Source organism: Diplotaxodon limnothrissa, linkage group LG3, assembly GCF_057381915.1.
Source record: "Diplotaxodon limnothrissa isolate DT_005_m linkage group LG3, D_limnothrissa_male_GT1.1, whole genome shotgun sequence".
NCBI classification, from domain to species: Eukaryota; Metazoa; Chordata; class Actinopteri; order Cichliformes; family Cichlidae; genus Diplotaxodon; species Diplotaxodon limnothrissa.
The window spans coordinates 30,595,000-30,655,947 of record NC_140598.1 but is presented as its reverse complement, the minus strand read 5'-3'; the positions used below and the strand labels follow the sequence as shown (position 1 = coordinate 30,655,947).

At 41.4% G+C, this 60,948-nt stretch overlaps 3 protein-coding genes across 3 annotated transcripts; 2 read left to right on the top strand and 1 right to left on the bottom strand.

The window, feature by feature from the left end:
• Positions 1-2,788: 2,788 nt before the first annotated feature.
• LOC146635319 (antiviral innate immune response effector IFIT1-like) lies at positions 2,789-13,781 on the top strand. Its single transcript, XM_085350084.1, has 8 exons — positions 2,789-2,896; positions 3,085-3,132; positions 8,341-8,568; positions 11,973-12,114; positions 12,184-12,310; positions 12,392-12,536; positions 12,854-12,901; positions 13,569-13,781. The coding sequence occupies exons 1-8, from the start codon at positions 2,789-2,791 to the stop codon at positions 13,779-13,781; spliced, it is 1,059 nt and encodes a 352-aa protein (XP_085206210.1).
• Positions 13,782-45,108: 31,327 nt separating this feature from the next.
• On the top strand, positions 45,109-48,298 carry LOC146635318 (uncharacterized). Its single transcript, XM_085345359.1, has 3 exons — positions 45,109-45,204; positions 45,655-45,730; positions 45,854-48,298. Exons 2-3 carry the CDS (start codon positions 45,656-45,658, stop codon positions 47,708-47,710), a joined length of 1,932 nt encoding a protein of 643 aa, XP_085201485.1. The 5' UTR covers positions 45,109-45,204; position 45,655; the 3' UTR covers positions 47,711-48,298.
• A 914-nt stretch (positions 48,299-49,212) lies between these two features.
• LOC146635317 (uncharacterized) lies at positions 49,213-51,303 on the bottom strand. The gene is made up of 2 exons (XM_085345459.1): positions 50,396-51,303; positions 49,213-49,890 (listed from the first exon to the last, which is right to left on the bottom strand). Exons 1-2 carry the CDS (start codon positions 51,212-51,214, stop codon positions 49,555-49,557), a joined length of 1,155 nt encoding a protein of 384 aa, XP_085201585.1. The 5' UTR covers positions 51,215-51,303; the 3' UTR covers positions 49,213-49,554.
• Between the last annotated feature and the right edge of the window lie 9,645 nt (positions 51,304-60,948).

Below are 60,948 nucleotides of genomic sequence, written 5' to 3'. Positions count from 1 at the left end.
TTGACAGCTGGCAGTCAAACTTGATTACCAGCTGAAATTCCTTGTGGGGATCACCATGTTATCCTTGAACCCAAACATGGCCAGTCACTGACAGAATAGTTAGGTGGAGCTGACTATCCCATAAAAAAAGCAGACAGAGGCTTCTCATGAGAGAAAGAGGGAAAGGTATGCAGAACTGTCAGCCACATGTACACAGGCAGGCTGGAGAGCTCACACCGGCCCAGTGGAAGTCAGGTGCTGATATTTCAGTTAAAAAACATTTGGTGTTGCAAGTAACATCTTGTAACTCCGTTATTCCCATCGCTGGTAGGGAGACATTTCTACTGCTGCTCCACCACACGAAGATGTTCTGGGATTAACAGAGTGAGTCATCAGGGAAGGATGTGTCCCAGCCCAACGACACTGTTAGAGGTGAGAATTGGAAGAAATGCCCAGGAGTTAACATTTGTTCTGCTGGTTTTCCTTCAATTTGTTTCATCTGAAATAATTATGTTTATCTAAAAGTCAATGCTAAGACATTTGAGCTTTTAGTGCTGTAAAGATGTAAATTTTCATAAGGTCATTCGAAAACTAAAATTGTCAAGGTTTCACAGTGTGAAACTAAGAAGATGGACCACACTGCCATGTGAATCAGAGAGATTTATTTCATTGTGTAAAGATAATTTGGTGACACCACAGAATAAATGGTTTTTATCTTTTTTATATGTATTCTTCATTGACTCGCAGTTTGCACCGAAACTTTGTGAATCAGGTTTTTGTTTGTTTTTTTACTTTGTTCTGGCAAATGCTTAATAGTAAAGGGGAAGCTTGTAAGAAACTGTGTAAAAGGCATGCTATAGCTAACTTTCCTTTTCTTTTGCCTTTCAGAATAATACTCATTTCCTTTAAACCACTCCCTTCCTCTCAACATAAAAGGTTTCAGTTGACTGAAAAATAAAACTTTTTGTTTAGTTGGCAGGCACTTCAGTGTAATCTGTTGTCACACATGGCTTTTCTCAGGGTCCTCCTGGGTTTCTTCCTAATTGCTGAATCAACAGGTGAGTGAAACAAAATTTGTTAATATTTTTATTCTTTACAACTAAAGGCTGACAAGAAAAACTTATTTATATGAATGAGAGGGAGACTGGCGTAACAGGGAAGCTGCATGAAACAGAGGTAAAAAGTAACCAAAAGTCTAAAGACTGGAACAAAGTAATGGACGGTGAAAAAGAGAAATGAAGAAGAGAGTGCAGGCAGGATTTCAGGGGTGACTTGTGAAAGAACGGTAGCAGCAGGAGTGAGATGATAGTTCTATGTTGGGGGAAAACTCTGCAAAAGACCCAGGAGAAATAAAGACACAATGAGACAAAGTTACTTTTTATGCTTTAACGTGTACACGGGTAAGCTGTTAAGAACAACTCACACCATGAACAGAGGCTTGGCACTTTTTATAGGAGAGACAGTGAGAACAGGATAAGAAAATAATAAACAGATAAAATAAACAACTCCATATGTGGCGCTAGTCTCGTCAGCAGAGAGCTGGGAGAAAGCTGTGAGAGATAAAACAATCAAAACAATATGTCCCAAAACAGTATGTCTCTGCTGGGAAAGTCTAAAAGGATAATTCTAAACTAATCTAACCATAGACAAAGGGCATCTTTGTACATTTAAAAGAAGGTAAAGAAACATAGAATCATTTTTCCTGTAACATATTCCCTCCTGTTTTAACTTATTTTAAATGTGCAAAACAGTTGTCTGAAAAGGTTACTGATTAGTTACGCTTAGCAATTTTCTAATTTTCAAAATATCAGAAATGTAAATCATGTGGTCTAAAGAATAAAACAAATAAAAAAGATAATAAAAGAACAAAGAAAAGTATAGTAAATGAAATAACAAAAGGAATAGTCAAGAGAAAGTAATAAAACTAAAACTACAAAAATAAAAGGATAAAAACCTTATGTTGTACCTGCATAAACTACTAATGTGTTAATCAGTGCATGATCACTTGACAAGTCATTTTTAATCACCACGTAATTTATTAGCAGCTATTACAGGTTCTCCTCTAACAGAATTGCAACGGGATGCTGTTCTTCTTGAGGCACGGCAACATAAGCAGTCATTGTAGTTGTTATCATCTTTGAAGTTATTACTCTTAGACATGGCGGTGTAGCTGCTCCAGATGTGTGGTCAGTGCATAAATGTCTCCTCCAGCGTCGTATCCATCAGGGATAAAGGTGCAACATGTCTCCCCGATCAGCTTGCAAACTCCTCCTTGTGATGCTGTTAGCAGGTCTAGAGTCAGTCTGTTCTTCAGCACCATCGTTCTGATGGCCTTCTGTTGTCCTGCTAAGGCCGTTCCCAGGGTCTTAGTCACCTCGGCAACTCCAATGCCGGGGATCAAGCTCTGTAAGAATTTCACTCCTCCTCAGATGCGAAACTCTGGTTCCTTTACTGCTTGGTGCCGTCCGTGCACATCCTGTCTGGTACTGAGTCTTTGTTTTTAGTGGCATTCGGTAGCTGTAGTTGGAGCGACAGTTGAGGCTCATCAGTGTCGCGTTACTGGCACAGGTTGCGTTGATTGAACAGGCCATACACTTCCTCTCGTTCCTCCGTGGGCAGAAAGTGTATATGTATCTACATAGGTGAGTAGGCAGCTCCCCCACTGCCCGCGATCCATTGTTCATCACACATACTGGCAGTTGTGATGCGTTCAGTTTGTTCAGTAGAATTACATCAGGCAGTGGGTCTGAGACTTGGGGCCAGGTCAGTAGGTAGGTCTGTCCAGAACAGTTCACATTTGTGAGTGACGATGACCTCCAGGTTGCTTTTGCTGGGATGCTGTAGTTGGCTTTGGACCAAAGAGTACCGTAGCCTGGATGTGTTGCCAGGCCCAACAGACACCAACTGCGATCTTCAGGTATGCTGTACGGCCATAGGCCAGACGTCTGTGAGGATAGGGGCATATGGGTACATGCATAGCAGTCAGTTTTGTTATTCAAGTGAGCTGTAGTGTTCATAAACTGCCACCAGAAGTTAGTGGCGTAGCCATGGGGAAACTTGGTGTGCTTTCCTTTGTCATACAGTGTCTGCCTTTTCTCCATATAGCGTGACTTGTTGTCCCTCATGGAAGCAAAGGTGAAGAGCCCGGCCATGGTCAGAGCCGCTGCAGTTGATAAGAGCCACCACCTCATGACGACGGAACACACCCTCCTGTCGCGAGTAGACCCCCCGGCCAGGAAAGCTGACCCCTCCACCGGGCGAGATCACAACAAGTAGGCAAGCCTGCCGTCAGCTGTGTTTAGATGGCTTCACTGACTCGCCTGCAGTGACTCTGATGGACCCAGGATGGTCGTTCCGCAATTTTGCAAGCGGTCGGTGTAGTGAGGAGGACTTGGTATGGCCCCTCCCACCTGGGTGTGCTCCAGTTTTTCCTTTGGAGCACCTTGATCAGAACCCAGTCACCGGGCTTTAGTCTGCAAGACACTGGAGAAACATCATCAGGTTGTTGATTATGTACAATGATCTCTTTGTTTTCTAACAGCTTAGACATCCATTCTGCTAATGTGTTTTCTCTGATTGCTTTGTCTATTGGTTGACTGGTAATAGGCAGTGGAAACGGCCTGCCATGAATGATTTCAAATGGAGTTAGTTTATGGGAGCCTTGTGTTAAGCGCATCCACATCTTCACTAAACCCAAACATTCAGGCCACGGCCTTCCTGTTTCTGCCATGCATTTCCTGAGCCTTTGTTTTATAGTGCCGTTAGTTCTCTCTACAAGGCCTGCGCTCTGAGGGTGATAAGCACAGTGGTGTTTTATGCTGAAACCGAGTGCTTCAGAGACTTTAGTGATGACATCATTTACAAAATGAGTGCCGTTGTCTGATCGTATCAAAGCTGGGATGCCATATGTGGGTATGAAGTGATTGCACAGGCACTTTGCTACTGAAATTGCATCTGCCTTTTTCACTGGATAGATTTCCGGCCACTTTGAGAACACGTCTATAACCACTAGGGCGTATTTTGACCCTTGACATTCGCTTAGTTCAATAAAATCCATATGAATTGTGTGGTCTCAGGTTTCCCTGAGCATTATATTTTTGACACGTCATGCACGTTCTGACAAATTGTTTTGCTGAGGTTTCAAAATTTACAGTGTAGAATTTACAGTGTAGAAATGAGAGTATTGTGTAGAATTTACAGTGTAGAAATGAGAGTTGACAATACTGGTCAGTCCCCCCGTTGACAAATGCGTACAGCCATGAGTCACTAATGCCGCCATTTTGTGGAGGAATTTTGGCAACACTGGCTTGCCATAACACATCATTAAGTCGTTTGTCAGAACTGCACCGTGTTTTAGCCATTTTGCCTGCTCTGCTGTGCTTGCTGCTTTTTGTTCATTTTTCAACACATCCAGTGGAATCTGATGTGTGTTTACTGCCATCAATGTGATGTTTGTCTTTTGTGCCGCCTATTTTGCTGCTCTGTCAGCAAAATTGTTGCCTGTAGTAATGAAAGAGTCAGTAGGCGTTGTAAGAGGTTGGCATGCTGGTTTGCCAGTTGGTGTAATCATTCCTCTGGTTTTCCAGATTTTTTGCAAAATGATGCACAGCAGAGAAAACATACTGGCTGTCTATATAAATGGTTATTTGTTTATCTTTGTGTATTTCACATGCGCAACAATCTCGTGTGAAGTGACCTTCCTCTCCACGGTTCTAACAGGCGTTGTCTCTATGTTATCTGCTGTTTCTGCGTGGCTGTCTGCGGCCTTGGTGTTTGTGACTTTGCTCGCCTCTCTGTTCCTGATAGCCACCTGCGAATTAGTGTTTTAGTCTGTTGTCAACAGTCAGCCTTATTTTTAAGTTACAGAATGCTTCTCCCTTTTTTTGTTTTTTGTTTTTTTTGTTTGGGAGAATAGATGCAACTCTACATTTTCACTTAAGGCAGTTTTAGATAATTTCTAGTTCTTCAAACAATGCATGGATCTCACACATTTCAAACTTTCAAGTTAGGGTTGTTTCCCATTTATACAAATATATATATTTAACTTTGCATTGCTCACAGCTCATAGCTCACAGCTCTAAACCTAGGCATTTTTCAATCATATGCCTAATCACTATGTGTCACTGTGATTCTCAAGTATGGTCACAAGTTCGTTTAAATTCGTTTCCAAAACCAACAAAATAATCAAACAAAAACAAAAAACATAAACGTGTCAGGACACAAAAGAAAAAAGAAAAAATGCTGCCACCCGAACAAGGCAGAAGTCTGCATATGTTGGCTTTTAATAGCATGCAGCTTGTAACATGGTAGACTAATGTGCCTGTGTTAATTCAGCTCCATATTATTGTGTGAAGTTGCACTGGGTTGGGAGTGGTTTTGTGTGTGTCACATTTTTGGTGAGCCAATGGCTGGAATGGGGTTGGACTAATTAGAGGCAGGTGTACTTGATTGCACTGATACACCGGTCTTCTTATAGCCCACACTACAAACACTGCTGTGTTGTTTTGTCTCTCTGTGCAGGCCAGGGCCTATTATATGCCACAGCCTAAAGGCAGCAGGGTTGCAGAGGCTTGAGTGACCACTGACTATATGCTTGCAGGGTGGTGGGTCTCCAAGGACAACTTCTAACCCTGTTAAAGGCAACATGTGGAGTGCAACTTGGCTGTGTGGCATAGCTGGCTCTGGGACTGTGTGTTTTTATACAATTCATAAGTGGGACACTGGACTGTTTTATCTTTTATCTCTTGATATATTTTTCGTCAATAAATTATCTTTTAGAATTTTATTGACTGACATCTTTTTGCCCATGACTGAAACGGTTGGTCAGACCTAGAGTCTTTCTTTGGGTGTGTTACAGCAGCTTCTGCTCTAAAAGAAACAAATAAATAAAAAGAAAAGAAAATGTGTAACATGCTCATCAGCTTAGCAGTGTCTACATATTTAATTCAGCTTCTCAATCCTGTAGTTTTAGCTGTTGTCTACAGGGTTTTGCTTTTTGGTTGTTATTATAGGTGTGCTCTATATCTCAGCAATGTGTCATTCTAGGATGATAGGTTTCAAGCTGGTCAAGTGCCTCTATGCACTTCATTAGTTTAGTTATTCTCTGTATTGTCTTCATCTCACATGTCATTACACTGAGTTTCAGCAAACCTTAAGCTTGATGCAGACTACTGCTTAACAATTATCCACCTCACATCATAACCGATTAAGGTGCCTCTTCATATTAATATTATGTCATTGTTAATATTATCCTCTTTGTCTTATATAACAGCAATAGCATATTATAATATTTTATCAGTGTGTACCATTATACTACTCCTGAGCCAATTTGTTAGTTAGGATCATCTTATTCAGCAAACAGATAATTTAGAATTCATCCAATCTGCGGTCACATTTGTTCTCTCTATTGCATGGCGGACCAGGCAGTTCTATTATAATATATTATTTATATTTTATTTTGTATCCATCAAGGGCTTCAGATGACCTGCAGAATCATCCTTTTCCCAGGGTGGAGACAGTTACCTTTTCACACACTGTCCTTGGCTGAACAGTGACACAGTCTTAATATACCTTATTTATTTTATTAAAATATTTTCGTGTGAATTATTTGCTTTATATTCATTTTATACATGCTGGGCATGGTCATCATGCCAACTGTGTTTCATTGATAATATCACTTTACAGGTTGTTATCCTTGCTATTATTAATTTCAAATACTCTAAAGATCATTTCTACTGTAATTTTCCCTTTGTTTATCTTTATTTCGTACTTTTTATATTTATATCTACTCAGTGGGGTCTGTTTTCAACCCTTTTAAACTACTTCAAACTACTTTGATCTCTAGTTTTCACTTAATAAGGGATTATTATGTTCTTCCTGATATGGGTGTTGCTGCAGATGCGGCTGCAGGAATGAGTGATGGTTTACTAAAAGGATTGTGGGAACTGCACAGTGTCTCGTCTTCTGGTTTTACTAAACTGGCAGTTGGATTCTGTTCTCCCGACTGTTTATATTTTGTTTTCTTAAATCTCTCAGTTTTTGTCCGGCGTCTGGACTTTTCTTTTCTCACCACTGCTCGTCAGCAGGAATGAGTTTTAATTTCACTTGCTTGATTACCCATCTTAATTATGTATTTACTTATTTTTGTTTAAGTAATATATACACAATACAGCTGCTATCACCTTCGCTGGTATTAGAGACGAGAGTGGTTGCTCACACGCCCTTCTACTTTCGGACTATTTCCAAAAGCGGTGTGAACTTTACGAGACGGAACTCGACCGTTCTCTCAACTCACCAGCACGTCAGTGAATAGCAGTAAAAGAAAAACACAGTAGGAGCAGCTCAGTCTCTTATTGGACCGTGAAAATTCAGCTTGCTCCGTTAATTAAAACAATACACACACACACACATTCACACCTATTCGCGCGATCGGAACCCTTATAATAAGGGGAGCTGCCAGTCTTTCTGTAGACGAGCTACTTATTCCCTTGACCCAGCTGGGGGAGCTACTCAGAGCTCCAAACCTAACCCACAAGAGTGGGGAGCTTCCAGTCGACGAGCTCCAAGCTACCAGCCGACGAGCTACTTTAAACCCACAGAAGTGGGGAGCTTCCAGTCGCGACGAGCTACTTTCGCTATTTTAAATTCCCTGAATTTAAAATACGATTTTACGCAAGATTGTGTCAGTGTGTCTGTATCTACCTGGTCAGTGTCGCCGGGTCTGGTCCACCTCGATCGGGCCCCACCACCGTGGGTCGCTTTCTAAGAACGTTGGCCAAGACTCGAATTTAACGCCCTTGGTCTTTGACCACACACCTAGTGTGTGGGCTGTCGACAGACGAGCAACGTGGACTGGTCACGGAGATGGGACACGATGGAGGCGCTCCGGCTCCGAAGGACCAAGAAATGTTGGGGGAAAACTCTGTAAAAAACCCAGGAGAAATAAAGACACAATGAGACAAAGTTACTTTCTTTATCAAACGTGTACACGGGTGAGCTGCTAAGAACAACTCACACCATGCACAGTGGCTTGGTAATTTTTATAGGAAAGACAGTGAGAACAGGATAAGAAAATACAAAACAAATAAAATAAACAACTCCATATGTGGCGCTAGTCTCGTCAGCAGAGAGCTGGGAGAAGGCTGTGAGAGATAAAACAATCTAAAACAATATGTCCCAAAACAGTATGTCTTTGCTGAGAAAGTCTAAAAAGATAATTCTAAACTAATCTAACCATAGACAAAAGGGCATGCTTGCACATTTAAAAGAAGGTAAAGAAACATAGAAACATTTTTCCTGTAACAATGACTAATATTTATTCAAGCAAAAGAAACTGTGGACTAACCAGTTTCTCATCTGCAGTGGGTTTTAGAAAACTTACAGGAAGATGAGGAATCCCAGGCCATCAAACAGCTTCGCTTTGCATTGGAGATCAACCCAAATAACGCTGCTCTGCAGTGCACGCTGGGCGCAAAGCTGGCAGCCTATAAGAAATACGAAGAGGCTGAGAGTCTGGTGAAGAAAGCACTAGAAAATGATCCTGATAACCCTCATATCATCCGCCACTCAGGAAAATACTTACGTGATCGGGTAAGTCTGCAACTTTGGTCTTATAAATTCTTACTTCTGCTCACTGGGTCTTTGGCTTAGTAACAGCAGACCAAACAAAAGTTAGGAAATCCGTCTGTAGAGACTCATCCTCAGTTTTTTAAAAACGTTTTCTTCATAGAAACTATTCTAACATTATTTACAGTATGTCAAGGCACCTGCAGTGTTATACTTAGAAATGAATTCAATGTTAACAACTTGGTGACAGTGAGGGAGAAGAGAACGCCAACAGACTCCAACTCTGCTTGAACCGAGGGTAAAGGTACCAGATGATAGAAGTCCAAGATTCTAGTCTGGGAATCTTCCTGGGCCCACCATTCATGCCATTAGCTTCTGTCTATAAATGAAAGCACATTCACCATCCACTTTAAGGCATCCTCAACCATACAAGCCTTAATAGAGCATCATCAACAGCAGCCAGGTCAATAAAGACACTTTGTTTAAAGGTTATAAAACCTGTCCTCATATGACTCCAAAAGTTTGGTGTTCATTTTTGGCTCCTGGGAATTTTTAGAACAACTCTGTGATCTCTGGGGATGCTGGCTTGCTTTAGGCCTTCATTTCCTTTCCTATTTTGTAATCCTGAACAGCTTGGGTGTTTTTGCTCTCCTTAATCCTGATACTGTACTGATTCAGGGACGAGAACAACCAGCCATTAAACCTGAGGTAGACAGTCAACTGTGGCGTCCACTGCTGCAAATTTGTATTAATGTTTTACAGGAAGTTTCATAAATTTCCCATAGTAAGTACAGACACACTGATTACATTTCAAATTTATGAATATCCATCCATCCATTCATCTTCTTCCACTTATTTCAATGTGGAGGAGCAGTGGCTCTACTCTGAGCCCCTTTTGGACGGCCAAACTCCTCACCCTATCTTAAAGTGAGAGGCCAGCCACCCTTTGGACAAACCTAATTTCTGCCCCTTGTATCTGCAATCAGATTTGGTCACTAGTCAAAGTTTGCGACCATAGGTGAGGGTAGAGACGTAGATCAACTGGTAAATAAAGAGCTTCGCTTTTATGCTCTCTCTTCACCGCATCTGACCGGGGCAGCATCTGCATCACAGCAGCTGCAGGACCAATCCATCTGCCAATCTCCCCTCACTCGTGAACAAGACCCTGAGACACTTCAATTCCTCCACTTGGGGCAGTACCGTATTTTCACGACCATAAGACGCACCGTACTAAAAGGCGCAGTCTCAGTTGTGTGCCATTACTGTATTTAACACACACATAAGGCACACCTGATTATAGGGCGCATACAAGTATGTGTGTTTAAAAATAAAGCGGGAGCAAAACTGAGTTTGGTACTCACATTTTTATTACCGGTAATTGTCATCAATCAAACCCATCGAAGTCCTCATCCTCTGTGTCTGAATTGAACAGCTGCGCTAAATCTCCATCAAACATTCCAGGTTCACTTTCTTCACTGTCAGAGTCACTTTCCGTGCCGTGCGGCTCCTCGGAAATGATGCCGGCTTTTGCGAAAGCTCGAACAACAGTGCCAGCAGACATGTTAGCCCAAACATCTACAATCCATTCGCAAATTGTGGCGTAACTCGGCCGGCGCTGCCTTCCACTCTTAGTGAAACTGTGGTCTCCATCGGTCATCCATCGCTCCCACGCCGCTCGCAGCCTTACTTTGAACGGCCGGTTCACACCGATGTCCAGCGGTTGGAGTTCCTTTGTCAGGCCTCCCGGAATGACAGCAAGCTCACAGTTCATTTGTTTTTTCACATCGGCTGTGAGATGGGCACGCATAGAGTCACAGATCAACAGCGATGGTGATGCGTGGAAAAAACCACCTGGTCTCCTTACATACACCTCCCTCAGCCACTCTTTCATCATTTCCTCATCCATCCAGCCCTTTTCATTTGCCTTAATGATGATTCCTGCTGGAAACTTCTCTTTAGGCAAAGTCTTTCTCTTAAAAATCACCATAGGTGGCAGTTTCTGTCCATTAGCATGGCAGCCAAGCACAACAGTAAAAGAAGACTTTTCGTGCCCCGTTGTGCGTATCGCTACCGTGCTGGTCCCCTTCTTCTCCACAGTGTGACTCACCGGGATGTCAAAAGTGAGCGGGACCTCGTCCATGTTTGTGATGTGGCTGGGCTGGATGTGTTTGTCGCCGATGTGTTTGCTGCAGTAGGAGCGGAAGATGGCCAGCTTTTCCTTATAATCCGCTGGAAGTTGCTGCGCTACCGTAGTCCTGGTCCGGATGGAAAAATGGCACCGTTTCATGAAACGAAAGCACCAAGACGGACCTCCTCGGAAATGTTCAATTTTCATTTCTTCTGCTAGCGAAACGGCTTTTAGTCGAATGGTGACCGTCGAAACGCTTCTCCCACTCGTTCTTTGCTCGATGATCCACCGCTCGAGTCTTTCCTCCAACTCGGGCCACCTCGCCTTATGTCCGCGGAAACTCAGCTGCGTTTTCTTGACCTGCCGGAGCTTGTTTTCTAGCTTCCTCCATTTGCGAACCATCGATTCATTAATCTTAAATTCTCTCGCCGCTGCTCGATTTCCATGTTCCTCCGCGTAGCTGATGGCCTTCAGTTTAAACTGTGCTTCATAAGCGTGTCTCTTTGCCATTTTCAGGGTTGTTAAAACAACGATGTTCCACATAATGCACATACCTGTCCTTTTATACAGGTATGTGCGATTGTCCCGGTATATGCGATCAATGCCCACACTTCACCCTTTAGCGTTCTCATGGTGTTCTCTACTACGTCCTCCTTACAACACACAGGGCGCACTGCACTATAGGGCGCGCCGCACTTTTTAAAGAAAATCTAAGGCTTTTATGTGTGCCTTATAGTTGCGAAAATACGGTAATTTGTCCCTGAATCAGAGTGGGCACTCCACCCTTTTCTGGCTGAGGACCACGGCCTCTCATTTAGAGGTGCAGATTCTAATTGCTGCCACTTCACACTTGCCTGCAAACCGCTCCAGTGCAAGTTGGAGGCCAAAACCTTATGAAGCTTATAGAACTTACACTTACAAAAGCAGAGCCGAAATCCTGATCCAGCCCTAACTATATGCTTTAGCAAAAAGGAAAGTTTTAAGCCTAATCTTAATAGTAGAGATAGTGTCTGTCTCCTGATTGTCTCCTGAGCTAGGAGTCTGGGTTCGTCTGAGTGATTCCATTCGTCTTTTTTCCCCTTTTTCTCCTTTTTTTCCCTTTTTTATAGACTTTCATGCATTTATATAAGTTGTTGGTGTGAACAAGAGAGAATTTCCTTACAAATTCATTACCTTTTCAGTGTTTGCATTTATAGCTGTTAAGAGAGTTTGAACCATTTTTCTGTTATTTTTCTTCTTCTTCTATCCTCAAATTGATCTGAATATTTGTATCTGATAAGTGTTTTTTAATGTGTTCCAGAATCGACTGGATGAGGCTATTGTTGTGTTTGAGCGAGGACTGAAAAGGGGCGATCAATTATCTTCCTTCAACTACCAGCTGGCTTTGTGCTACAAGCAGAAAATAATTGCTGAGGAGCGTCGCAGGCGCTTCAGCAACAGAGGTACACAGAAATATACTGCATGTTGTCCTTAAATAAACACCACTCAAATCACCCTTTAATGCTCCACAGAAGAGGTGCGTAAGTGGAGGCGTATTTGTATCAGTCACCTTGAAGAATCTGTGAAGAGGAAGAGACCTTTTGTCCTGGCGTGGGCTGAACTGGCACTGCTGTGTGCAGAGGCAGGGGATATGAGCAGGTACTTGTCTAAACAAAGCTGCAGGGTTTCCTTCTTTCTTTCCTCTGGCTGTAGATTCCTCATCATCTCTTTGTTTCTCAGGGCTGAGGAGGCTTTCCAGAAGTGCTTGGAGAAGTTACCAGAGGTGGAGGAGGAAAAGGATTGTCAGACTATCCATCAGCGCTGCGGTGACTTTCTTCATTATCACAAAAAAAATGAGGCTCAAGCCATCGCTCACTATACCAAGGTAAGTTTCTAGGTGCCAGACTCTGATTGGTCCTATCTGAAGAAAAAATGAAGGTGACAGGCAGCTGATCCATCAGAGGGCAAATTACACCAAGGTGAGGCAGCTGCATGTACAGTGTTAGACATGCAGCTGCCTCTTAATGTCCCACGTTTCAACCCAAGAAGAACAAATGAAAGAAGAAAAACTAACAGGCCTTGTTTGGAGGGTGGAGGTGTCGGGGCAGTAATGTGAAACATTTCACCGCTCACATCCACCACATGACCTTAGTATGGATGGATTTATCTTCACCATAGTCTTCTGCTGTTTTCTCTCTGCAGGGGCTGCTGATACCACAGAAAAAATATAATTGGAGACAGTGTGCTAAGGTGAGCACTAGAGACATAACAAAGGTTACGTGTTATATAAGCTCAGTGTTAATACTAACTCATGGGATGTGAGCAAAACCTCATATCAAAGCTCCCATGATGTAAATGATTTGTTCAGTACCACCTACTTGTGCTCCTGAGGACTGTTTTCAACTTACGTTTTGAAAACTACTGGTGACTGTCAGTGGTACTGTCTTTCACTAGGTCTTGTGAGGAGATGTGGCATCCATCCCACTTTGGATGGAACTCCTTTCATTTCAAAAAGTCTGGCCAAATTTATGAAAACCCCCCAAGTCACTATCCAGAGTTGCAGTCTTACACACCTCTCTATAGCTTTTCTCCTTCTGTTGTCCTCCGAAAACTCTTAGAAACATTTTAAGCTGGTAATCAGGCCCCATCTTATCTTAAAGACCTTATAGTACCATATCACCCCATTAGAGCAATTCAACCTCAGATTGTGGGCTTACCTGTGGTGCCTATACTATTTAAATGTAGGATGGGAGGTAGATCCTTTAGCCTCCAGAGTTCAAATTTCAAAATGTCGCTTTTTTTAATTAAAGCATAATGTAATGTTTTCTCCCACTAAAAACGTTACACCCAGATGAACAGAATCTACTTCTTTGGAACATAAATTAATCTTTCATTGTTCCTCTATTTTTTCCTGCAGAAACTGAAGCAGATCGCTGACAGGCGTCTGAAAAAGAATCGGGGTGATGGTGAAGCTCTCGCTCTGCTGGGTCAGGTGGCCAGAGCTGAGGGCGACAGGAAGAGAGCTGCTTTTTTTTATGAGAAAGCTCTGAACTGTGACAAGGACAATGAAGAGTACCTGTCTGCTCTGTGCGAGCTGCGCCTGGAGCTGCAGGGATCATCCTCTGATTAATCAGGATCACTGCAAAAACTGGCTATAACTAACTTACAATCTTACAAGGAGCCAAAAGGTATTTTAATTTTGTTTTAGGAGTGATACACTCAGAGAGAGCAGGATGGAATTCATCTTTTACAATATGTATTTTATCTCTTAGCTTCTAAATCATAAAATGTGTTATTTGCATATGTAATTTTTTGTTGTGTTCATATATCTTGGAGAAAAATGTTAAATGTTGCTCAATTTTCAACAGAAGAGTATTCAAAAACGATAAATAGGAAAGTTAGGAGAACTCAAATGAAAGTTTAAGTGTAGAAAGGAAAATCATGTCGAAATACTTTTTTGCAGAATATAACTAATGTTGATTAATTCATAAGAATAAGAGAAAATTTCCACCCTTTAACTGCAGCCAGGAGGTGGCAGCACATCTCCTTTCTTCTTAGCTTTCTACTCATCTACATGTACCCCCTTAGTGGATTTTAGTCCTGTGTTTTTTTTTTTCTGTACCCTCATGGTTGTGTGTTTCCCTGAGTGCCTTTCTGTGTGTCTAGTTTATATTATTTCCCAGAGTAGTTTGTATTGTTTTACCAGCCAGCAAATAAAGCTGTGTTGTCTTCGCCTCCATGAGTCTGCATTTGAGTCCTCTCCTGCCTGCACACAGCCAGGAACCTGCCCAGTTTCCAGACAGTCGGTCACACACTCCCCACTCTGACCAGCTCTGCTCGAGCCTTCATGTTAAAATCTGTGTAAACAATAACCTGGCACCAGAAGTGGCTCTATATGAATTTCTATGAGGTGAAATGATTTGCTTTTTTCCGTTTGATCCCACTCACTCAAACATGCAGTATTTGATGATTAACCCCATCTTAGGAAAAGTCATGTAATGTGAGATCTTTGGGGAGGGGGGGGGGTTGTTTTTTCTTAAAGCTTTGAGGTTCCAGTGGTGGTTCTAGTGTTAACAGAGTGGACAGACAATACAGACACAAACAACATGATGCAGACACTAGCAGCATGTAGGACTACAGGGAGGGTGTGAGACTTTTGCAGGATGGTGCAGTAACAGAAACTTGTTCCTGGATGCAGAAAAGACCCCAAACAAAACTGGTATTCGACTTCAGAGGAAAGCAGCCCATGCACACCCCGATATGACTCAAGGACACTGCTGTGGAGGTTGTGTAGCATGTAAGATTCCTGGAAGTCTGCCCTTGACCCCGTACGCCTCCTTCATTGTATAATTTAAAACAGTAAAAGTTTGCCATTACCTGAACGTCCTCATAGAAGAGCTCATCTCAACTCTGCACCTGTCCTTTCTACTTAACTTTATTCCATATTTTACGGCCTCGGATCACATACATCAGTAAAAGTAAAAATGAGATAAAAGGAAGATTTCTGCCTTTATTTCTGTTAAGAATGCTGCAGAAAACAGCTAAAGCGTCCAGATGTGCCGTTGCAGTGCAGGAAGGGTTCTGCGTAGGAAAGAAGTTAATATTTACTCTATGAAATCATGATAACATCCACTGCTTGATGGAAAAATCTCGCATTACATGGAACGTATTTTTCAGATTTAGAGATTCTCTACAAAGTGATTACATCTGCGATAGCCGTCAAATGTTTCAATAATTTTAACAAATGTGTGTCCTTACTGGTCCCAAGAACCGGTGTGTTTGAATGTATTTCTTTGAACTGTGTCTCAGGGTTTGCATCTGTTTTTAATTCAAAGCAGAGATTCTTGTTGAATTTGTTTTTATTTATTCTGTTCTTATTCTAATGAAATTGCACATTCAATGCATATAAACATATTTTATCAGACATTACAGTCTGTAAGGCAGGGTTAGGAGAGGTGTGCTCACATGTTGGTGTCATACATTCTTCTGACAGCTGTAAATAAACACTGATTAGAGCATCCGAGAGCACGGCAAACATCTGGCACTTTAGTTAAACACAGTTTAACTGTGGGCAGGATTGAACACAAATATTGCAGGAGTTGGATTAGAAATACTCCCACATACAGCTCTACTCTGAACTAACCTGAGCTTAATTTCTCTTTAGTTCTGATCTCACTGCTGAGCTGCACCACAAACCAAGGTCAGTAACCTTCTTCTGTCCCACTGTAAACCTGACTCTTCAAGGAGACTGTGGGACACATTTATTAAGAACAGGCTGCAGCTCACTGCAGACAGACTCGCCTTCAGTCACATCAGTGATATCTATCCTCCTCCTCGCAATCCAAAGGTTTTCATTTCCTACTTCCTGTAAACATAATACAAATCCTGTTGTTGATGATCAGACAATTTTAAGAAATTAATTTTTTTTCTTTTAAACATCCAATACTCAAGAATGGCTGATTTGAGGAGTTTAGTGTTTGTAAGGGGTGTCTCAGTGCTAAATTAATTAAACATTTCTACGTGTCCCTTTTTGTTCAAGATACAATAAATTCTCCCACAGCTCGTCTGACTGTGAGTCCCAGCAGCTCTCAGTTCTTTAAGGTCAAGGTCAAGGTCAAATTTATTTATATAGCACATTTCAAACAGCCGATGCTGCACAAAGTGCTTAACAATATAAAAATGGTATTAAAAAGCAACAATGTCATACAATAATAACAATAAAAAACAATAATAGGACAGTAAAAGAATTAAAACAATAACTAAACTAATTCAAATAAGAACAAAATGCTTGGGTCATAGTGTGTTAAAAGCCAGGGCATAGAAATGTGTCTTTAGTAAAGATTTAAATTGCTCAAGTGTTTGTGCAGATCTAATATTTAAGGGGAGACTATTCCAGAGTCTGGGACCTGCCACAGAGAAGGATCTATCACCACGGGATTTGAGGTTAGTCCGTGGGATGGACAACATTAGTTTTGATCTAGACCTCGTGGTTTTTCCAGGAGCATAGGCAGAGAGGAGCTCAGACAGGTAAGGAGGGGCTCGGGCGTTAAGTGACTTAAAAACAAAAAGTAGAAGTTTAAATTGGATCCTGTAGGAGACAGGAAGCCAGTGTAAAGAAGCTAAAACTGGGGTTATATGCTCTCTCCGTTTGGTACCAGTTAGCAGGCGAGCAGCAGCATTTTGAACCATCTGAAGACGATGGATGGTGGCCTGATCTAGACCATAATACAATGAATTGCAGTAGTCCAATCTGAAGGAAAAGGGAAAAAAACACGCTAAAAGACATTAGGTATGGCTTTACCTTGGCTAGCTGTCTTAACTGAAAAAAACAGGACTGAACTGCTGCACTCACCTGCTTATTCAATTTAAAAGAACCATCAATGTAGACACCGAGGGTTTTTACATGTGTTTTACAATACGAGGAAAGGGTGCCCAGAGTGCTGTCGATATGATTAAAGTTGCCAAAAATGACAACCTCAGTTTTATTTTCATTTAGCTTTAAAAAATTTAATGACAACCACTGTTTGACATCATCAAGGCAGCGTAATAAGTGCTGCGGATGGTCTGACCCTGCTTTTAAAGGTAGATAAATCTGCAAATCATCAGCAAAACAATGAAATGAAATGCTGTACCACGAGAAGATGGAGCCCAATGGCAACAAATAGAGTGCGAACAGGGCAGGACCCAAAATAGAGCCTTGAGGTACATCGTATTTAAGAGGGGCTATTCTGGAGTTGTGGGGGCCCATATTGACATAAAAAAACCTTTCTGACAAATAGGAACAAAACCACTGTAGGGCAGATCCTTTTAGGCCAGCATGAAATTCTAGCCGTGATAACAGGATGTCATGGTCGACCGTGTCAAAAGCTGCTGACAAGTCCAACAATAAAAGGGCAGCAGCAAATTATTTTCAAGTTGGGCACCTGGTTGTTTTTCTTTTGTCCTCTGTGTTCACGCTTATAAGAAGTCTTCAGTCTGTGCTGTAAATATGTTGCAATAATCCACTTCTTTGAAGAACCACAGGAATGTGAGACTGGGCAATCGACTTTTTAACGGAAATTAGACCTCCACCTCTCAGCTGCTGCATGTCTCTTCTCATGGAAAACCTGATGAACGGCTGCCAAAGAGCAAACAGCCAACAGCGGAGCTTTGTTTTAGGTGGTGGCCACATTATTCATAAGCGATGTGTGCTTCCTTCAACTTTGTTTAAAGTCAGGCTTACAAATCAGGCTTTTTCTTAGTTATATGCTGACTTATAAATAAGTAAGAAAACTAAAATATTTGATAACATCTGGCAGTAAAACTTCTTTAACTCTAACTCAGAATCAAAGATGAAGTTGTTTGGCTGCTAAAGCTCAGTCTGTTCCTGTGAGACAGAAACAAGAAGACAGATCAGAGTTTGTGAAACCTTTCATTCTTTTTATTGATTGAGGAATGAAAGTCAGTGTCAGTGGTGATGATAGCTTTGTTCACTCAGGCCCGTATAGACCTTGGTTAGATAGCAGTGATGTTTGTTCATCATCGTCATCATCAACTTTATTTATAAAGCACTTTAAAATAGAATAGAATAGAATTCAACTTTATTGTATACGAAATGTATACAAACGTGCTGAATGTAATGAACATCCAAGTCATATCTTACGTTTAATTAACTCTCTAATAGTAAAACCAGAAACACAAATGAGTATGTCTGTGTATGATCACCTTTATGCACAAGTTTCATCCTCACCAAACCAAACAGTACTTTACATTTTGTTGTGTTCACTGCAGACATACAGAAGCTGTGTGTCAGCAACATTTCAGGTGACCAGTGTGTGGTGGTTTAATCTGTCTGAATAACTCCAATCACATTTCATTGGCTGCTTTAGTGTTATAGAAATTTTAGTTTATCCTCACATCTAGATTTATGTGTTTACAATCTCACTGTAGGATTTGGCATAACCTTTGTTTGCTTAGAGGAAGTATGTGTGTGTGTCAGTATGACCCTGTGAAAACTGCTTAGCTTGGCGTAACAACGTTTCACTATGTTATCCTCTAACTGTTTTACTCAGAAGGACAAAACTCCCAAGATGACCAGTGCCAGGAGCTTCCTGGGAAAAGACAGTGGGAGCTGCTCTCTGGCCAGCCACAGCCCGTGGGACAGAAACCTGTTGTACGTAAGTGTGTGGGGGTATAAGAGAGGAGCTGAGACGTCTCAAGGGCAGAGCTGGCATGACTGTGAACTGTGATGTTTGATGTGTGTTGGCCCTCCTTCATGCATGCAGTAATTAAAATAGCTTGACCAGAGCTGACTGTGTTGCAGAACTTTTTTTTACAGAAGATTCCACAACAGTAGATTGAGCAGTTGTCCTTTGACCTTTAACCTTAACGCTCTGTGTTGTTTCCTCTTTTAGACCAGAAAACCATCACATACCATTATTTCTGGTACTGAAAAAAAACACAAATAGAATTAATGAGAATGAAGAGGACAGAGGGAAAGTTTAAAAATCTGTGAAGGTTCTCAGTCATCCAGGTCATCGTAGTCTAAAGAGCTTGTAAAGAAAAGCGTCTGGACTTCTTTAAGTTACTTGAAGACGTTTCACCTCTCATCCGAGAAGCTTCTTCAGTTCTAAGGTCAAATGGTGGAGAGTCCCAGATTTAAACCCAGTGGGAGTTTCCCCCCACAGAGGGACAAAGGACCCCCTGATGATCCTCTACCTAACCACATCAGCCAAGGTGTGAAAACGGGTGTAGGTCACAATCAGCCAGGGTTTCAGATGAGCTCATTGTGAACCCTGGCCCCACCCTATCATGTGATTTCCTGAGGTCAGATGGCCCAGGATGTGAGTGGGCGTTAAGGCGTCTGGGAAGGGAACTCAGACCCCTTAATGCATTTGTTCCCTGGTTTAATTTTTGTTCTTTGTTTGACTTTAATTTCCCTGTGAATATGATGCACTAACCCACTGCCTTAAACAACAAAATGAATTTTAAAACTGGAATGTTCACTCTTTAACAGATTCAGTAAAAAGGACTGGATGTTGAAGTTACAGTCCCTAATAATGCATTGCTTTAGATGTTGAGGGATGGCTGTTATGAGAAAAAGCAGCCCAGAAACTTTGCCAGCAGCACACATCATCCAAGGAGGCCCTGCCAGGGTTGATCAGGCCCTGGAGTATGGAACGCCAGGACTGCCATAATGAATTAATTAAATACACCATTAAATAATTAATTAAATGTGGCAATAATTAATTAAATGTGTCAATAATTAATTAAAATTGGAATTAATTAATTAAATAAATAGTTATGACACATGTAATTAATTAATTATTGACACATTTAATTAATTATTTATGTATTTCACATTTTAATTAATTATTGACACATTTAATTAATTATTGACACATTTAATTAATTATTTATGTATTTCACATTTTAATTAATTATTGACACATTTAATTAATTATTTAATGATATATTTATTTATTTCATTTTGGCAGTCCTGACGCCTGGCTCTCGTCATGAAATAATTTTATCTGTCAGCCTCACCCATCAAACTCAGGGGGCGGGGTTAACGCTGCCCATGCAGCTTCTCTAACATTTGATTGGTTGCCGTGCAAAGTAAGTCAAAACAGGTCGATCCTAGAAAATCGATTGCTTGTGTAGACTTGGGGCAGCCAGTTATCCCAGAATGCAGATCAAATCACAGGCAGCAATGGTGGTGGTGTAGTTTTAAAATACCCCGTTTTTCTGTCACCAGCTACACTTTTAACAGTGTTTTAGCCGCGAATGTCGCGACGTGTGTCTGGTCAGGTTGTCAACATAGAACATGTTTGCAAAAGTGCTCAGATGTTTTCAGAGATTTCACTAGCTCTGCTAACAGTTAGCATGCAGAGTGCACCGAGGGGGTTACGTTAACCGGTTTGTTTACATATTCCACTCTCCGTGTTCCACATGTTGCATTCGCAGATTCTCATTTTCACCGAACGATCGTCTCTTTCCGCCTGGTCTTGTGTCTCTGTGCTTCTGTAACATAAAGAACGAGCTGACATTTTTCTCACGAAACCAGCGATCAGCTCAGCAGACCCTCAGTTTACCTGCATGCATCCTCCTCCTCATCTGTCAGCTGTTTAACACCTGCTGCTAATTCAAGAAACACGCCTACGTTACCTGGTGATAGTCACAGTTTAACTGGGCAGCCGGTGCTCGATATAAAGCAATGTCAGCGCATTTTTCTGCACAAGATAAGTAAATATAGTGTTTTCCCCGAGCGCAGAGCTGCTGGAGCTTGTTTCCTTACAGAGCACTTTATAGGCGAGCCAGCTTTATCAGCGGCTGATGTCCAATCACCAGCACACAGCTTTCAAACCTCAGCTGAGTTTTAGCTCTCAGTGGTTAAACGCTGGACTTCATTCACTCAGGTTCTGTCTGTCGGGTCACGTTTACTTCGCTGTTTTATTTACAACTGAGCAAATCGGTTTGGCTGAGGTTAAAGTTACGTTTCATAACTGCATAGTTTCACAGACGTTTAATGGTTCACTGGCACATGTGTTAGACTGAACTATCATCTAAATATCATCTGTTTTTTAATAGTTATTCAACTGTATTCTAAGCACCAGCTGTCTGTTAGAATGTGATTTTTTCTCTCTCTGTTGGCAGAGGTATAAAAATGCGCAGGAAAATCTGACGTGCATGGCGAACTTCACCGACGATATTTAGGGAGGAATAAACACACATCAAACATAAATGAACCATTTGCCTGTCTCCATAATTGAGAGCATTTTCTCTTCTTATGTCAACACTCTCTCTCTCTCTCTCTGTCTTTTTTTTTTCTTTTTTTTTTGCTTTTTCGGTCATGTTATGTTTACCTGTCAAAGGCTTGTTACAAACTATGAAACACATTGTGCAGACTTCTGGATGTTAGAAGAAAACTAATACTGCTCATGAAGGAGACTAAAGGCAGGAAGGTGTCCTTTAAAACTAAACATGTTAATAGGACCTCCCTATTTATATCATAGTTTATGATATAGCACGTGTATTTCAGTAATAGCCTGCTGAGGCCACTATACGTGCTGGCCTCATATCAAATGTGAAGGCAGACTGAGTCTATGTTTGACGTTTTTTATATCTAATCTTCCTTTTCAAACATTTAAACAGCAGCGAGTCTGCAGCTGAGGGAATACAAACTCAAATTGTCGGAACAGGTTTGCTCGTTTCTTGGATTCATTTGGTGATTTATTAAATGTATAACTGTTATTCTAATCTGCTGCTGAGTCTCTTACACTTTTCTTTATGCTGTATATTTTCACGTCTCTGGAATAGTTGGCAGTTAGATAGTCAGCTGGGAAACTTTGTGTTAACTCATGGAGCTGAGGATATCGTGGATATGCTGACCTCGCTGCGTGGTGTACAGAGCGAGGTCAGCATGATTAATATTCACAATAAAAATATTAGCCGAACATCATGAAGTCTGTATGTGTTTCATAGTGTCGAACAACCTTTGTACAGTTAAAGCCAGCAGTTACTACATGACGGAAACACCAACGTTATCTCTTTTATGTGTTTATACACAGGTCACGCTGATTACTGAACAAAAACCCAAAGATCAGATGTTAAACAGATTTATTTGCTCTCTCTCCTCCTTAAACATGTTTTTAATGTTAGTTATAATTCAGAATTGGCGACTGAAACACGTAGGACACATAAGAACTTCAGGAAATAAAACACCGATAAATATAACCTCAGTAAAAGAAGTCAGCGGGGGTTACTACAGCTGTGTACCGGGGCCTGCGCTTTGTCGGTGGGATTGCTTGCGAGGCGAGCGGGTCTATCCCACGCTTTGCCGTGAGACTGGGCAGACATCTCCGAAATCATCGAAACACTTTTGCAAAGAGGCTGTATCTTGACAAACCGACCAGACACATGAAGATTAAACCACTACATTCTCGGCTAAAAAAATATTAAAACGGTATTTGGTGACACACAAACAGGGTTTTTCAAAGCTCAGTTCTGTTAGCTTCCACATGCCGGTTGTTGTGTGCTAGAAACAATGGCCACCAGGCCAAAGCAATGGTTTTGACTCGATCAGCGTTAACCCCGCCCCCTGAGTTTGATGGGTGAGGCTGACAGATAAAATTATTTCATGATGAGAGCCAGGCGTCAGGACTGCCAAAATGAAATAAATAAATATATCATTAAATAATTAATTAAATGTGTCAATAATTAATGAAATGTGTCAATAATTAATTAAAATGTGAAATACATAAATAATTAATTAAATGTGTCAATAATTAATTAAAATGTGAAATACATAAATAATTAATTAAATGTGTCAATAATTAATTAATTACATGTGTCATAACTATTTATTTAATTAATTAATTCCAATTTTAATTAATTATTGCCACATTTAATTAATTATTTAATGGTGTATTTAATTAATTCATTATGGCAGTCCTGGCGTTCCATACTGGAGTGTGTCACTGGTTTATGTTAAATTGTTATTTCTCGTCTTCTTTCTTCTGTTTAGTTTCCTACAGTTTATTTTTATCTATTCACTGCAACTGAGAAATAATGCTTAACTCTTTAGCATTTATGAAGCCTTACTTCTGCAAAGGGATAGAAAATGTGATGTAAGACAAAAGGGACAAGATAGGAGAGAGCAGAGAGGAGAGCCGAAGGGGGGCGCCCGATCTGGCTTCCCACACCTCCCCTCTGGATCAGGCTGTACGCTCTACCTCCCCACTGCCTCCAAGAATGGGGATGAAGAGCAGAGGAGAGAAGAGCGGAACATTGTTGGTGGGACTGTACACAGGGGGCAGGGTGGGTGTTGCACACTTGGACAAATGACACTTCCAGGCGTGCATGAGTTCAGAATCGTTCTCTTTACTTGCTCTTTTGCAACTGCAAATACAAAACACAAGCACTTCAGTTCAGCGTAGCTGCGCTCTGCAGGCTATCTGTGCAGTAGAACACACGCGACCATTTTACATATAACTACTGAACACGTGTTAACAAAGTACTCATTTACTCAGTATTTTCCCACCAATGTTCATATTACAATATTCTGCACACTCGTATGCTCCTCCAACTAGTATTGTTGCGCATGGAGACTACCCTCTCGATCCCCTCATTACATCATTTGCGATGTGACATCCCGTTTAACACCAGTTCAGGTACATCATGTAAATCACAAACTCCGACATTAGCGTTGTGTTCCATTAATGACAGTACCATACTCTAATACATTTCTCATACGTCAACATCATTCCGTTTATCAACACATAACTTGTGCTCACCTGCAAATACAAAACACAAGCACTTCAGTTCAGCGTAGCTGCGCTCTGCAGGCTATCTGTGCAGTAGAACACACAGGACCCCAAGGCTGCCCGATTCAGTGCCTGCGTGAGCCCGAAGCTGCCCGTTTCAGTGCCTGCGTGAGCACCACCCGTGGGAATCATCATTGATCAGAGTATCCTAGCTATATTGCCAGTTATCACAGTATGTGTCAGAAATAGTAATACAGAACTGAACGCATAACATAACAATGATAAGAATGCATGAGATTATGGGGGGGGGGGCAATATCTATTACAATACTTCCATCTGTGCCCACCCATTACATGAGTCCCACACTCTCCCCTCCAAAAATGAATGTCATCCTGACATTAGAGATTTTTTTTCCAGAATGCATGTCTTCAACAGAAGGTTACAGCAGTAGCTTCACTGGGAGTCAGCCTCTCAAGATACGTTCTGTCCGGTAACAGTCTTTGGCATGACATACATCTCCCCCTTCATGTCATGTACCAGCAACAGACACTACTGGCCAGGCAATGTCTGTAAAGTCTCTCCGCCACTCAGGCGTGCTCTGTATCCGGCTGAAGGTGTAGACCTATCACTCTACCATGTAACCTTTTACACAGACACACATTTACTGCTGTATATCTCACATACAAGCCAGTATCTCTCTATGTGTAGCTAGTCTGGTTCTGGTATTCCCTGTTTAACTCATGTGAACTATTAAACAAATACATGCAGTTGTTGCTCTGTCAAATTTGCTCTTTTTAACATTTGCTACTGTGAACACTTCCCTTTCTGTTTAAACTGTCACCACAGTAAACTCAACATGTGACAATGAACTTAGTTTTTTCCTCTTAGCTGTGGACATCACTTGTGTCTGTTTATGACTGATGGCTGACCTAAGGTGTCATACGTGAATGTCTTGGGTGGATTTCTGCATCGGAAAGGATACTTTCTTGTGGGAACTGGCTGTGAGTTGGGCTCTCCCTCGTCTTCTTCATCAGATGACGACACCTGTCCTTGACTTCTTCTGTTCTCCTCCCCAGACAGCTCACTTCGCCCTGCCTCTTCCTCCTCTGCACTTGACTCCAGTCCACCTTTTCCACCCTCGTCTAGGCACTCGTTGCTGACACCACCACTTGACAGTTCTCCGTTAGCTTCTTCTGGCTGGAACTCCTCTGCCTCTGCCCTCAGCTGACTCCTGATCTGGGTGGGTGATTCCGCAGCTTGTGTGGTGATAATTCCCCAGTCACCCTCATCCTCTGAACCGCTGTCGTGGTCACTCTCCTGCTGCTTTTCTTGGGTCTTTCCTTTTCTTTGTTGTTTGGCATCCTCCTTCCCATTCTTGTTTTTCTCCAGCTTCTCCTCCTGGACGGGGAGAAAGTCACAGGGCAGTAGGAGGTTCCTGTGCAGAACTCTCACTTTCCCTGGTCCTCTCTCTGGCTGTACGGCATAGACAGGGCTATCTTTGTGCTTTCTTTCTAACACGACATGTACTCGCTCCTCCCAGTAAGACCTTAGCTTTCCGGGCCCACCCCGATCTCTGAAGTTCCGTACTAGCACCCGACATCCCGGTTGCAGTTCCACTCCATGAGCCTTCCGATCATACTGCTTTTTCGCTCTGTTCCTCTCTTTCTGGGCTGTTTCTGATGCCAGTCTGTATGCCTCTTGCATCCTACTTCTCCACTTACGGACGTAATCACTGTGAGAAGTACTCTGGTCACCTGGAACCAGGCCAAACATGATGTCCACTGGTAGGCGGGGGTTTCTGCCATAGAGAAGATAATATGGGGCATATCCTGTTGCTTCACTGCGTGTGCAGTTATACGCATGCACCACTTTGCTCAAGGAGTTTTTCCAGTCCGCCTTGGCTTCCTCTGTCAGGCTCCTCAACATGGAAAGGAGTGTCCGATTAAATCTCTCCACCTGGCCGTTCCCCGCTGCATGGTAAGGTGTTGTGCGTGACCCCTGGATTCCACAGTACTTTTCCAGGGTGGCAAACAGCTGGTTCTCAAACTCCCTTCCCTGATCATGGTGTAACTGGGCAGGGAATCCAAATTTGAGCACAAAATCTCCAAAGATCTTTTCTGCCGCTGTTCTTGCTGACTTGTTGGTGCATGCATATGCCTGTGCAAACCGGGTGAAATGATCCATCACGACTAGGATGTACTCATATCCTCCTTTACAACTCTCCAGATGCAGGAAGTCTATTGAGACCATCTCAAAAGGGTATGTGGTGACAATGTTGACCAGCGGTGCTCTGTCTGGTTTGCCGGGACGTTTCCGTTTCAAGCAACTGCACACCTTAGTCACATAATGTTCCACATGTCTTTGCATATGTGGCCAATAGAATCGATCACGGACCAAGGCGAGTGTCCGCTCCACTCCGAGATGTCCCATTTCCTCATGGAGCTCCTTGTACACCAGCTGATGGAATTTTGTGGGTAACACTAGCTGAGCTCGAGCAGCTGATTTCCTGTACAGGATGTCATCTTTGTCGAGGTACAGCTTACTCTTTTCCCGGCTTAGAACGGAAGTGTCTTCCCCCCTGTCTCTTCCTCTCCAAGGGGGCCATTTTCCTGTCATAACACATTCTCGCACCCTGCCAATGACTGGATCATCCTCCTGTGCTTTCTTTAGTGTCTCTTTGGAGATCTGTGTCACTGGGGCCATTACTCGTTCAAGCTCTACATCAGCACATGCTGTGGTTATGGTAGCTGGACACATCCATGGCTCATCTTCATGGGCTTTCAACTGAAGCACCTCTGTCGCAGGGGTGATTACCTCTGGTTTCATTTCCTGCGAGCATGTGCGCATGTACTCCTCCATGTCTAGCGGCATTCGTGATAAACCATCAGCATCGCCATTAGCCCTTCCCGGCCGATACTTGATTGAGAAGTTAAAATCGGCTAGCTCAGCAACCCACCGGTGTGTTGTAGCATTTAGCTTCGCTGTAGTCAGGACATAGGTCAACGGATTGTTATCTGTATACACTGTGAACGAAGGTGCGTAGTACAGATACTCCCGAAACCTCTCACAGATTGCCCACTTCATTGCTAGAAACTCTAGCTTTCCAGAGTGGAGGTGGTAGTTGGTTTCTGGAGCTGTTAGAGTTCTCGACCCATACCCAATGACAACCAGTTGGCCCTGCTGTCTCTGGTACAGGACTGCACCAAGCCCTTCTTGAGAGGCATCACAGTGCAGCACAAATGGCCTTTCGAAGTCAGGGTATGCCAGGAGTGGTGGACTCAGCAGGTGTTCTATCAGTTGGCATAGCACTGCCTGGTGTTGTTCTGTCCATGTGATTGGCTGGCTTGAGTGGCGTTGGTCTGCTTTTTTCCGCTGTCCTTTGTGCTTTGTTACCGTTGATCTTCTGTCAGTAATCACTTGACTCTTTCCGATCGATAGCAGCTGGTATAGTGGCTTGGCAGTGCGTGAGAAGTTTGGAATGTAGGGGCGGTAGTATGACAGGAAACCTAGCATTTTCCTTAGGTCTCCCACAGTCTCAGGTTTGCGGTTTTTTAGTGCTTGCACTGGTGCCAATTCAGCAGGGTCCATGCAGTAGCCATCTTTGGATACAATTTTTCCCAAGAATTTCACCTTGTCCTTGAACACTTCACACTTTTTGGGGGTTAGCTTCACCCCGTGCTCTTGGTAGCGGCGCAGGACCTCCCTCAGATCACGCAGGTGGTCCTCAAATGATCTGCTGTGGACCAAATTGTCATCCAGATATGGCTGAGATATTTCATCCCTCAAGCCTGCCAGGCACTCTTCCATACTGCGCTGGAACTCTGCTGGAGCCGAGGACAAACCAAAGGGAATCCTTACCCACTCATATAAGCCCCAAGGTGTGATGAAGGCTGTGAGGGGTCTGCTACTCTCCTCCAGGAAACCCTGGTGGTACGCCTTGCCCTGGTCCAACACTGAGAACCATGCACTCCCAGTCAGGCTGTTTAGCATGTCTTGAACACGAGGGATGGGGTGACGGTCAGGAATGGATTTCCGGTTTAACTCACGGTAATCCACGCAGAGACGCAGACTTCCATCCTTCTTGCGCACACAGACGATGGGCGATGAGTAGGGGGAACGGGATTTCTGAATCCATCCTCTATTCAACAGGTCCTCCAAATACTCCTTCACCTCCTTGTGGAGTGGCTTGGGGACTGAGATGTATGTGCGTCTTACTGGGGTTGTGTCATTCAATCTGATCTTTAACTGCAGGGAGGGGATGCATCCCACATCGCTCTCATCTTTTGAAAATGCAGCACACTCATCACGCAGGACTTTTCTCACCTGCTCCTGCTGGTCTGGGGTCAGGTGATCAACTGACACCGGTGGGTCCCATAAATCTTGGCTGCATCTGCCCACCTCTTCATACTCCCCTTTGTGCTGTTCTGGGGCGCTGATGGTGCTCCCTGTGTTTTCACTAGCACACGTCAACTTGCCCATGTTTTCAGCACTTACTGGTCTTACGTCTACTGGGTAAATAGCCTTCACTTGCTGTAGCCGTCCCAACACTGCATGAGGGAGGAGGGTGATGTCATGGCTGCTGCCATTCGTGACTGGAATAACCACCCTGGACCGGGTTCCCCTCTGCAGTCCAATGACAGTTTCATTCAGGTTAACCCCCTCTGGTAGTTTTGAAATGTCCTCTGGTTCGAAAAGAACCTCCTGTTTCAGGCGAAGGGGACCTGTCCTCACACTGCACTTAACCTCCCTGCTTTGTCCCGCTGGAATCACTATCTTTTGCCTCCCAACTTTCACCACACCCTCCTCGTCGCTTTTGTGGCAGCGCTGCACGATGTTAATTAGCACTTCCGCTTTCTTACAATCAATCGAGAAGGCTTCCCTTACCACCGCAGGTGTAACGTCTGGATGCTGCTCCATTCCATCCTTCACAAAATGCTCAATCACATTATAGCCAATGATGGGTGGCTCTGCTACTCCTGGTTCTTTTGAGACAAGCACGGGGACAACTAGCTCTGGCTGTGGGTCTCTAGTTGACCCCAGTCTAAATTTTAGCTCAACCCAACCTGCGAAGGGTATGGGTGTTTGGTTCGCTGCTTTGCCCACCAGAGCCTCATCCTCACCTAGGAGTTCACTTGTGCTTCTCAGTTGGATATGTGGAAAGCAGGACTTCCTCCAGTTCTCATTAATGATAGTCACCTGTGAGCCTGTATCCCACAATGCTTGTGTTTCTACACCTTCAAAGAAACAATCCACCATACACTTCTTCCCGATCAGGGCTCTCAGCTTAGCCTGACAGCGTAGTGAGAGATGACTGGCATACGTGGCACCCACAGTCTCTTTAGCCTTGCCACTCTGCTCTAATTCTGCCTCCAACTGTCTTATCCGATTCCAAAGCAGTTCATGCAACTTGTCATCTGCTTCAGCATGGATGGGAATTAATGATTTGGGAGGGGCGATGGTCTGGATTCCCACTTGAGTGCTCTCCGATCTTTCTGTTGCCCCCCTTCGCCCTCTACAGCCTCTGGAGAGGTGTCCTGGCTGGCCACACTTGAAGCAGTGTTCACACCCTTCATTGGTTCCCTGCTCCTGGCATGCCTTACATCCCCTCCTCCCACTGGTTCTTAGTGGGCGAGTGGGGCCTTGAGGGGTGGTGATGCTCCTCCTTAATTCAGCCATCTCCTCTCTCAGCAGCCTGACCGCTTCATGCAGCTCTGACTCTCGGGAAGCAGCTACAACAGGTGTTCTGCGGTTCTTGGGTTTCACCACTTCAGCTGATTGCTCTTGAGTCCCCAACCTAGTTTCGGCTACACCCAGACCCAATTGACTGGCTGGCCTTTCCGTCTGGAGTTCATTTACTTTCACAGATTTGCTGCCTGTAGTTTTCTTTTGCTTCAATTGTCTTTCTGATTCAACACTAGCTGCTTCATTCATCTTATCAATGAGGATTTCATCTGTCACCCGAGGGTCATCCAGATAGGGCTTGAGCTGAAACTTGATAGGGTCACTCAGTAGCCCAGTACTGACCGACCTCAAGAATTTCTTCTGGATGAGCTCAGGGCTGTATTGTTCATCGGACCCCGTGTCTTCCGATGCAAGCAGCAGCCTCTCTTTTAACTCAATTGCTCTGAAGAGGAAGTTTTGGGGAGACTCACGGCTGTCTTGTGTGACGTTCACTAGTCTGTGATACAAATCTGTGGTGCTATCCTCTTTAAAATGCCCCTTTAATATGGCCTTCAATTGGGGGAGGGTGAGGTCACGTTTTATCTCAAGCATGTCTCTAAGACTCAAACCTGGGCTGACAGACTTCACCACAGCCTCTATAACCTCCGCTTCACTGTGTCCTTTGTTCAGACCTCTGTCAATCTGATGCATCAGGTTGGTGTATGAGAGTCTGTCCTTTTGGCCCTTCTCCCCAATTTGACCACAGATTTTGAATTCCCTCCTTATCGTCACTTCCGAAAGGCGGTTGGCTGCGACAGGAAACACATTTTGTGGGGTGGTTGGTTGATTTGGTGGTGTCCTCTCCACCCTTCCACTCAGCCTCCTAATTTCTTCCTGCAGTGCTTCGCTGTTTCTCTGGAGCTGTGCGTATCTCTCTGCTAAATCAACTTCTTCCCTTATTTCCTGAGCCCCCTGTGGCGAGCTCGTTGGATTTGATCCACTTTCTGTGCTTCTGGAGCTCCCTATCGCTGGGTCGACACTTTCTAACATTTTCTTTAGATAGCAGAGCGCAACATCCTGCTCTTCATCATTAATAACCTTGTCCATCGATTCTGTAATTAATCTTATTAACGCTCGTCTTGTTGTGACATTTCCACTAGGGATTTTAGCTTCAGCACATACCCCTTTGAGTTGGTCGAGTTGTAGGTTCCAGAGTGTCTGGGACACAGTCTCTGCCAGCTCCTCGAGGTCCATCGTGGTTGCTGTAGCCACGCCCCTTCCTTATTTTCATCACGCTGGACACGGCGTTAATAATCCCAGCGGTGCCTCCAATATTTGTTGCACACTTGGACAAATGACACTTCCAGGCGTGCATGAGTTCAGAATCGTTCTCTTTACTTGCTCTTTTGCAACTGCAAATACAAAACACAAGCACTTCAGTTCAGCGTAGCTGCGCTCTGCAGGCTATCTGTGCAGTAGAACACACGCGACCATTTTACATATAACTACTGAACACGTGTTAACAAAGTACTCATTTACTCAGTATTTTCCCACCAATGTTCATATTACAATATTCTGCACACTCGTATGCTCCTCCAACTAGTATTGTTGCGCATGGAGACTACCCTCTCGATCCCCTCATTACATCATTTGCGATGTGACATCCCGTTTAACACCAGTTCAGGTACATCATGTAAATCACAAACTCCGACATTAGCGTTGTGTTCCATTAATGACAGTACCATACTCTAATACATTTCTCATACGTCAACATCATTCCGTTTATCAACACATAACTTGTGCTCACCTGCAAATACAAAACACAAGCACTTCAGTTCAGCGTAGCTGCGCTCTGCAGGCTATCTGTGCAGTAGAACACACAGGACCCCAAGGCTGCCCGATTCAGTGCCTGCGTGAGCCCGAAGCTGCCCGTTTCAGTGCCTGCGTGAGCACCACCCGTGGGAATCATCATTGATCAGAGTATCCTAGCTATATTGCCAGTTATCACAGTATGTGTCAGAAATAGTAATACAGAACTGAACGCATAACATAACAATGATAAGAATGCATGAGATTATGGGGGGGGGGGCAATATCTATTACAATACTTCCATCTGTGCCCACCCATTACATGAGTCCCACATGGGTCCTTTCCAAACCACAGCTGCAGATTTATTGGGGAAGGTAGCAGATCGTATGTCGCTCGGATGATGAAACTTAGTCTATTATATTCCATTCCGCAGATTTCACTCCATGAGAGTTTCCTCTTTTTCCACACTCTCCCAATCCTCCTCTGCCTCAGTCTGTTCTCCCAAGACTTTTATGACATTAACTTTTTTTAGCGGATGTAGTGTAATATAATCACTCAGTAAATAGCCGTTCAGCGGTGTGACTCACAGGGAAAACATCTTACTTTCCATTATGTTGGCAAGTGAAGCTGTGTGCAGCAAATGATAATGATTTCATTGTTTGTTTTAGGTTTTTTCTTTTATTTCTGTATTTGAAAAGAAACGTGTTGGGTTATTTTGAAGAGAATAATTATCACCATTCAGATAATACATGGTTAGGACTGCCAAGAGGAGCATAGCTGACTAAGAAGTCGCCTCTCCTCTCCTGTCTGCCTGGCTTACGTCCCACATCCCAAACAAGCCATGTTACCCTGGTCTGTCCTGTGTGTACCCCACCTCTCCCTCTATGATTGCTGGGGGAAGCTCCAGCCCCCCTGCCTCCTCTCATCAGGATAAGTGTCAAAGAAAATGGAGTCATGTTGGTTCTGCCGGGACAAGCTGAATACAAAAGTGTGCTTAAAATCAGTAGTTTACCTCTGATTTACTGTAGGAACAGAACTGAGGAGGAGGAGACACAAGGAGGAGTCTTCAAAGAGCCCCCACCCCCTTTCCCTCACACTTTCTAGAAGCATCCCAAGTTTCAGATGTGTGATAAAAGAGGAACACGCACTTTCCTCCCTTCTTTCATTCAAACATTAGCTCTAGATACAGGTTTATCTAAAAATCTGAATTTATCAGTAGATTAGCCGATTAAAAACTAATTTGGAACATCATTTATAGAAAACAGAAAAACAACGGCTTGATCGGAAAATCTGCGCTGGAATGGATGTTTGGATAACTATGTCACACTTGTTGAGTTTGTCCTCTGTCTTCCTCCTGGAGTTTACTTCTGCAGGTGAGATGTGCTAATAATGCTTTCGATTATGCTGAGTGAGTTCTTACTTGGTGACATGTTTTTTCAGGTGTTTTCTGCTGCTTTTATTAGTGAGCACTTGACATATTTTACCTACATAATTCAGGCCAGGTGGTTACTGACGTCCATTCATTCATTTGCTGATCAGAGAATACAAATGATTGAATCAGTGGATTGATTAGTTATGATGCTTCCTGTGCAGAGAACAGAAACTATGTACGTGGCGGTTCTGTTCTCCTAATCTTAAGGAGCTTCATTATTCCTTTATTGCGCAGTGTAGTACAGGGACTATCAGTTGTTTATCAGACCATCTGTTCAGTTGTACAATATAGTTTGCATTAGTTATGGCCTTTGCTTTATTGATTATCATAAATTTATGTGTGTGTGTGTTTGGGGGGGGGGGTTACAGAAAAACATGCATCACAAATATATAGCAAACGAGCGCAACGCCCCCTGCTGGACATAGAATAGAATAAACCTTTAATACCTGACCTGCAGTCAGCTGAGACTGAAGAAGTCACTTGGGTGAAACATTTCTCCCACAAAACGCTACGTCCAGATGAACAGAATCAACTTTTGGAGAACCTTTATTATCCCACGAATGAGAAATTTGGCCGTCGCACAGCTCTTATAGCAAGATGAATATGACATTTAGAAGGAAGACACAAAGTGGTCTTATATACATAAGCAACCATGTACAGAGATTTGTACATGTAAGTGTGGGGGGTGTATGGATGCTCCTGGTGAAATAAACAGTGTACAAACAAGCTGCAAATAAGTAGCAGCAATAAAAAAAACATGATCCGTCAATTAAACAGGTGATGAGTAAGATAACAGTGTTAAACTGTGTTATAGAGTCTGACAGGCCCTCCAGACCAGTTTGTTGAGTTCCCCCCTGTCCCTCTCTGCCATTCCACCACTCCAGCAGACCACAGCAAAAAAGATAGCAGACGCCACCACAGTGTCCTAAAACGTCCTCAGGAGAGTCCGGTTCACCCCAAGGGATCTCAGCCGCCGTAGCAGGTGGAGATGACTTAGACCCTTTTTATAGAGTGCATTTGTGTTTGTGGACCAGTCCGGTTTGTTATTGAGGTGAACACCCAGGTATTTGTATTGCTCCACTGTTCCAGTGTCCAAACCCTGGATGTTCACTGGTGTAATAGGGGATGGTTTCTTGCTGAAGTCAATCATCAGGTCCTTTGTCTTGCTGGCATTGATGCAAAGATGGTTCTGTTCACACCAGCAGACAAAGTCCTTGATGACCCCCCTACTCCAGTTTGCTTCCCTCAAACACCCCACCCACAATGGCGGCGGCGTCTGAGAACTTCATGAGTTATACTAAAACTTGCTGATGTCAGCATTGTTATGGAAAATGAGTGCATTACATTCATTTATTTTGGTGACTTTAAGAAGTCATATAAAGTTATATTATTTTTTAATTGAACTGTTCTATGCAAACAGAACTAATTTACCATCTGCCATTGTCACGGTTAGCGAGGCAAACCATGGGAAAGTGGGGAATGAGGACCCAAATGCTGGACTCTTTGTGCTGAACAGCACGTTTATTTACAGTGCAACAAATGACAATAAATCCCTGTGCTCTTGCTTGACTGCCGTGTCATGTCTTTCCTCAAAACGTCTGTGTCTTCGCACTCCCCGTGCTCGCTGCCTTCCTGTTTGCAAACTCCTCCGGGGGGGGAAACCACCAAAAGCAACCGTAAGACACAAACTCTGGTAGGGATGCACTAACTGGCTTTACGCTTAGCTCTCATGGAGTCTTACACAACAATCCAGCATCAGTGAGAACTCAGCCACTCTGCTAAAAAGGTCCCATGACGAGGCTTGAGCCGCTGCAGGTGTGTGTGTGATCGTCCTCTTCAGGTGTGGCCCGCCTCCAGGCGGGACACACCCACCAGTCCTGATGATGCCTGAAACCCAGTGCTCTGACACACCCACACACACACTCATATACACCAACATAGTAATCAGGGACAGCAGCAACAAACGTATACATGTCCATAGATTATTACAGCCATGATAGGAAAACACTGTCAAGCTAGACTAGCCTATGTTGTTCAGTTTATTAACGGACATATTAAAAATAGGAACTAGATGTAAAACTATGATATTAAATAACATTTAATACTTGTGTGATGGTTTGACCAGTGTGCATAACTCCAGTGTCTTCTGATTGGCTGCTTTAAAAGTGAACAGTTATACTTGGATCCCTTTAACCTCTCTGATCTGTGTTGTTTCCTCTTTCAGACCAGAAAAACATCACAGCTGAGTCTGGACAAGACATCACTCTGACATGTCGAGCTCCAAACAACAACATTGATCTTGTAGAGTGGAGCAGAGCTGACCTGACAGATAAATATGTTTTTGTGCACCGGAACGGTCAGTTTGATCCAGACAACCAGAATCCATCTTTTAAGGATCGGGTGGATCTGCAGGACAGACAGATGAAGGATGGAGACGTGTCTTTGATTCTAAAGAATGTGATGACTGCTGATGCTGGAAAATACGAGTGTCGTGTCTTTATGGAAGACACACGCTCATGGGAAACCACCATCATCAACCTGAGTGTTGTTGATCCTCCAGGTGAGTGAGTAGAGTTGAGTGTGTGTGTGATCAGAGGTGAAGCTGCTTCCTGCTTGTTGATGTTTGTTTCTAAAGATGTTGTTGATGAGACTTTGTAGAAAGCAGCTGGTCTGAGTGATGTGATCAGAGTGCAGTAGATAATGTCTGACAGCAGTTTGAAGAGGAAATGGATTCTGTTCTGTTCTTCACTCATCACCTACCTGACAGCTGACACCTCACACCTGTTTCTCACCTGCAGCTCAGACAGGAGGAGACACAGAGGATGGAGGGAAGGAGGATGGAGGGAAGAAGGATGGAGGGAAGGAGGATGGATCTGTTGGACTAATAGCTGGTCTGGTAGTTCCTGTTGTGCTTCTTGTTGGTGTTGCTGTTTTTTTTATCTACATAAACCATGACAATGAGAATCAGGATTGATACTAACCTCCTGTTGAAATGCACTTGTTTGAAACATCTTACGGCTTTTCCACCTGATTCTCCTGCTGTTGCTCCAAATTCCCAGTGTGTCACTCAACACAAGAACAAACAGATGATCTGAGGACATGTAGATCATGAAATTTGGTTTTCAGGGTTTCAGGGACTGAACTGACTTCAATTCTGGATTCTGTTCTGTTCTTTACTCACCACCTTCTTCTCACCTGCAGGTCCTCCTGGAGGACATGGAGGGTTTGTGGCACTGGTAGTGAGTCTGTCAGTTTTGGTGTGTTTGTTCTTGTACCTAATGATTTGATCTGTAAAAGAAGAAAATGAAATGGTGCTGAATATGTGATTTCTGCTTCTCAGAGATCCTGTTAAAGTCTAAAGACATTGGGAGGGTTTCACACTGTTTGGAGCAGGGAAACAGGTACTAATGGTGCAATACTGACTGATGTGTTTGTGGATATGAACTCGTACACATGAACATACCTCAGGTTCATATCTTCAAATTTAGGTCCCAGGACACAAACTTTATATTTCCCATTTTTAAAGAGTGAAAAATGTTACATTTGGACATCTGTGGGGTTGGTGATGGAGGGAATCATTTAACAGCTCACAGGTTTCTACACTTATGAATTAAAAATGCATCACTTTAAGAATTAAATCTATTACATTAGATGAGGATGAAGGTTTGGGATAAAATTGTTTACACTCTTTAAGCTCTGTTTCTTAGTTGTCATGGTGATGCATCCTGGCAATGTTACAGACATGAAAAATATCTCAGAGTGAAACACTTTAGTTACAGTCATGTTGACTGTAACTAAAGTGTCATTTTTTATAACTCCCTCTTTATAACTGTCTTTACTATGTAATGTTTCCTAAATTTACACAAACAGGGATTTTAGACTGCAAAAGGCAATTTTGTGCAGCTAAAAATGACAAATTTTGTTTTATGAAAACTGAAGTTAATGCAGCAGTGACTGGAAAATGACCTGTTCTACAAACTAGACCATCTCAGTACCACTGACTTTATGGTATTTTTCAAATTTATTTATTTCCTTCAGCGGGTACTTGAACTTCCTTCAGTGGAAAATTGAAACAGTGTTACAAAAACTTGTGTTTTACGTTTCCTATTTGTGAAACTTTGTTTTTTGGTGTAAATCAACAATTTAAACAAACTAAGTAATTTATGCTTTTTTTTTTCTCTGGGTTTAGTGTTTTGCAAGATTATGAATGCATAAATGCTGTGATCTGTATTAAAAAATACTGTTGCTGTCTGTGCATGTGCCAAGTCAGCCACGAAATCCTGAAGGTATCAGAGTAAAAAAGCTGGTTTAGATTTAGTTTGTTTCTCACCTCTCCTCCAGGAGCTGCTGAAACAGTCCAGGTGTCTTTTTTCTGCTCAGTGTTCTGGAGGAAATTGTGCAAGGAAGGAGGAATGTTGTGCGACATGTGTTGATTTGATCACTTACAGCAGTTTCTCTCATGTACTGTCTGTGTTCACCTGTTTACATTTTCTGTGAACGATACATCAACCACTGCCGACTTACGGGGTTCAGCCTGGTGCAGAACTTTTCCCTCATTTGTTCCCTGGTTTAATTCTGTTATTTGTTTGATTTTAATCTCCCCGTGAATCTGATGCACTGAGCCACTGAAGTGGAGAAGCAAAGAAATAAAAAACTGGACTGTTGACTGTTTAACAGAGATTTATTTTTGCACTTTCTCACTGATTCCTGCTGAATCAGCACCAAAGAACACACAGCAAACCCTCTGAGCTTTGCTTCAGGTCATCGTGTTATTCATAATCAGAGCGATCAGTGAGAAAAATCTGATGTGTGTTTACTTAAACTCAGTAAAAGGCTTCTCCTCACTTATGTACATCTTTAAAGCAGAGGTTGTATAGCACACGCTGGATGCTGACATTTATCAAACTGTGATGTCTGTTATCAGAGGATCATTCTGATAACACAAACCCCTCCAGTGTGTCTGAGGCCCACTGAGGAGCTCAGAAAGGACACAAGGAGAGAGGAGTCAAGGAAACAGTCTCAACAGAACGAGACATCAGCGTCTCAGAGCTTCATTTTAAACTGTGGTAGTTAAATAACATTAAATTACAACTACAAACACTCCAGAACTATCATATAAATGAGAAATTCTTCAGCATGAAGCACTGAGATTGATTTTCAGGTAACAGGCAGGAAGACGGAGGAGACCAGGAGGCACAAATTAGAAAGAGTCCTCAGTTTTCCCACCCCTGAGCAACAAGAGCCAATCAAACAGAAGCAGGAAACATATTAGCCTGTTTAAGCCTGACCACTACACTTTTCATAGTGAATATAAATCTGTTATAAAAATGTGGAATTTGATCTATGTTGTTGTCTGAATGAGGTTGTAAACAGCAGAGAAAAAGAAAAAGATCATTTTACAGAAATGAAACAGGATAAATCCCAAAAAGTTGATTCTGTTCATCTGGACGTTTCAGTGGGAAAAACACTCATCCAAGTGACTTCTGCAGTGAAACAGGATATAAATAAAAGGGATGAGTTCTTCAAAGAGTCCTCCTTCCAGGCCTCCTTCTGACACACTGCTCTCCTCTACATAAGCAGCCTTTAGAAGTTAAATCTATCAGTTAAAAAACTACAACCAACAGGTGGCAGCACACCACCTTTCTCCTCAGTAATACCCCACGATAACAGCCACAAAAAGGCCAATACTCCACTTTAAGACCTGTTTCTGTTTGCTCAGTTGTTTAAAAAACACAGAGGACCAAATACAGATTTAACAGCCTCCAACTGTTCTTCTGCTACTCCATCACAGAGTGCTCCACCTCCATCAGTCTGTTCTGAATTTTGTTTTAACGTCTTTCAGACCAGAAAACCATCACAGCTGATTGTGGATGCCACTTTAACACGTTGAGCTCAAAACAACAGGATGGATGTGTCCTTGTATATGAGATGAGCATTTGGATCCAGAAAACCAGCATCCAAGTTTCTTTGATTCAGAGCGAGTGGTGCCACGTGATGCTGTGAAGGCTGAATCTGAGCCTGTGGGTGCTGCAAAGCTTCTTTTAATAAGGAATACGATTTTTTTTCTCTGTATGTATTATTGTAGGGTCTACTTTCCAATATAACACACCTTGAGGTGACTGTTGTTATGATTTGATGCTGTATAAATAAAAAACTGACACATTGAATGTATAAGAGAACACGGCAGGAAGTCTGCTGAGATCTGAAAACAGTCCAGAGGTGGCCGAGGTGATGATCTTGAATGCGAGATGAGCCGAGAAGGTTTCTGATCTTTACATATCCAGTTCAGAACTTTTCACAACTCATATAATAATGGAATATAACCATTATAATAAAGATTTGTATGTGTTTTAAATAAATATTATGGCTACACTATGATCACAAATTAGATTTAAAAGTGCAAAATAAAAGCTTAAAGGAGTTAATAAAGTGCTTAATTAGCTGTGAGACCCTGTTAACTGTGCTACTGTGACCCCTATTTTAATGCACTGTCTGAACTGATTTACTCTACGTCTGTGTCCTCCACCTCTCTACTTGCTAAAAGCTCCACTACGCTCACCTGCTGTTCTCCACCTGCCGCCTGTTCTCATCGTAAAATCAGGCTCTGCAGAAAAGTGCACAGAATACATTTCAGATCAGCTCTTTAATGTTCATAAGAGTCACTGTGTTTTGATGATTACGGTTTTGAATAAATAAAGCAACACAGACAATAACAAGAAACATCTGCAACAATAACTATAACTAAAAAGTATGTTTCCTTGTCTCTTCTATCCTTGCCTCCTCTGTCCTTGTTATTATCTTCAGTGCATCAGAAGACAAAGCTCCGGTTAGCTCTGAGCTCACAATCCTCCACTGAGAAGAGAGTGAAATTCAAGGTCACATGACTGAAACTGTCATGTGGACCAAAGTTAATTATATGTCATGAATAACAACAATATCATGTTTACATTTAGGATGTACTTGTGAAGTTTACTATAGATAATGAAAACTACACACTCAAATTAGGTGTGAAAAACCTAACTTGAAATTGAGCACAAACAATCTACTGAGAACGTTTATGAACAAGAAAAGTCCCACTTCAGTGATCACAGTCCAGCCTTTGGTTTAAATTTTATTCTAATATAAGATAATATGGTAATGCTATAGACATAATAATAAAGGTAATGTTTATGGATGGTGGTGCCCTCTTCTAGATTTGTAGACTTTTAACAGTGAAACAGCCACATGTTCAGTCTCCACTAATAAAGTAAACAGATAAGTAAACCTGGTTCAGGCTGTGGTTGCCTTTCTTGTCCTACAAGCATAGACTGAACTTTAGGAGTTCATCTATGTCACAGAAAAATAAAGTTTACTGTCAAAAATCTTTATTGTTGAAAACTCACAAACAACTGATAAGATGCCTGATTTAAAAGCTTTTATCAGATATGAAGAGATACACATCAGACTGTCCTCACTGATTTCTCTGTGAATGATTGTTTCCATTTGTGTGTTTGTTCTTTAACGCTTGTTCAGCTCCATTACAGCAAGAAGACAAGAATTCAGTTTAGACTAAACATATGTATCAGCGCTAAAACTGACCTTAAAAATTAAACACATTCAAAACTTCTGACGGCGTCAGTTTATCAAGTCAAATGTCACAAATGCAAATGTAGACCAGTTTACTATAAGACACCTGGTTATCCACTGAGGGAAGTTCATTTGGCTCCTGTTAGCACAAAAAATAATGAACGTTAGCTCAACATTTATTACAACAGCAACAACAAACTTTATTGATATAGCACATTTAACAACCAGGGGTATGCCAAAGTGCTGAACATACAAGAGGGTCAGATATAATAATAGAGACAGATGAAGGCCATGGAAAAGTACCAAACATGCTCGCAGGTTGATGCTGTTAAAAACACCAAAACAAAATAAATACAAATAAAAGCATAACAGAACAATATGTGTAACAGATAAAAGAGTCAATGAACATTTAAAAATAATTAGTAGTTAAGAATAGGACGATTAAATAAATAGGTTTTTAACTGCGAATTGAAGGATTGAATGGAATCGGACTTACGGATCGTAATGGGGAGGTTATTCCACAAATCGGGTGCAGCCAAGGTAAACATGTGGTCACCTCTAGTCTTCAGTCGGGATCTCGGCTGTACAAAAGTGACTGGGAAGATGATCTTAGTACCCTAGCAGGGGTGTATGATCTACGTAGTTCATTGAGGTAACTTGGCGCTATATTGTTAATAGTTCTAAAGGTGAGCAGCAGGATTTTGAATTGAATGCGATACTTAACGGGAAGCCAATGCAGGTCAGCAAGGATGGGGGTAATAGAGACACGCTGCCCGGTACCAGTAAGGAGACGAGCCGCCGCATTCTGAACAATTTGCAGTCTATGGAGAAGAGTAGAGTTAAGACCAAAGTAAAGGGAGTTGCAGTAATCCAACCTAGATGTCACAAAGGCCCCTCCAGGTCCCTATGAGGGACATAATGTCTGGCCTTGCAAATAAGACGCAATTGATGGAAGCAGAATTTGACAACAGAAGACACTTGTTTGTCAAATTTAAATAAGCTATCCAAAAAACACACCTAGGTCACTAACAAGGAACCAAAGGCTCACGGAGTTGGCCGCGAGGGATATTACTGTCATTTTGGTTTTCCTGTTATTTAAGCTACGGGAGTTACTAGAGAGCCAATCTTTGACCTCACACATACACTCACAAAAACAGTGCACAGACATGGAACGATCATCAGTTAATTCAAAATAGATCTGTATGTCACTGGCATAACAATGATGTTGTACTTCTCAAAGATTGCGCCTAAGAGAAGCATATACAGTGAGAAGAGCAGGGGACCAAGGACAGATCCTTGAGGCACGCCGCAGAAGACAGGTGCAGCAGAGGAAATAATAAGGCCCCAAATTGATTGAGAAAGACGAAAGAAAGGTATGACATAAAAGATGGTCACATCCATGAAAGAAGCAATTTTACTCTCAGCATTAATCTGCATGAGTCTGACAGCTCGGGTTACAGGATACCTTCAAATACTTTCAAAACACGAACATGAGTTAACAAACTTTTCCTTTCACAGAGTAAAACCACAGCATGGCTTAGCTCAGCACTTCAGAGTAATCAGAGGATCACACAATCTTAAAGGTGGAAACTTCTGATTTCACCTTTAACATTAAAAACTTCATAACAGCAGAGAAAAATAATCAGTGCTTCTGTGTCCAATAAATAAATCATGTAACATAATTGTATGTTCTCTCAGAGTGCTCTACAACCACATCAGACACTTCTGGACCTCAGTTTAACCTCTGAGATTACACAGTAACAGAATCTGACAAAATTCACGTGTTCATTTAGTCAGAGCAACTTTCAGAGACACGTGACTGAAACTGATGTCCTGTATGAGAGCCCTTATGTAGCAATAATGAAACGCTTTGTTGTGGTCATATTTAAAGCTGAATCTGCAGGGATGCCATGACATGTGTGTACTGCTACAGTAAACTGGTTTGTCTGAAGACAAAGAGAAAAAAGCGAAGAGCTTCTTCTTTTTAGGCTTGCTGTTGTTCAGGCGGAGCAAGTGAGGAATTCTTGTTTTTCAATTTTCCAGAGATCGCAAAAGCAGCTATAATAACACAAAACACACCAAAAGCTGACAGACCAGGACGTCCTCTATTGACTCTGTCCTCCTTCCCTCCATCCTCCTTCCCTCCATCCTCCTTCCCTCCATCCTCTGTGTGTCCTCCTGGCTGATCTGCAGGTGAGAAACAGGTGTGAGGTGTCAGCTGTCAGGTAGGTGATGAGTGAAGAACAGAACAGAATCCATTTCCTCTTCAAACTGCTGTCAGACATTATCTACTGCACTCTGATCACATCACTCAGACCAGCTGCTTTCTACAAAGTCTCATCAACAACATCTTTAGAAACAAACATCAACAACCAGGAAGCAGCTTCACCTCTGATCACACACACACTCAACTCTACTCACTCACCTGGAGGAACAACAACACTCAGGTTGATGATGTTGATGGGGTTGTTCTTCAACACAGCTCTTTTCCCACGGTTGTTTCCTCTCTGGAGGACACGACACTCATATGTTCCACTATCATTAATCGTCACATCCTTCAGAATCAAAGACACATCTCCATCCTTCATCTGTCTGTCCTGCAGATCCACCCGGTTCTTAAAAGATGAATGCTGGTTGTCTGGAACAAACAGATCATCCCTGTACAAAAGGACATATTCTGATCCCAGGTCAGCTCTGCTCCAATCTGCAACTATGATGTTGTAGTTTGGAGCTTGACATGGCAGAATGACGTTCTGTCCAGCTGTGGTGTTTATGTCTGAAAAAGAGGAAACAAAATGAGAAGTTAACAACATCGACAGCATCGCTCACTTCTGGAGCAGAAACCACTGATTCCTGCAGAGCCACAGGCAGTACAGCTCACACAGCATGCTGAAATTTAACACAGTGCGGTTTTGTGATATAAATTACAAGGTGACTCTTTCCCTAGATGCCACTTGTCAACTCAATACACACGCCATTCATCACAATAAACACGGGTGTCTGCTCAATAAAAGATGATGATGCAGAATTGTTTTATCTCACTTAAAAAACAAACAAACAAACAAACAAACATCTTTTATCTTTATTAGTAAGTTACAGGTCACAAAAGCTTACATGCATTTGAACCAGAACACAAAAATGTACACATTATTTAAAAGGATCAGTATGAAAATAGAAACAGGCCAGAGTTGATCAATAGTTTGTCTTCAACAGGTTGTAAGAGTGCAGGATGAGCTAACAGGTGATCTGTTTCACTCTGAGTGTGTCAAAACTTGAACACACATGGTGTAAATATATATTTATAATATTTAAAATTCCAGATTCACAGTAGTTATTATCACAGCACAGTGAAAAAAATTCTCAACAGTGATCGTGTTGTGAGACAGTGTTTTGGGGGTTTTTTTGCTCTGTGGTCAAATTTGTCAGGCTACAGTTTTGTGTTCGTGTGCCTTCCTGTGGAACATTCATAACCCCTAAGTTCTGTGCGGCTGCTGTATTTGCAGCAGAGCAGCAGTTCTTTGCTGCGGTCTCCTCTCCTCTCTCTCTCTGGGGAAAAGGGGGGAAGTTTTCTTGAGTTCACATCAGCACTGTTCTTTTTGTTTCACAGCCAGAATCTCCAGAAATTGTGCCAATGTTTTTAACTACTTAATAATAATAAGCTGACAGAAGTTTTGATAAACAGCACAGTCCCATTTAAGGAAACTTGAACTTTATTTACTTTTTCTTGCCTGAAATTCTCACTGAGGGCTCATATTGTCTTTATGCCTGGTCTAGAAGTCAATTTAATTTTTAATGGATATGAAATCTGAAACTATAACATCTGGAATTTGTTCCCATATCACTCAAATGTAAGCACATATGACACATGACCATCCCTTAGAGAAATGCACCCAAACTACTCCATACATTACAACAAGCATGCAGCTACACAGCTTACCTTCATATGCACAGACCAGCAGCAGCATGTAGAGGACTGTACTACAACACAACTGCAACATAGTCGGGCTGTCTGTGTGCAGATGGCACAATGAAAATATAAATCCAAAGTCCGAAGACACCGGCTATCAGGACAGACGCTCTCTGTTAACATCCAAGTCATTTAAGCTACCAGCTCTCTAGGTACTCACATAAAAAGGGTAGGGAGGATGATCCCCCTCCTCCCACCTCAAACTGACTGGCAGAACACACCCACCTGTTCTTATCAGAACAGGAACAACAGCTTCATGTCTCAGCTCTGAAACCTCAAAGACTTTTATGAAAAGATCTCCAGCCGACAGGAAGATTTATGGCTGGGTGTGAAGAAAAAGAAAAGAGGCTCATAATAACATTCTGTGTATGTGGAGAACACGACACGTGGTCGCCTGTTTGCCTTTGGCCATTTAGTCATTTAGTGACCACAACCAAAGGGTATGGAAGCCCGTTTCCGCCACTAAAAAAAAAAAAAAAAAGATCCATAACTCGAAATTTCGAGTTATCTTTCTCGAAATTTCGAGTTATTTTCTCGAAATTTCGAGTTATTTTCTCAAAATTCGGACTTATTAACTCGAAATTTCGAGTTATTAACTCGAAATTTTGAGAAAATAACTCGAAATTTCGAGAAAGATAACTCGAAATTTCGAGAAAATAAGTCGAAATTTTGAGAAAATAACTCGAAATTTCGAGTTAGCGCTGCCAATAAGAAATCTACGTGGCTGATGTCATTTCCTTGTTACCCGGAAGGATATGGCGCAAAGGGGTGCGCACTCAAAACTGGATCGTGTCGTGAGCTGCTGTATTAACAACAAATGGCGCCAGGTTCTTCACTTTTGAATGCCTTCCTACAAATGATAACTGGATAAAAGGTATATAAAAACAGTGTGACAGCGATTGTTACATACAAAGTTGAACAGAATGCAACGTCAGGGTTAACCAAAGGTACCTATAAGGTTTCTGTTACACGCTAATGACACCTGTTACGTCTGATGAAACAGACGTTTTGCTGAAAGCATGCGTAATAAGTATACAGCACTGTATAAAACAAAATCACAAATCACCCAAAACAGGGAATATGACTGACAACTATATAAATAAGGAACAAAACCAATAAAACTGTAACCAGACAACTGAGAAAATGTGGGATTGACTGTATTGTGACGCTGATTGTAGTTACAGTGCAAATGGACACTTAAAAATGCAGTTCCCACTTCTCCACCATAGTCAGAGCTCATAATGTAGGTAGGCACAGATACTTTGACGATAATATGGTGGCTTTATTTTAATTTTGTAATTTTAATTTACATCCTTCCTTACAGCATGGGAGACTTGACTGAATTCTTGAAACAAAGAGAAGTCTCTGAGGAAATTATACAGACCTTGGAGAATGAGAAGGTACTTAATTCCAACAAGATACTGGTTGAAATGCAACTTTTCCTCATTGTTCTTAAGTTAAAAATAGAATTGTATTTTCAAGGCTGGTTGTTTCAATAAATTAAATTATTTTTCCATCTTTAGATTGATGCCAGTGTCATAAGTCTAATGACAGATGAGGAGCTGAAGACTTATTTGCCATCATACGGTGATCGTCTAGCAGTATTTGGATTTTGCAGACGGAGGGGCAGCAGCCGCAAGTCAGCGCTTTTTGAACGGCTGAAATCCAAACTGTCCAAAAGAAAATTATCTGAAGAGGATGGCAGTAGCACACGGCAAGAAGAACATTCCCAAACAACCCATAAAAGAAATGCTCTGAAGAGAAATAGAAAAATAGAAATAGGATGGATGCATTATGATGAAGACACTGAGGTTTTCAAGCAGGTTAGAGCTAGACGAGGAGGAGGAACAAGAAAAATAGACATCTGCAAGGATGCCAAGAAAAGGGACATATTACAGGTTGCAACAGGCCTGTTCTTTCCAGATGGAGGAAACATTCAGGGGCCCTTAACAGATTTTGACTGTGATCTGAAGGATTATCAAGAGATGATAGTCGATGATGCATTGACAGTAGGAGAACTTTATCATGTCACAAAACTTAATATCCTCAGGTTCTACCTCACCACAAAGAAAAAACAAAATGACAGCCTTCAGAGCTCCAACCCAGGTTTGCATCCATCTTCAGAAATTGAAGCGAGTCCTCAAAACCAAACCTCTTCTTTTACTGTCACTACAGTCCAAACATCTGCTCCATTTGAAACAATCAGCCATGATGTGACATACATTGAAGACACTCCAAACGATAACCTTCCACAATCTTCCACGCAGTCTCTAAGCGCTAACACTTCTCACAGCAGTGACATTATTTTTGTTGGCCCCTTTTCTGACAGTGAGCCAATAAATTTGGATGACACCCTGATTTTTTCTCCACAACCTGGTCCATCCAGTGAGAGAGTGAGGAGAGTAGTGGTGGTCCACAGAGGGCAGGTAATGTCAGAGCTCATTTCACATTTTAGTGATAAGGACCTTGAAGATGTCGACATCAAAATCCAGGTCTTACTGCCTGATGGAACACCTGAAATGGCCCATGACGATGGGGGAGTTGTGAGAGACTGTCTTTCAGAATTCTGGAAAGAATTCTATGACCAGTGCACCACTGGAAACGTTTACAAAGTGCCCTTCTTAAGGCATGATCTTGGGCAACCGGAGTGGGAGAGTGTGGGCAGAATCATTGCATTTGGATGGGTTAGAGAGAAATATCTGCCTGTGAAAATTGCACCTGCCATTCTGGAACAAGCTGCCTTTGGATATGTAAAGAGTGATATTGTGGAGAATTTCCTTAAGTTCATGCCTGACTCTGAGCGTACAGTGTTAGAGGCGTGGCGATCAGACTTTAGCACCGTGGACCAAGAAGAACTTATAGACATACTTGATAACCACAGCTGCAGAAAGATACCAACAGCCTGCAATGCCACTGAAGTCCTATTGGAGCTTGCACACAAAACACTTGTCCAAGAGCCTGCCTATGTTATTGAACAGTGGGCAAGAACACTCAGCACTGCATGGGAAAGCCTTTGTGATCTATCTTCAGTTTATGAAACCCTCCAACCAACTCTGAGAAAAGTTCTCAAGTGTCTCACTTTCCCTGAAACAATGACGGCTCACCAGAAGCTGATTCAGAAATATCTAACTACATATGTGAAGAATGCTGAGAAGGAACATTTGTGTTTGTTCCTCAGGTTTTGCACAGGTTCAGATTTACATCTGGGAAAGAACATCATCATTGGGTTTAACGAACTGAAAGGTTTCCAGAGACGACCTGTGGCACACACATGTGGGTGTGTACTGGAGCTGTCGATAAATTATGACAGCTATCCTGACTTCAGATCGGAGATGAACAGTGTGTTGGAATCAAATGTGTGGGTTATGGACATTATCTAAAGGTTTGATTCACGGACAATGGCTTAAAAGCCATTGTTGTTTTACAACAGATTATATTTGAGTTGTGAACTAAGACTAAAGTGTTCCCATGTGAATGTCACAGCAAAGGTTTCAGGTGTTTAAAAACTGAGTTCCAAGAAAAAGTATTTGGTGAAATACCACTGTAATGCAATTTGAGGTACTTCTTTGTGTTTCTGTGTTTTCCTATTACAACTGAGGCAATATTTTTCTAAACACTTGTGAAATGCATTTCCGCAGAGGTCTCAGAGTGGCAGTCTGGAGACCATTTATAAGCATTCCCATTTCCTCAGTCAGCATGTGTGCATGTGAACAATGAAAGCAGTTTTTCCACCTTTTATTCATTTTTTCTATTATTTGAATCCAAAATCAACTTTAAAAAATGCATTAGGTTAATTTTAATTTGTCAAATTTTATTAATGTAATGTCAAAAGATGACATGTATTGTAGTGGTTCACCAGAAAATTAGAGATTGAGACCCCTGCAATATGTAGTGTATAGTACATGTAGGAGATATATGCAATATCTCCTACATGTTTTATCATCGTGCACACATTTTACAGTTTACAAGTCAGGTTTTACTTTATCATTGTATTTTATTACAGTTATGTTTGTACAGTTCTGTTTAGCCATCTGGGTTATGGTGACTTTTGCTAAATTGAATGGCCATAAGGCACACCTATATGCTTTTATTTTGGATTTCTGTGAAATCAGCAATTGCTTAGCTGAAGGTTGATTTTTGGTTGGCTTTTCCTGATTTTTGTAATGGAAAAAAACCCCTGTGTATCATAGCCCCCTTTTTCAAAACTACATAGCCGATGGGGTAGTTATTTAAAAGATATTTTCCTATATTTCTGTTTTCATGTTTGAGCCTAATGTATTTGCTTCATAGTGGTTTTAGACCACACGTTCTTATTCTTTAATTGTAGGATATTGTTATCAGATCTTGCCATATTATCCTCAATCTCTTTTTATTGTCCCATTCTTTTTGTATTTTTAATAATAATTGAACTTTTGCAAAACATATTGCATATTTTTGTTGAGTGTATTATCGTACTTTTTCCAAGTCTTGTGCTTGCAATTAGCTTTTTATAAGAATACTTTAAGGTTTTTTGTGTTACTGTAAATACAGTACAGTTATTTTGTTTTAAGACAAGATGATGGCAAAAGATCTGTGTTTTATAATAAAGTGTTCAATGAGACAAATTACATCTTTAATTTTGGTAATTTCTGGGTTTTTATTATTCTGAGGCGCAATCCGAAAAAAAAAAAGGTCCATAAATCTCACTCAGTTAGGTTATCCATATGCTAAAAAATATATAATTATATTGCCCATAATCAGGAAAACAGTCAGTATATATAAAAAGTCTCAGCAGTGAAAAAAATGACAGTGAAAATTTTTTTTACTGCTACATAACCAGATATTTCAAAACATCAATAATTACTCAAATAAAAAGAAAGATGAAAAAGCATATTTACAAAAAGTTGAAATCATAATTCCAAGGTGACATGCGCTGCATATCCTCCAAATAGCAGGTCTAACAGACATTATGTTTACATATGTTTTAATAATAAGGCTTTTAAAACAAAAAATTGGTTTGTTAATTGAAATAAACCATCCAAAAAAAAAAACAACCCTCCAAAAATTAAATACAATTTTTATAGCCTTTTTCAATTGGCCCTGTTCGTGAAATACATTTTCAGGCCCTCAAAACCCATGTATGTGTGCCCCAAAAACGACAACCATCCAAAAATTAATAACTCATAAAAGTTTACAATTTAAATATGAAAATACAGAATTAAAAATGCATAACGATGTCTAACCTTTAAGGCAAAAGCTCCAACTCAGTAAGCATCAACTGCCTTAGCTTTACATACAGATCCACTGTATGAAACACATCATCTGAGAAGTCCAGGTTATGTTCTGACATGAGTTCTACACAGAGATGAAAGACATCCTCTTCACATGGAAAGTCTTTGAACACACATTCTTCAAGGCAGGCTTCAACTTTGTCCATATTGACATGTTTGAGACAGTCCCTCGCGCCATAAATGTCTGGGAGGGCATACATAAAAGATGGTCGGCCATGAGGACTTCGGGAGTTGTGGACTGGGCGCATTCTGTGGTCATTCCAGGCCAAAGCAACTTCATTTAATTCTTCCTAGATGAAAACAAAATGAACAAAAGAAACATTTTCAGGCATACAATATGAAAATGTTAATGTACAAAAGCACAACTAACTTCTACATTGATTTTCTTAGCTTACACACCATTAATTTAGCTTTGAGCTACATTAATGATATATATCCATATATATACACACACATACCTATACACACACACACACACACACACACACACACACACATCATGAACAGACAGATACTTATTTACTTAGTTTTGACCCACCAAAAATGCTAACCGAGTACAGAGAGAGGCCTAAACACATAAATAATCAATGTGTTATAATGTATAATTGTGTTCCTTGATATATATGTGGAATTTTTTTTTTAACAAAACAGTTAAAAAAAAAAAAAAAAAAGCACTACTTTTCACGTGTACTTTAATATATCTGATGTTTCTATAATATACAAAGGCCGTGTGAGTTGTTACAAATTAAACAGTTACAATACATGTCGTTTACACAATCACCTATGTAAACTCACCTGTATAATGTGAAGAAAACAGAACTGGACCAATGATTTGTCCAAGAAAGAGTCTGAGAAGTGGCCATCCTCTCTTAGTTTGTCAAATAGTTCAATCCAGTACTGGATACACTGGCTTCGTAAGATTAGCCACCATCTTTCAATGCGTTGATTTCCTGTACTTGCTCCAAATATGACGTGCTCTCTTTCTGGTTCATTGTCTGTAAAGTGCAAAAATCGTTGCATGTGAGCCACATGGACGTTTTCTGTTCCTAGATCTAATCTCACTCGATCAGGGCAACCACCTTGTTGAATCACGGCATCCATGAAGTAGCCAGCAATTACTCTCGGGTCATTATTTGTCTTGTAAGCGTCTAGCCATATTATACTCCTTGAAAATCCGTCAATGCATCCACTGATTGCAATCCCAAATGGCTTCAGTTTATCGTAGCCGTCGATATGCCACACATAGTTGGGGCCTCTGCTATGATACACTCGCCTCCGCAGTCGTCTACGTGACCTCAAATCCACACCTTCTCCATCGAATAAACGGAGCAGAAGACGAACGGTTTCTCTGTCAGTAACAATGCCATTCATCCAACACTTCTGGTGCATCCAACGATACCCATGACACTGTCCTGAGGTTGCCAATTGTGCTTGTATAAAAGCTGCCACCTCTCCCACCTCTGTTTTGTTCTTTCTGCGCCAAAGTCGGTTGTTGTGTAAAATCCTTTCAAGTGTACGGAGGCTGATAGTAATGCCATGTGATTCAGCTAATAACGCAAGAATCTCCTCATTTGTGAAGCCACGCTTAAAATACTCAGCAATTTGTGAATTCATGATCCGTATCTATAATTAGCATTTCTGTAGCATTTGTAGCTGAGGGCTTCAGCTTCCGGGTAACACGGAAATGACGTCATTCACATAGATTACTGATTGGCAGAGCTAACTCGAAATTATGAGAAAATAACTCAAAATTTCGAGTTATTTTTCTCATAATTTCGAGTTATTAAGTCGAAATTTCGAGTTGCTAAGTCGAAATTTCGAGAAAATAAGTCGAAATTTCGAGAAAATAAGTCGAAATTTCGAGAAAGATAACTCGAAATTTCGAGTTAAGTATCCTTTTTTTTTTTTTTTAGTGGCGGAAACGGGCTTCCATAAAAGGGAGATTGTTTTCTTTAGAGCAGTAGATCTGCTGTAGGCTGTGTGGAAACCATCGGCCAGTCTACAATTCCGTTTTTTAACCAGATGTCACGGATTCATGTTTTCTTGGAAGCTTCCGCGCTGATCTCGACAAACAGTGTAAACTTACCTCTCCATTAATCTCCCGCCGTCCGTGGAGGGACCCAGGTGTTCCACGCGCTCGCTTTGGTCGATTAAAATGCCTTCAGTAAACCTGAAATACAACGAAGAACTAAAGCTAGCTTTGTAGGACTGTGCAGGGTTTGTTTTTTCCTGTTGCTGCTCGGTGCAGGGAGATCGGTGAGGAAAGGAAATGACCCTGTGAACGAGAAAACGCTAACTTCCTGTTTTAAGACCGGATGTAGAGTTGTACATTTCCGGCAGCTTTATATTGCGATCTGCCGCTACTGCGAAGAAGATAGACACCAAAATCATGTCCAAAACACGAAAACGGAAAGATCGCGTTAAGCTACAAAGAGCAGAAGGCGGGAACACCCACCACTGCTGTGTCCCGCTGTGCACCGCTGGGGGGAGGTTTAACAAGATGTTAAGTTTCCACTGCTTTCCCAAGGATCCTGAATTGCGCGCACAATGGCTGATGAAAATCAGAAGGCACGGCTTCATTGTTACCACCAGCTCGAGAGTGTGTAGTCGGCATTTCGAGACTGGAGACATCTTCGTGTCTTCCTGTGGGAAGCGTTGTCTTCAGCCCAAAGTTGTCCCGTCGTTATTCCACTGGAATAATTTTTCGAAAAAGACAGAGCGACCTGGAGTTTTGGAGCATCGCGTTAAATACGAAACCATATCAGGGGAGCTCGACGAGCTCAGGCTGCAGCTCGGGTCTTATCAGTCGACTCAGGGACTGCAGCGATTTGCCACATCAGCTGATGACAGTCGGGACTATACAAGGTAAGAAATCCTCAAGTTTTCAACTAGTGACCCATGGCTTTTGTCATGTTCGGAGGCAATAAGACGCAGGGTTCTCAAGCACGAACCGCTTTTTAATTGAACTGAAGCAGCAGTGTACGTGGCTACATCAATTTCTGGAAAACACATATACACACCGGTCTTCTAGCGACCTCTAGTGGCTGCCCTCATGGTAGCCTTACTAGGACAACATAAACAGATTTCACAACAGCTTTATAACATTACCACACAAATGTGCATTTTAATACGAGGCTGAAGTTGGTTTGCCTTTGTAACTTCCGATTAGGGAAATTGATAAAGCATGTTTGATCTGCTGCAGAGCAAAAACTACACAACCCTGACATTTCAAACCTGTACTTGATTATTCCACACTGATAGCAGAACAAAAGCACAACAAAACAACGATTTTATGAAAACTTTCTGTGATTTGTGAAACTTCAATAAAGACAGATTTCAGCACTTTCTTTGAACTTGCTTTAAATGATACAGCATCTCAAATTTCAAATTCTGATCACCTTAAAGCAGACGAAAAGCATTTGATTACATGAAATACACTTTATTGAAGCAAATGAACCCTATTAGTTGATGATATTAACTATCAACAATAACACAAACCGTCAGCTGTTGATTGAAGTCTACTCAGATCTCTGGTCCAGGGAATACAGCTTAAATCCATCAAGAGCAGATAATATAAAGCAAAAGGGCTGCTAACTTTGACTATATATTAAAATACTGACCAAAACAGCAAATGCATATTCTCTTATAATCCTGGCCACTGCTTTCCCCCCTCTCTGTACTGCTTTTTTTAACCTGGATTAATCTTGTGTTTCTTTGCTTTCTGCACAGGTTTTATGACCAATTTCCAAGTATCTCATTCATAGATTTAATTAATTGCATTAATGCAAAAAAACAAACAAACCCCTAAACAATGCAGTGCCCCCTACTGTCGCACAATGTGTAATTTAATATCTCAGAGGAGTTTAACTTAATGTCCTCTCTATGAAGGTATCTACACAGGATGCAGGTCAGATGTACAGTAGCTGGAAGTGAGAACAACTGAAAAAACCCCCACAAAGTTTAAAGTTGCAAGAACGGCTAATAAAGCAAAATTGGACCGTAGTATGAGATCTGTTCTACTGTGGTCCAGATGCATGAAAATGTATTAAATGAACCTTTATTTAAACATTTCACAAATCCAATATATGGTTTTAATTGTTCTGCTCTTAGTGTAGAATAATTGAGTTCAAGTCGATGAGCATCATCTACAGATAAATAAATGGTAAATGCCCAAGACATCTCGAGATATGTAAATCACCGCATGATTCATCCATTGGGTTAACTTGTTTTGGAAAGTTCGACCATAAACAAGGCGTGAATATCACACCGGAAACAAAGTGCTCTACGGGAGTTTCCCCACTGGAAGTAGCAAATGCTAAGGCGCACACAGTCTATTAGAGCCGTTAAAGGTTAAAAAAGTGAGGTTAATATTAGAGATTTGTTGAAACTAACAAATTTAAATTAACATGACTTAAAACATTCAACTTGTTAAGAAAACAAGGTGAAGTATCTGAAAGTTTTATCATTGTTATTTTTCTTGTTATGTGAGACACCTTTGAATGTCCAGTCATTGATGATTTTCTACAACAATCAACAAAAAGAACAAAAGATTAATGTGACATGGGATTTTGTTTTGTTTTTTCTTACTTTTTTTTTCTTACTTTTCAGGGACCCTGAAGCCAAGGATGCACAGGTACGGGTGTAATTTATAAAATGTGGCTTTTGCAATACCCCCAAAATGACAAAAATAATGTCAATATACACAATCACCGAAAAATAAGCTATTTTAAGAAATAAGTGGACCCATAAAAGAGGTCAGCTAAACAGAACTCCTTCAAAAATAATGCTTCGCAAAATCATATCATCACTCAACAAACTCCCCAAATGACAGACAGCCGAGCCTATAGAGACACTGAGAAAACCATTTTAAAAACTAACGGGAAAACCACAGGGACAACAACTAAACATAATACAAAAAATAATAATAATCCCAATTACCCCATGTGGTCACAACACACAGTTAATTTCACTTGGCTGGCCTCTGTGTGTACTGTGTTGCATAAATCAAAAGAAAGAGAAACTTGAAGTGAAATCAGGTATGAATAAAATGTGGTCGTCTGAGTGTCAGGAGGAAAGCTCTGGTCAGAAACAGGATTTCTTTGATAATATTCACATTTACAGTTTTTCCTTCTTTGTTCTTAAAAGGAACCCCGACTATTATGTCAAGTTACTCTAAATATGTTACAAATTATCTCCACTACATAAACATTGTTGAAAATAACTAAAATGTTTTCGTTATCCATTAAATCTTTGTTGTTTAAAACTATTTTGAAGCCTTGGGAGTATGGAATCAGAACGATGCCACCTTGAAACGAAACCGAAAAAAATATTGAAACCGAAAAAAAATATTGTAACTGAAATAAATGTACTGAAAAATCTTGTATTGAAACCGAAAAAAAAATTGATAGTGAAAAACAATTAATTGAAACTGTAATTTTTTTGTTTTCGCTTACAATTTTTTTTTTTTTCGTTTTCAAACCATTTTTCAGTTTCAATCTGCTGGCACTGTTTTGGCGTCCGGGGGCGCGCGGTTTCCGGCCCGCATGTATTTGCATACATTATCCGATTGTTCAGTCTGACGTCACTAGCCGTGTCTGGGCCTAAACTCCGCTGCAGGTCCATATATCAAACGATCACTATGGCATTACTGAGAGTTGAAAAACTGTCTAAAGTCTTTCATCTTTAATAAAATGATCAGCGTTCTGCTCTACCAGGTGTAACAATTGAGTTTAACATCCAGGCATCCATGAAAACGGAATTTATGACATTTAACGGAGTTAGAAGTTAGCAGGGAGTTAGCTCGCTAGCTTCTATCTAAATACAATATGGCATGTCCTGACTGCGGGGTTTTGGAAACAAATTAAAACGTACAGCTCTGTTATCACTTCCAGCATAAATGAAGACAGAAAACTAAACGGCAGTGACGTTTGTAGGGTTACTGAAGTTGGGCTAGCTGGTATATAATGATGTGCTACGTGACCGCTAGCGACACAGCTATGTTAGCATAATATAAACAAGCTAACTTTTTTTCCACTCGATAAAAGTTAACGTGAGTGTTCTCGGTGGTCAGGAACAAATGTAATCGCATGGCAGGATGCTGTAAAAGGACCAAACTTCAGCCAGGAGAACAACTGAGATAATCCATCCACAATACGAGGTTAGTCGTTCATATACTGCTGCATGGGCTGGGCTGTAGTTACATCCTAAGGTTTTAAAAACTGAGCTTAAATAAATGATTAGTGGTAATAAAAGCCGAGGGAGGTCAACAGTGATCACTGACTGTTTTAGGAGCTTTTTGAGATCAAATAGAAGAAAATACATTACATTAAACATGTTAACAACACAAAAGCCATATTAAACACAGACTACTTTAGACCCGGAAGTAGGATTCGTCGCGTCATCACTGAACAACCGGATAGAGGCCACTAGTGCTGACCAAGCTGCCATCTTTCTCTCTTCCCGTCTTTCAATGGCTGCTTCAATTTCAGCTTGAACCTCCAAACCGCAAGTAAGTAATAATTTTTTGTCATCTTTTCTTGCTGTCCCACTGGGCTGGACATTAGTTTAGTTTTTTTAGCTACATCTGGTGAAGTTGTGGTAAAATGCTGGTATTAGCCTATTCGTCGTAGCAAGCTAGCCTGAAGCTAATATTTGCTAAATTTAGGGACACCCGTGTCTCTTCAGGAGTTGGAGGCCCTAGGAGCGGATCTCAGGATCTCAACAGGCAGTGTTGGGCAGTAACATAATACATGCACCGGCGTTACGTATTTAAAATACAAAATATGAGTAAATGTATCCGTTACAGTTACTGTTCAATAGGTGATACTGAGAATACAGTTAGTTTGTTGAAATAAATGGATTACATGGCGGTATTTTCCTGTTTCATATGTTAGGCTATGGTCTCTCTATTTTTGGTAATTCCACGCCAGTGGAAACCCAAACAAAACACGCAATAAGAGCCTCTAAAAATTATTATACAAAAAGTATTTAATATGAAGGCAATAGCAGAGTGTTACAGGCATCGCCCTAAACAATGTAGCCTCATGGGCAGTGTAGTCCGTGCTGCAGGGAGAATGGACTGCCATACACGTTATGTGTCTGTGAGCGAGGGAGGGAGAAAAAGGAAAAGTACGAGCTGTCACGGAGCAGAAACGGGAGCTGGAAGCATGTAAATATAATAATAACCACTAAAGCCAAAAAGAGTGCCTGACGAGCCCAGCTGTAAGTAAGCTGTTAAGACTCGACTGTACACAGTGTTCGTGTTTTTCTCCGAAACAATAAGCAGCCTTTCAACGCCTCTCTCTGTCTCTCCTAGCAAACTTGACCCAGACAACAAAGTAAAGCTAGTTTTCAGCTACGAGCCTGACACGAACCGGACGTATTAGCCAGAGGTCCCTTTACTGCGGTTCGGAGCCGCTGACCTGTTTTATATACGTGCTGAATAGTTTTCTACACGAGATCGCTGCAAAAAGTGCAGCCTTACCTAATGTCCACCTACTGTTACTCATTTATATTAAGATTTTAACATCTAGTTGGTATTGGTATGGCGAGTAGCCTTCAGTAATAGTAATAAATCACACAGCAATAGTACATTCATGTAGTTGTAAAGTATTCAGAATACATTACTTCTATAATCTTTGGTGGAATACATTTTAAAATTAACCTTCCCAACACTGTCAACAGGTTAGCACCTCATACCACAGTGCAGCAAAGCAGTCTCATGAGCGCTGGGAAGGACGAGCCCAGAGCCCAAAACAGACATGACAAGGTTAGTAATTGTATGGTGAAAATTATACTTTGTTATCTTGATTGGCAAAAGAAAAGTAAATACAAAATCTGCTTCTCACATTTAGGGCATTTCCAAGATTTTTTTTTTTCAAAACTTCTTCAATTTCTTTCATTACAGCTGTCCTGTGCCAGAAGTTCTGTTGACCCACAGTGAGAGGCATCATTTCAGAAACACCAGGAAGACTGAAACTCGTCGCCAGGATCAAGCAGGGCTCGTGATCTTCACCAGCAGCTCCCTCACAAGAAGGATAAACCCAGCATTTCATGAACACTGATGGAGACCTTTGCTTTGTGTAATGTTAGAAGTACTCAGATAATCCTCAGAGGGTCTGGACTTTTACATAATATAATAGAATAGAATTCAACTTTGTTGTCATTGCACATGCACAGGGCAACGAAATGCAGTTTGCATCCATCCAGAAGTGCTTTAGCCATGATATAGATATATTACAATATATATTAGCAATAGTATAGATATGTAAGTATATTACAGAAATGGGTCTATTATGGTATGTTACAATGTACATGGTATGAAGTATGTTAAGAATATTCTATAAGTATGTACAGGCTGTAGTGAGTACAAACTATGTACAGGCTATGAACAGGATATAAATATGAAATAAAAAAAACTATACAGAAATCTGAGATATAAAGTTATACAGAAATGTGAACTATGCAAGTTATAAACAGTTGTAGGATTAAAAATTATCATATGTACAGAATGATTATTTACACAGAACTATACAGTAGTGCAGTTAAGTAATAGCTATAGCTATAAGCTATAGTAATAGCTTTAAGTCCTGTAGAAAGTTAAATATATGTTGTGCTCACTGGTTACTCTGGTATGAATGACTCTGAATTACTTTATGATAAATAACACTATTGTCAAAAAACAGTGAAAGAATTCCAGATCACAAGTTTTTAGTTCAAATACAAGTAACAACCTTTGACTTTAATCAGGTTTTATTTAATTGTGTCAGAGAAAACATCATGTGCTCTTCATGTAGCTGATTACATTCAGTGTTTAAATCAGAAGTTGTGCAGGTCTGAGATCAGCAGTTTTCTGAAACACCAAACTGAGGTACTGTTAATGCTGATGTATTGTGACACAGTTACAGGGGTGATTAATCCTTTTGACTTTTTGTCTTTAAATTTATCAATAAAACAACTGCAGCTTTCACTGACAGCACATGTGGTGCTTTAACCTTTGTACTGTTTTCTTCAGTTAATTTTGGAGTTACTACAAAGATTGAAGATATAGGATGATCTGTCTGCTGTCACTGGGTGGTGCTGAGGTCTGAATCTGAGGTCAGCTCCTGTAATCACAAACAGAACAGAATCATCACAAACTGAAATATAAAGTTTATCTCTCAAAACTGAAATAGAGCTGATCCTTCTCTGTCCTCACACACTCGGGATCTGAAGTTGTTCAGTCCTACAGTTCTGCCGACAGCTGTTTATTTTTTTTATTTGTTTTAAAGGCCTTACTAACACATTTTCTATTATGTTTACCTTTGAGTTGTTGATGCTTTATAAATGGACATCTGCAAAGATGAGATGATGGAGCAGGTTTCAGTCGAGGTTCAGTCTGCTGCTGCATCCTGGTCACAACATACAGAGGTGTTATCAGCTCAGTATTGAACAAGAAATATTAATGTTTCAAATTATTTGTCCTAAAGGATGCAAGCTGTACAGAGTACTGCACATGTGACTTTGTGAACATAATTCATTAAAAATAATGTGGACAGTTTTTTAACCTGAATATTTGTAACAAACTCAGTAAAAAAAAAAAAGATAAAAAAATAATCAGGGGAAAAATGTAACATTTTAACTTAAGCTGACAAGCGGAAGTAGTTGGTTTCAGTACATAAGTATCGGGCTTTGCTATTTAATCCGTAGCTATTGACTAATGAGGGGAATTTAAAAGTTGGCGTTAATGTCCTTCCACATGTGGAAAGCGACACAAAACATGCTGCTGTTTGCACATATTTAATAATCAGCTCTGCACAGGAGCAGAAGCAGAGTCCAGCCTGTTGCTCTTACAGTATACTAGGGGTGGGTTTTTATAATCGATTCATCGATTAAAATCGATTCTGGCTTGGATAACGTAAAATCGATTCATTAAAATCCTGAATCGATTTTTTTAATATAAATTTATTTTGCCCGAAATGCCAGAATCTCTGGTGACATCTCACAAAATTTCAAGAACCACCAAATAGTTAAGACAGTAAATGAGAGCAGGTACAGGGATTCTGCACATAGACTTAAATACACAGCGCGACCCGCGGATCAGAATCAGTTATGCTGGGCTTACACTGTGCGATTTTTTCAGTCGCGCGATTCAGCTCCTGCTCAAATTGCACGATTGACTCGCAGGGGTTAGAAGTTGGTAGGTCACGATGCAGGGTCTCACACTATACGGCCCGATGCTCTGATGCGACCCGAGTGCTCACACTGTGCGTCCATAAAATGAAGGTTATAACAGAAATTCTGCCGCTCGCTCTCCCTCTCCGTCTTTCACTCACACAGACACACCACCACCATCAACTTTGCTAAATTGCTAATGAAAAACATTGATCAGGCAGCTGTGATTGAGCAGTAGTGTAAATCCAACTATTTTCACGGTTGTTGTGGTCGTGATAATTTTGTGAGGCCACACCGAAAAGGCTCGGATGAACTTTCCAAAGTTCTACAAATTGTGCCTCCATCGCTTGTGTCCACATCACACGCTACACTGCTGTGCTGCGCCGTCTTTTTCGCTGACATTTGTGTTTGCGCGTGCGCAGTGTGAGAAACTGCGGTGACACCCTCACGACCAAGCGATTGATGATCGGGAGCTGGTCGTGAGGTGTTAATTGCTTCTCGTTACCCCAGGTATACTACAAGATGCACGACGCACGATGAAGGCCAAAATCGGGCCGATCGCCAAAACGGTCGCACGACTCAAAAATCGGCTCAAAAATGGGCCAAAAATCGCACAGTGTAAGCCCAGCATTAGATGTCGCCTTTCTCACGGTCGGGGCTGAAAGCCGACAGCTCGCTGATTCTGATCTGTCGGCGGGTCCGCGCTTTGTGTTCACACCCTTTATGAGCCGATTCTAAAGCTGTTAGTTTGATGTCTCTCCAAACAATATTGACTGTACCAGCAGCAAAAGAAGATCCAAACTACGCTTCACATAAACATCGTCATGAATTCACTCTGACTTTTACTGTTTTGCTTCCACCGTGATGCACAGCTCTCCCTCTCTCTCTGTACTGCAAGAACAGTTTCCCTTTCTCATTATTCGCTTGCTTGTTACGCACAAGCCTACTGTTGTTTACAGCGCTGTCAGCCGCTGTTTTTTTCCCTTTTACATTCTTCCGAAAACCTCATTTCTGCTGTTCAATACTGAACAAATTTAAACTTTTTAAAATTATTCAAAATGCAAAACGCTTAACCGTGTCTCTAATAAAACCGCTGTAACGTCAGAGGTAATGTTCATATGTTGATTAATGGTTTTCTTTCGTTTTTGATGTACTGCAGAATATTTTTATAAAATCCCAGGCCAGGAAAATCACCT

Bases quoted from the DNA above. Each gene is read 5' to 3' on its own strand.
- LOC146635319 (XM_085350084.1), top strand. From the start codon at position 2,789: ATGACCTCCAGGTTGCTTTTGCTGGGATGCTGTAGTTGGCTTTGGACC. The intron at 12,311-12,391 runs GTACTTGTCTAA...TTTGTTTCTCAG, and splicing joins GAGGCAGGGGATATGAGCAG to GGCTGAGGAGGCTTTCCAGA. The intron at 12,537-12,853 runs GTAAGTTTCTAG...TTCTCTCTGCAG, and splicing joins CCATCGCTCACTATACCAAG to GGGCTGCTGATACCACAGAA.
- LOC146635318 (XM_085345359.1), top strand. From the start codon at position 45,656: ATGGGAGACTTGACTGAATTCTTGAAACAAAGAGAAGTCTCTGAGGAA. The intron at 45,731-45,853 runs GTACTTAATTCC...TTCCATCTTTAG, and splicing joins AGACCTTGGAGAATGAGAAG to ATTGATGCCAGTGTCATAAG.
- LOC146635317 (XM_085345459.1), bottom strand. From the start codon at position 51,214: ATGAATTCACAAATTGCTGAGTATTTTAAGCGTGGCTTCACAAATGAG. The intron at 49,891-50,395 runs GTGAGTTTACAT...GTTTTCATCTAG, and splicing joins GTTTTCTTCACATTATACAG to GAAGAATTAAATGAAGTTGC.